This window comes from Mytilus trossulus, chromosome 11 (genome assembly GCF_036588685.1).
Source record: "Mytilus trossulus isolate FHL-02 chromosome 11, PNRI_Mtr1.1.1.hap1, whole genome shotgun sequence".
NCBI classification, from domain to species: domain Eukaryota; kingdom Metazoa; phylum Mollusca; class Bivalvia; order Mytilida; family Mytilidae; genus Mytilus; species Mytilus trossulus.
The window spans coordinates 24226238-24298326 of NC_086383.1; the positions used below are offsets into that span (position 1 = coordinate 24226238).

General features: G+C 31.0%; 1 protein-coding gene across 1 annotated transcript; it reads right to left on the reverse strand.

Annotated features, from left to right (window-relative positions):
• Positions 1–11758: 11758 nt before the first annotated feature.
• On the reverse strand, positions 11759–31048 carry LOC134689877 (reticulocyte-binding protein 2-like). Its single transcript, XM_063549847.1, has 11 exons — positions 30818–31048; positions 19565–19822; positions 17406–17705; positions 16924–17160; positions 15877–16176; positions 14831–15004; positions 14412–14648; positions 13492–13665; positions 13073–13309; positions 12424–12660; positions 11759–12115 (listed from the first exon to the last, which is right to left on the reverse strand). The coding sequence occupies exons 1-11, from the start codon at positions 31046–31048 to the stop codon at positions 11759–11761; spliced, it is 2742 nt and encodes a 913-aa protein (XP_063405917.1).
• Between the last annotated feature and the right edge of the window lie 41041 nt (positions 31049–72089).

The following is a 72089-nucleotide window of genomic DNA, read 5'->3' on the forward strand; positions in this document are numbered from 1 at the left end:
GACCTTCGCCCCATTTAGAATACGTCATCAACTTCCCATCATTAAATGTCCATTTGTTTGAAGGATCTATCATATTTGTGCCTTGTACACAAATAGCATGGTTAAATACTAGACCAATGTCAGCTGAAATTAGAAATAGAACCCTGCGTATCGTCATACGGAAAACTCATTGAAAAAGTAAATATGCATGTACAAATCATTAAAACTTGTAGAGAGAGGTCACTATGCCATAGTGACAACCATCTTAAAATATGTGAAAGCCAAAGATGCACCAAACTGACAAAGTCGAAAAGGTTTATAACAACAACAAAAACGAAATAACAAAAGAACATACTCCATTTAAGGCTGACTATACCCAAGGGATTTGATGGACTTCCCTATTTACTTTCAACAAGAATAACTAAACACAATGCGCCATTCAGATGGATTCAATTCTCACCTGTAGAGCAAGTTAACTTGCTTATCAGTCATTTAGACTGGTCAAATTAAACTGTGACATAATAAAGAACTGATTAGACCGGTCAACTTGATAAGCGGACTTTTATTATGTTAATATATAAAGCCTAATAGTAAATCAGTACTATTTCTATGTCAGGATGGATTGTGTAATAACGATGACAGTAATATTGGAGCACAATGACGACACAATTATGTCTGCATGAATTAAGTATGCTAGCAGGTCATTTCTTTATTCAAAACATTGAGTCGTAATAAAACCTCAGTAGTTTTGATACATTAGGCAGGCTCGTATAACACAATAATTTGATTGCACCAACCACAACTAACCATATTTGCACTTTAGGTAAATCTTTACAACATAATAATAAATTATCAGGATATATTGTATTATAAAAAACAATATAAATATTGGAAAACGAATACAAAATGTTGTCCGCATTAATTTAGAGCGCCAGCAAGTCCTCTATTAATTCCAAATATTGACTTCCCTAAACAAATCAGTAGTTGTACGGTCAACGTCACATATTTGTTAAACATTACGATGTGTCTGTTTCAAAACACTATCGATTTTGACAGTGTTTATTATTGTTAATTTTAATGTATGGTGTTCAAAACCTTGTCCTTAGTGGACGTCAAGAACATTGTGTTTACCGGTAGTATGTTTCTTCTGTCTATATAAATAAGGAATGATATAAGTTTTACACATCGACGAAGATTTTAAAATGCGTTATTTTCGTGCGAACGTCGCGAAAAAAAAGCACTGGTAAAAATAATTTTGTTATTAGTAAGCTGGTATAGTAAACATATTTTCTTGATTTAATAGTATGGCTATAAACAGTTATGTTTGCTATTAGTTTTTTACTAAACATGCTGAAGCTAAATACTGGTTTTGCAATCGGTAAGCACAGTCGTAGATACTAACAAATAACGATAACAAGATCTCGGGTATTTCATGTAGAGTTCACAAACGATTTTTTGAAACATATTTGTACCTGTGATAATTTCTATATACTGTTGTTTCTCTTCAGAATCAATCCGTACAAGTTCTTCTCCGGATACATTACAAACCCCAGTCACGTGAGAATCCACAATGGCGGGTCAGAATTTAAAGCAAATATCTAGATATCGATAATAGAAGAAATCAGCCTTGCATCTTCCATTTGCTTCTACAATTTAAAATGCATACGCAACATGTGTGATTTAAGAAATAATTCACGGAAGTCATAGATTTGTTGGAAATAAACACATGGCCTGGACCGTGATATTCGAATTTGCTGAGCTTATCGAGGAATAATATTAACGAATACCACGGCCAAGGTGGTGCGTGAAATTACAACAAATCTGTGGCTTCCACGATTTTTTTCGATTCTTGTAGGACAATTAAATGTTGTTTTTTTTATTATTATAAAGCGAAGGCGGGTATGCTATGAATGTGGCTGGTTTTTTTTTACTCCCTGTTAGATCAAGTTGAAATATTCTGTTACATCTTTAGCGTGCTTGAATTATTTCGTAAATAACCGCTTGAAAAAATGTGTTTAGCTCTAATATTTCTCAAAACCTAACATTTTTTTTTATTTACATGTTTATCATCAGCTACCGCCATTCCAGAGTTGATATTCTTAAATAAGGAGCCGCCATAATTATTTGATGAGATCAGTAAAAATACAAATAATACAATAAGATAAAAAAAAACTACATCAAAATTTTAAAGCAATAGTATTCGAATTTCGATGGGGCATGTAACAGAAAAACTATCAGCTTTAGTTTTTTTCATTTGTATGACGTCATGTTTTGAAATGAATTTAATGTGCAAAAGCATAAACGGACTTTCGCCATATTTTTTATTATAATTTGTTTGTGTAGTTTTCTCCGCCCTCCTGTGCATTATTTCTTTTTGTTATGGATCCAAATAAGAACAAAAGTTATGTAGTCATTTTCTTCAATTGCAGTTTTTAAAACAATAAAATCTGCATGGCGTTTGCAAAAAAAGGTTCCGGTATATGTGAATTTACATTGGGAGTATTTTGTAGCATCCATTATAGCTCTGAATCTGCGCTTTGTATATATATATATGTAGAATTTTATCACGGTGTTGTTTACAAAGCGAAATTAGCATGTCATATTAGAATATCAAATAAATATGTGTTGAAATCCAGAACTTCAAAATTCTTATTTTCTCAAATTAATTTGGGATGATATATCACGTAAATTTCTTACTTCTACCCTAAATTCTTATTAAGAGGTGCTTGCTTTTAACAGTGTATATGTTCCGGACCATATGAGTATCTGGACCATACGCGTATGGTCATGGCCATATGCATATACTCATATGGTCCGACCAAACGCGTATGGTCCGACCGTACGCGTATGGTCGGACCATATGAGTATATACTCGTTTGGTTATAAACGGGCCGGACCATATGAGTATTTGGACCATACAGGTATTTTTTTCAATAATATGCATTAGAAAACTTTATAAAAAACAATGATTACTACATGTAATTGTATTATTTTCAATTCAGATAACATTAAATATCGATGCTAAAGTTAGTTTTCATGGCTAAGTTGTATTCTTGCATGTATGCGTAGGGTGACATTTACTTCCACACGGTACATGTTCCATGGCTTTTTCTTGGGGCCTAGGTCATTCCAATGTGTCTACGGTGATTTTAAAAACCTCTAGATCTCCAATATCGTAACATGACTGAAGTATATCATATCACCAGACAACTTAAAAAAATAAACTAGTGTCCTTGCCGTTGACGTCATTCATTTTTTTTTAAATCAAAACACGTATAAGTATAAAAATTCTGAATATTACACTTCTAATGCTTATTATATTAAGTTTTAAAAGTGAGAAAAGTATTAGACTTTATCCTGTCGCCTTTTACGTCAGGTTATAGTAAAACAGATGACTTCTTGTGTAACAGTTCATTAACATATTTTTGGAAGTTATCTTCCCAGGTCGACATTTTGCCATTCACTTGTAATATTAAACATAATTTATTATCGGTAATGAAAAAAAATGTGTTTACTATAGTTTTGAATAGTAATGAAATTTACTGTGTGAAACTGCTTATTTTATTTTGTTAATCTTGTTATTATTATTTTTTGATAGATCTATGATAAAATGACTTTTGGTAGTGTCTTTTTAATGACGTGACATCTAGAAGGGTTATATGAAGAGTAAAGCATATAAATGTACCTGTTAATTACCCCCGACCATACGCGTACGGTCCGACCATACGCGTATGGTCGGACCATATGAGTATATACCCATATGGTCATGACCATACGCGTATGGTCCAAATACTCATATGGTCCGGAACATATACATCTTTCAGTTTATAATATATATATACATTAAGATTACTTAACATGCTTTATTTTGTGATCTGTTTATCATGTCTACATGTTTCCCGCTTTAATTTTACTGTATTGAAGTGCTTAATTATACTTTAACATTTGCAATGAAAATATGCAAGAAAAAAAAATCTTGCTTTATTCATTAAAATTATGAATAAACGATAACATGAGAGTTCCAAATTTGATACACTACTGGTATTTTCTTATATGGCCTAAAATCGAATATTAGTACATACATCTGGTCATTCATTTTCTTGTTTGGACTTAGTTAGATTTGTTATTTGAAAGCCGTTTAGATCTTTTTGTTTTGATCTTTTTAACAACGTTATAATTTTATTGATTTTTGCTTGTTACAAAAACTATCAATATTCCAAGCTTATCTTGACGTAACCTGCTACATGTACAGTCGTCTAACTACCCAGGGAATAATCAGTTGATATGTTTTTTTGACATATACCTTTTAAAATTAACACTAGAGTCGAAATATTAGAAATTTTTTCATTGATTATATAAACGAAAAGATCCTGTGGTATGATAACTAATGAGACAACTCCTCACAGTAGACCAAATGACATAGATATTTACAGTACGGCCTCCAACAACTAGCGAATCCAATACCGCATGGTCAGTTATAAATGGCACCAAAATCATGAATGTAAAACAATTAGATTATGGTTCTTTTAATTGGATTTTTTTTATCTAATGTCAATTTGTGCATACTCTCTCAGTATATAAATTCACAAAAAATATATAGAAATCTATGTTTTTTGTTTTCTGCATAACTGTTTACAATGAACATACAACTTTCGGGATAACAACGTATAGCGAAAACCATGCATTTATAATCTAAAAAAAGCTTTTCAATATTCTGGAAATATTTTAAAATCATATACATGATATATTTAAGCATCGGATCAATCAGTAATATCTATTATTGCAATATTTTGTAATTTCAAGTGATAAGTAAAGACAAATAAAACAATAGAAAAATAACAAAAACTCCATATCTAAAGAAACGTGAAAACGGAAAGTCATTTAAAAAATGCCACATCAAAAGCTCAAACATATCAGACGAACATTCCCGAGTTAAGACTGGCATTTTTTGTAGTAGAACATGAAGTATTGAGCATGGTTGTATAGCTTGCTGAACCGATCAATTGTATAATAAATCCTAGAGAACGTTTTATGTTTTTTTTGCCTAGATTTATTAAAATTATATCGATTGATGAATTGATAACAGCCATATACTACTTGTGTCCTTATTTTATGAATTAGTCAGAAGAATACTTAATTCATCTACTTACTAATAAAAGTTTTGAAAAACATCCAACCGGTTCCATATTTTGATCTTCTTGTATACGTGAAAGGGTCTGCATATAGAATACATGTGTTCATGATTATGTTATAGAAATATGATACGCACCGGTCTTCATTTGAACATTTCATTACGCACTCAATATGAGAATCTACGTCAAATGTGTGAACAGATCTTGCATCTTCGTAAGTATCATCATACGCAACCACATGCAGAGAGGATATTTGCCGGACAACAATTCCTGTAATATATTCAAAATACATTAATATGCATAGAGCAAAGCTGTACACTACTACCATTTTGCTTTTAATATTGCTACCTGAAATTGTCAATCGTACATATTTGATTTCAGGCTGCATATATATATTACAAAATTACAAACAGACTTTTAGTATCATAATGCATTTTGTTGAACGGAAACGCGATAAAACCTTTTGTAAAAGGATCAAACTTAATGGGCATCATATCGATATTCTTGTAGAATGGAATCTATTAAAACTAATGTGTTAGTAAATATAAGTATTATCTGTCATGTCTGATAATTTTGTGAAAGCATGAAAATCGTTATTCAAAGAACATCCTCTTGTCCTTTCTCCTCTCGTATGTTGAAACAAAATTGTGCAATATCGACAAACAGATAACATATTAACCGTACTTTGATGAACCTGGTACACATGATGAGTTTATATTGTTATCTTTATTATCTAACTATTTATGTGAGCTTGAATTCGTAGATGTTCCTTTTGTTATGTGTTCGTATGTGTGTACTTTTTTGTTATGTCTGGTGTTTACAAATTGTGTAATATCTACAAACGGTCAATATATAAAATATAATAAGTGTCACCTTTGGATAAGGATTTGCATATCATTCCTGAGATCAACCCCAGTTTTTAGTGGGATGCGTGTTGCTAAGTGTTCTGTTTTTATATTGTGTGTTATGTACTATTTTTTTTTATTTTTTTTATATTTTTACTTTTTCGATCTATGATTTGGATTGTCCCTCTGGAATCCTTTACCCCTTTCTTATGTTTTATCGGTCGTCCCATTATCTATATCCCTCTTATCAGCATTTGATATTATTTCGTATCACGGCTTCTTGACGTCAAATAAGTTGATCCGGCCTTAATAACATTGACCATGACATATCAGCGACGTCATAATTGTTGATCCGACGTTGATATTTGACCCGAATTAATCAAGCTAACTTCTGGTTGCTGGTGAAACTAAGAAAACACTTCCAAAAGACGCAAACACAACCCAATACATCGATCATCAGGTTACACACATTATACAGGTTCAATCGACACAAATCTTGGTATTGTGACTCACAGCAGATGTTTTACGATATGAACATTCACATAACCTGATAATCAGTAGATGGGTTCCACGTTTAGATAATCTTACCTTCCCGGGACCCCTGTGATCAATCTCCAGTTTTTTTGTGGGATTCGTGTTGCTTAGTCTTTAGTCGTCTATGTTGTGTATTGTGTACTATCATTTGTCTGTTTGCCTTTTTACATTTTAGTCATGGTGTTTATTCGTCTTTGAGTTTGACTGTGTCTCTAGTATCATTTGCCTATCTCTCATATTACATGTCGTATTGACTGTTCGTGTATTAAATATATTTATTTCTATGGCATTTTCATCTTTAAAGTTAGTTTTAAAATTGTTGTCAAGGACATTAATGTAATAAATATCTATTACTGAACTGAAAAAATGTATATTCTTGATTCTGTCTTTAATTACACGAATAGTGAAACATTATACATGTATAATGTACACTGCATTTTATAAACATTTAAACAAGATTGACATGTTCCTGAAATGAAATAATTATATTGTGCATTTTTCAACAAAAAACTAATCACGCAAAAAAATTGGTTAAAAATTTTATTAGAAGAAAGAAAATAAATTGCAACATTTAATTACTTCCGTTAGCTGTGACTTGTTTTGAGGAATTTGAACTTCATTTAAAGGTTAAAAAGATTTTCATAATTGATCGCATTTTTTATATTAAAAGTTGCAAGTTCAAGAAAAAATCGTCAGAATTGTGCAAATGTGAATGTTCGTATTATTTTGATTGGCACTGGTAATTTTAAGGTTCATAGTACTGTAAAATTAGAAGAAACTTCTCTCCTTTGTCCATAGTAAGTTTTGCAGATGGTCTATGTAATGCATAGATGTATTCAAAATACATAGTTTACACTACATATAAAATTTAATGATTTATTGATAAAACAAAATGTTCTGTATGTTATTATTTTAATAATGTAGTTCAGTAAATGAAAAATAAACCTAAAGTATAATAAAGTACATTTACAGTTCAATAATTACATTTCTAGACATTACACCACACCTTCCTATATCTATTAAGATTATTTATGTATTTATAATTGTCTACAATGTAACATAGTGTGTCTGAAAACACAATCGAACGTTGTCGGAAGTGCAACACATGCTTAAACATGTTTAACAATGATGTAATGTACATCTACCAAAAACTTTTTATTTTTGTTATTTTAAGACAAATATACATGTGCAAGTGTATGTTTGTTAATGTAACGTTTCGTAAAAGGACAAACTGAACAATTACATTTTAAAAGTAAAACAGAAATATGTATTATGTACACGATGTATGAATAAAATAAATGGTGAGATTTAAAGTGATGATTTAATATCTTGGAACACAAACAGTTAGTTTCAATGCATTTAGCAAAATAAAACACAAAAACGTAAAGAAAAGATTGTAAGACATATGTATTATACATGTGGGAATAAGTAGCGAATTGCCAATCATACGGATTATGCTGGTGTCCCTTACAAACATGAATTCATATTCATCAGTAGAAAATAGAATGCATGAATAAGAAAATTGGATTGAAGAAAGATCGTCAATAAAACCAATGTGAAAGGGGATGAGCTATCAAACCCACTAGAAGTTGGTTAAACTTTGTCATACAAAAGTCTGCACACATGCAAAAAAAGTATTCGACTACCTGTAATGTATTACATGTATACAATGTTTAATCCAGCTGTCCTAAGTCAGGAATCTGATGTACATTAGTTGTCAAGAGTCCGCTTTGAAGACCATACCTTGACCTATAATGGTTTACCTTTATAAACTATTTGGGTGAAGAATTGTCTCATTGGAACTCCAACCACATCTTCCTATATCTATATAAGTAACTTAGACTGTGGGAGGTTAATGGTGTCTCCATGTGCACTTTAACATCCAGGTATTCATTTGAGTTGAATATAGGGTTAAATACAAAAACTAATCAGACATCCAAGATGTTTTTTTTTAAATTTGATTCAGGTCTTTTAAAATGCTAACTAAAAACTATCTCAAGAGTCGTTATAAATAGTATCTGTCAAAAACAATAACTTTTATTGATCAGTAAATAAAAGGGGTTTTCAACATTTCTCATACGGGAATTTTCTGAAAATTTCACTAAAATTCATAAAGACTCTTATATAATAAGCATGATAAGTGACGTCTAGATACTTAAAACCTAGACTCTCACAAAATCTTAAATTCAAAGCCAAAATTATCGGTTAATAAAATTCGGAAAACTTCTCTAGAATACTACAGATGATAATCCCGGTTCGTGGTATCATGCTAGTTTCAAATGCAGTATTATATTATGTAACTTCCCGTCAGAACAATATCTTTGAAAAAAAGTCTAACTGTATCTACATTATCAAGTTTAAAAAGCGTAATTTGATGTTTAATGTTATATACTATTAGTAACTTCATTCATGTTGCGTCAATGGACATCTTGTGATAATTTCGAAAAATATGAACTAAAATATCATCTATACAAACTATAGCTACAAGTAATTATTCTGAGGTTATATATGTCGACCACTTACTGAAATCAATTCCTTTTTTTTTTATCTTAATATATAATTGTAATCACGGCACATACAAAAAGTACTAAGACTATTGGCCGCTGAGTATCCTGTAGTTAACAGTGGTATATCAAAGACACAGCATTAGGTGGTATGATCTATGACGTTAACAGTAGTATAGCAAAGACACGGCTTTGGGTTTTGTGCTCTATAACGTTTATAGTGGAATATCAAAGGCACGGCTTTGGGTTCTGTGGCCTATAACGTTTACAGTTGAATATCAAAGGCACGGCATTGGTTGTGCGCTATAACGTTCATAGTGGTATACCAAAGGTACGTCATTAGATTTGTGCTCTATGACGCACACAGTGGTATATAAAAGGCACGGCACTCGTTGTTGTGATGTATAACGTTCACAGTGGTATATAAAAGGCACGGCATCATGTGTTATGCTCTTTGACGCTCACAGTGGTAAATAAAAGGCACGGCACTGATTTTTGTACTGTATGACGTACACACTAGTATATCAAAGGCACGGCACTATGTGTTGTTCTGTATGACGACCACGGTGGTTTATCAAAAGCACGGCATTGGTTGTGCTCTGTACATTCGCAGTGGTATATCAAAGGCACTTCCTTATGTGTTGTTCTGTATGACGTTCACGGTGGTTTATCAAAGGCACGGAATTGGTTGTTATGCTCTTTAACGTTCGCAGTAGTATATCAAATGCACGGCACTGATGCTTTGTACTGTTTGAAGTACATAGTAGTATTCCAAAGACAAGGCACTGTTTGTTTTGCTGTATGGTTTACACAGTAATTATCAAAGGCACAGCACTGGTTTTAGTGTTGTAAAACGTTCACAGTGGTATATCAAAGGCACGGCATTATGTGTTGTGCTCTACTACGTTCACAGTGGTAAATTAAAGGCACGGCACTGGTTGACAATAAGCGATATTTATCTACGGTTGTTGATATGTTACCCGTATAGTATATGTTTTGCATGCATAGAAGCTTAAATACTTAAAAATTATATTCATTTGGAGTGAAGTCATTTTTTTTTTGTTATTGTGTCATCCATTTGTTACTGTAGAATGTACACAAATCACATTACGTTAGAACTATGATAATTCATAAACAATTCATTTGATTCTGTTTAAATTTGTATTTGCCAATATGTCATAAGTCATCCAGCTATTATTATATGAGTAGCTGCTTTATTGGCCCGCATCCAACTCTCTTGTTATTCATAAAGATAATACAAAGCATAACATGCAATTGTCCTCATCAATAAAACTGACCGATGTTAAATGCAGCAATTACATTATTTAGCAGGTGGTAAATTCCATAAATTGAAAGCCACAATATTCAACAACTTCGGTTAATACGAACATTATAAACATGTACATGTACTTTAATTTTAAATATTACAGTAATGAAAGACATATTACACTTTTGGATTTTGTAAAACATGATGTTAATATTTTCAATATTCGATTTTTGTACACAGCTGTCCATCATTACGTACATTGATTAATTAGCACATTATACTTCTTCATAACAGTTTTGTATTTCATCGCTTTACCATTTAAGGTGTATCTCAGAACAGGTAATGCAATTATATATTTTTTTGGACATTGCTTTGCTTTTTTTTAACAAAAACATGTATTGTGGACATTTTCTCATAGTTTTACTGAAGTTTTTAATTTTGGTGTTTCTTACCTTGACGATTTTGTTCCAACCATTTAAGTTATCAAAGAACGTTTCAATAGAAATAATAAATTGCTGAAGCATTGGTTCAAGAACTTTGCATATTTCATGCCGCAAAAGGGACCATCTTGGATTTTTTTTTTTTTTTTTTTTTTTTAGATCCTTCAAAAATGCTTATGTTTCAATTTCACCATAAAATTATACGTAAACTTTATGAATTCAATGTTCAGCTTTTATTTATCGATACAGATAGTTTCTGAATGTTGACTCTTCATAAAATTACAATTTATATGTAACCTAAAATATTCTTATTGTTAAAAATCAATAAGTCAGAGATACATTTTGTATATTTACCCATTGATACCATTGTCAGGTGGTAGTGTTATGGGGTGTATAAAATCCTGACTATTGAAAAACAAATAAAAGATAAAAAAAAAAAAATTACAACTGAATATTGATCAAACATACCGAAACACATTATTTTAGTGCTAATAACTATTTTAAATGGAAAATAAGAATTAGGTGAGAAGTAAATTTTTCTATAACAAGGGGGGATTCAGTTTATCATAGCGATCTTTTGATCCCAAGGAAAATTTTCTGTGTTGTTAAAAATAGCAATTTACAACCGGTTAAAATAAGAAATAAAATTCTGGGTCAATAATTTTTTTTGAAACATGTATCAAACAATTTTGGAAGATCTGTTATCAAGAATTGATAGATTAACAAATATATAAAGTCTTAGAACGTAATTTTCTATTTTATTCGTAATAACTTATTTCCAAATTATTTTATAAATTAATCTGATTCAAGCATTTAAAAATTCAGAATATAATTTTTGAGAAGCGACCAGCTTTGTTTGAACGATAGACTGCTATGTTTGAACGATAGACTGTAAATCATCAACGATAGACTGTAAACCATCAACGACAGAATTTAAATCATAAACGGTAGACTGTAAATTTTCAACGATAGACTGTAAATCATCAACGATAGACTAGTAATCATCACCGATAGACTGTAACTCATAAACGATATACTGTAAATCATCAACGATAGACTAGTAATCAACACCGATAGACTGTAACTCATCATCGATATACTGTAAATCATCAACAATAGACTGTAAACTATCAACATCAGAATTTAAATCATCAACGGTAGACTGTAAATCATCAACGATAGACTGTAAACCATCAACACTTAACTGTGAATCATCCACGATAGACTGTAAATCATCCACAATAGACTGTAAACTATCAACATCAGAATTTAAATCATCAACGATAGACTGTAAATCATCAACGATAGACTGTAAACCATCAACACTTAACTGTGAATCATCCACGATAGACTGTAAATCATCCACAATAGACTGTAAATCATCCACAATAGACTGTAAATCATCCGCGATAGACTGTATTTGTCAACGATAGACTGTAAATCATCAACGATAGACTGTAAATCATCAACGATAGACTGTAAATCATCAACAATAGACTGTAAACTATCAACATCAGAATTTAAATCATCAACGGTAGACTGTAAATCATCAACGATAGACTGTAAATCATCAACGCTTAACTGTGAATCATCCACGATAGACTGTAAATCATCCACAAGAGACTGTAAATCATCAACGATAGACTGAAAACCATCAACGATAGACTGTAAATCATCAACGATAGACTGTAAATCATCAACGAAAGACTGTAAATCATCAACGATAGACTGTAAATCATCAACGATAGACTGGTAATCATCACCGATAGACTGTAACTCATCATCGATATACTGTAAATCATCAACAATAGACTGTAAACTATCAACATCATAATTTAAATCATAAACGGTAGACTGTAAATCATCAACGATAGACTGTAAATCATCAACGCTTAACTGTGAATCATCCACGATAGACTGTAAATCATCCACAATAGACTGTACATCATCAACGATAGACTAAAAACCATCAACGATAGACTGTAAATCATCCGCGATAGACTGTAATTGTCAACGATAGATTGTAAATCATCAACGATAGACTGTAAATCATCAACGATAGACTGTAAATCATCAACGATAGACTGTAAACCATCAACGATAGACTGTTAATCATCAACGATAGACTGTAAATCATCAACGATAGACTGTAAATCATCAACAATAGACTGGTAATCATCACTGATAGACTGTAACTCATCAACGATAAATTGTAAATTATCAACGATAGACTGTAAACAATCAACGATAGACTGTAAACCATCAACGACAGAATTTAAATCATAAACAGCAGACTGTAAATCATCAACGATAGACTGTAATCATCAACGATAGACTAGTAATCATCACCGATAGACTGTAACTCATCAACGATATACTGTAAATCATCAACAATAGACTGCAAACCATCAACGACAGAATTTAAATCATCAACGGTAGACTGTAAATCATCAACGATAGACTGTAAATCATCAACGCTTAAATGTATATCATCCAGGATAGACTGTAAATCATAAACGATAGACTGTAAATCATCCACAATAGACTGTAAATCATCAACGTTAGACTGCAAATCATCAACGATAGACTGTAAATCATCCGCGATAGACTGTAATTGTCAACGATAGACTGTCAATCATCAACGATGGACTGTAAATCATCAACGATAGACTGTAAATTATCAACGATAGACTGTAAACCATCAACTATAGACTGAAAATCATCAACTATAGACTGTAAATCATCAACGATATACTGTAAATCATCAACGATAGACTGTTAATCATCCACGATTAACTGTGGATTATCAACGATAGACTGTAAACCATCAACGATAGACTGTAAACCATCAACGACAGAATTTAAATCATAAACGGTAGACTGTGAATCATCATTGATAGACTGAAAATCATCAACGATAAACTGGTAATCATCACCGATAGACTGTAACTCATCAACGATATACTATAAATCATCAACAATAGACTGAAAACCATCAACGATAGACTGTAAATCATCCGCGATAGACTGTAATTGTCAACGATAGACTGTAAATCATCAACGATAGACTGTAAATCATCAACGATAGACTGTAAATCACAACGATAGACTGGTAATCATCACTGATAGACTGTAACTCATCAACGATAAACTGTAAATTATCAACGATAGACTGTAAATCATCAACGATAGACTGGAAATCATCAACGATAGACTGTAAATCATCAACGCTTAACTGTGAATCATCCACGATAGACTGTAAATCATCCACAATAGACTGTACATCATCAACGATAGACTAAAAACCATCAACGATAGACTGTAAATCATCCGCGATAGACTGTAATTGTCAACGATAGATTGTAAATCATCAACGATAGACTGTAAATCATCAACGATAGACTGTAAATCATCAACGATAGACTGTAAACCATCAACGATAGACTGTTAATCATCAACGATAGACTGTAAATCATCAACGATAGACTATAAATCATCAACAATAGACTGGTAATCATCACTGATAGACTGTAACTCATCAACGATAAATTGTAAATTATCAACGATAGACTGTAAACAATCAACGATAGACTGTAAACCATCAACGACAGAATTTAAATCATAAACAGCAGACTGTAAATCATCAACGATAGACTGTAATCATCAACGATAGACTAGTAATCATCACCGATAGACTGTAACTCATCAACGATATACTGTAAATCATCAACAATAGACTGCAAACCATCAACGACAGAATTTAAATCATCAACGGTAGACTGTAAATCATCAACGATAGACTGTAAATCATCAACGCTTAAATGTATATCATCCAGGATAGACTGTAAATCATAAACGATAGACTGTAAATCATCCACAATAGACTGTAAATCATCAACGTTAGACTGCAAATCATCAACGATAGACTGTAAATCATCCGCGATAGACTGTAATTGTCAACGATAGACTGTCAATCATCAACGATGGACTGTAAATCATCAACGATAGACTGTAAATTATCAACGATAGACTGTAAACCATCAACTATAGACTGAAAATCATCAACTATAGACTGTAAATCATCAACGATATACTGTAAATCATCAACGATAGACTGTTAATCATCCACGATTGACTGTGGATTATCAACGATAGACTGTAAACCATCAACGATAGACTGTAAACCATCAACGACAGAATTTAAATCATAAACGGTAGACTGTGAATCATCATTGATAGACTGAAAATCATCAACGATAAACTGGTAATCATCACCGATAGACTGTAACTCATCAACGATATACTATAAATCATCAACAATAGACTGAAAACCATCAACGATAGACTGTAAATCATCCGCGATAGACTGTAATTGTCAACGATAGACTGTAAATCATCAACGATAGACTGTAAATCATCAACGATAGACTGTAAATCACAACGATAGACTGGTAATCATCAATGATAGACTGTAACTCATCAACGATAAACTGTAAATTATCAACGATAGACTGTAAATCATCAACGATAGACTGGAAATCATCAACGATAGACTGTAAACCATCAACGACATAATTTTAATCATAAACAGCAGACTGTAAATCATCAACGATAGACTGTAATCATCAACGATAGACTAGTAATCATCACCGATAGACTGTAACTCATCAACGATATACTGTAAATCATCAACGATAGACTGTAAACCATCAACGACAGAATTTAAATCATCAACGGTAGACTGTAAATCATCAACGATAGACTGTAAATCATCAACGATAGACTGTAAATCATCAACGCTTAAATGTATATCATCCAGGATAGACTGTAAATCATAAACGATAGAGTGTAAATCATCCACAATAGACTGTAAATCATCAACGTTAGACTGCAAATCATCAACGATAGACTGTGAATCATCCGCGATAGACTGTAATTGTCAACGATAGACTGTAAATCATCAACGATGGACTGTAAATCATCAACGATAGACTGTAAATTATCAACGATAGACTGTAAACAATCAACTATAGACTGTAAATCATCAACTATAGACTGTAAATCATCAACGATATACTGTAAATCATCAACGATAGACTGTTAATCATCCACGATTGACTGTAGATTATCAACGATAGACTGTAAACCATCAACGATAGACTGTAAATCATCAACGATAGACTGTAAACCATCAACGACAGAATTTAAATCATAATCGGTAGACTGTGAATCATCAACGATAGACTGTAAATCATCAACGATAGACTGGTAATCATCACCGATAGACTGTAACTCATCAACGATAGACTGTAAATCATCAACGATAGACTGGTAATCAGCACCGATAGACTTGAGATCATCAACGATATAATTGAAATCTTCAACACTAGACTGTAAATTAAAAACGATAGACTGTAAATCATCATCGACAGACTGTAAAACATCCACGATACACTGTGAATCATCAATGATCGACTGTCAATCATCAACGATAGACTGTAAATCATAACGACAGACCGTAAGTCATCCACAATAGACTGTAAATCATCAACTTTAGACTGAAAATCATCAACGATATACTGTAAATCATCCGCGATAGACTGAAATTGTCAACGATAGACTGTAAATCATCAAAGATAGACTGTAAATCATCAACGATATACTGTAAAATCATCAATGATAGACTGTAAATCATCAACGATAGACTGTAAATCATCAACGATAGACTGTAAACCATCAACGATAGACTGTTAATCATCAACGATAGACTGTAAATCATCAATGATAGACTGTAAATCATCAACGATAGACTGTAAATCATCAACGATAGACTGTAAATCATCAACGATAGACTGTAAATCATCAACGATAGACTGTAAATCATCAACAATAGACTAGTAATCATCACTGATAGACTGTTACTCATCAACGATAAACTGTAAATCATCAACGATAGACTGTAATCATCAACGATAGACTAGTAATCATCACCGATAGACTGTAACTCATCAACGATATACTGTAAATCATCAACAATGGACTGTAAACCATCAACGACAGAATTTAAATCATCAACGGTAGACTGTCAATCATCAACGATAGACTGTAAATCATCAACGCTTAAATGTATATCATCCAGGATAGACTGTAAATCATAAACGATAGACTGTAATCATCAACGATAGACTAGTAATCATCACCGATAGACTGTAACTCATCAACGATATACTGTAAATCATCAACGATAGACTGTAAACCATCAACGACAGAATTTAAATCATCAACGGTAGACTGTAAATCATCAACGATAGACTGTAAATCATCAACGCTTAAATGTATATCATCCAGGATAGACTGTAAATCATAAACGATAGAGTGTAAATCATCCACAATAGACTGTAAATCATCAACGTTAGACTGCAAATCATCAACGATAGACTGTGAATCATCCGCGATAGACTGTAATTGTCAACGATAGACTGTAAATCATCAACGATGGACTGTAAATCATCAACGATAGACTGTAAATTATCAACGATAGACTGTAAACAATCAACTATAGACTGTAAATCATCAACTATAGACTGTAAATCATCAACGATATACTGTAAATCATCAACGATAGACTGTTAATCATCCACGATTGACTGTAGATTATCAACGATAGACTGTAAACCATCAACGATAGACTGTAAATCATCAACGATAGACTGTAAACCATCAACGACAGAATTTAAATCATAATCGGTAGACTGTGAATCATCAACGATAGACTGTAAATCATCAACGATAGACTGGTAATCATCACCGATAGACTGTAACTCATCAACGATAGACTGTAAATCATCAACGATAGACTGGTAATCAGCACCGATAGACTTGAGATCATCAACGATATAATTGAAATCTTCAACACTAGACTGTAAATTAAAAACGATAGACTGTAAATCATCATCGACAGACTGTAAAACATCCACGATACACTGTGAATCATCAATGATCGACTGTCAATCATCAACGATAGACTGTAAATCATAACGACAGACCGTAAGTCATCCACAATAGACTGTAAATCATCAACTTTAGACTGAAAATCATCAACGATATACTGTAAATCATCCGCGATAGACTGAAATTGTCAACGATAGACTGTAAATCATCAAAGATAGACTGTAAATCATCAACGATATACTGTAAAATCATCAATGATAGACTGTAAATCATCAACGATAGACTGTAAATCATCAACGATAGACTGTAAACCATCAACGATAGACTGTTAATCATCAACGATAGACTGTAAATCATCAATGATAGACTGTAAATCATCAACGATAGACTGTAAATCATCAACGATAGACTGTAAATCATCAACGATAGACTGTAAATCATCAACGATAGACTGTAAATCATCAACAATAGACTAGTAATCATCACTGATAGACTGTTACTCATCAACGATAAACTGTAAATCATCAACGATAGACTGTAATCATCAACGATAGACTAGTAATCATCACCGATAGACTGTAACTCATCAACGATATACTGTAAATCATCAACAATGGACTGTAAACCATCAACGACAGAATTTAAATCATCAACGGTAGACTGTCAATCATCAACGATAGACTGTAAATCATCAACGCTTAAATGTATATCATCCAGGATAGACTGTAAATCATAAACGATAGAGTGTAAATCATCCACAATAGACTGTAAATCATCAACGTTAGACTGAAAATCATCAACGATATACTGTAAATCATCCGCGATAGACTGTAATTGTCAACGATAGACTGTAAATCATCAAAGATAGACTGTAAATCATCAACGATATACTGTAAAATCATCAATGATAGACTGTAAATCATCAACGATAGACTGTAAATCATCAACGATAGACTGTAAACCATCAACGATAGACTGTTAATCATCAACGATAGACTGTAAATCATCAATGATAGACTGTAAATCATCAACGATAGACTGTAAATCATCAACGATAGACTGTAAACCATCAACGATAGACTGTTAATCATCAACGATAGACTGTAAATCATCAACGATAGACTGTAAATCATCAACAATAGACTAGTAATCATCACTGATAGACTGTTACTCATCAACGATAAACTGTAAATTATCAACGATAGACTGTAAACCATCAACGATAGACTGTAATCATCAACGATAGACTAGTAATCATCACCGATAGACTGTAACTCATCAACGATATACTGTAAATCATCAACAATAGACTGTAAACCATCAACGACAGAATTTAAATCATCAACGGTAGACTGTCAATCATCAACGATAGACTGTAAATCATCAACGCTTAAATGTATATCATCCAGGATAGACTGTAAATCATAAACGATAGAGTGTAAATCATCCACAATAGACTGTAAATCATCAACGTTAGACTGCAAATCATCAACGATAGACTGTTAATCATCCGCGATAGACTGTAATTGTCAACGATAGACTGTAAATCATCAACGATGGACTGTAAATCATCAACGATATACTGTAAATCATCAACGATAGACTGTTAATCATCCACGATTGACTGTAGATTATCAACGATAGACTGTAAACCATCAACGATAGACTGTAAATCATCAACGATAGACTGTAAACCATCAACGACAGAATTTAAATCATAATCGGTAGACTGTGAATCATCAACGATAGACTGTAAATCATCAACGATAGACTGGTAATCATCACCGATAGACTGTAACTCATCAACGATAAACTGTAAATCATCAACGATAGACTGTTAATCATCCACGATTGACTGTAGATTATCAACGATAGACTGTAAACCATCAACGATAGACTGTAAATCATCAACGATAGACTGTAAACTATCAACGACAGAATTTAAATCATAATCGGTAGACTGTGAATCATCAACGACAGAATTTAAATCATCAACGATAGACTGGTAATCAGCACCGATAGACTTGAGATCATCAACGATATAATTGAAATTTTCAACACTAGACTGTAAATTAAAAACGATAGACTGTAAATCATCATCGACAGACTGTAAAACATCCACGATACACTGTGAATCATCAATGATCGACTGTAAATCATCAACGATAGACTGTAAATCATAACGACAGACCGTAAGTCATCCACAATAGACTGTAAATCATCAACTTTAGACTGAAAATCATCAACGATATACTGTAAATCATCCGCGATAGACTGTAATTGTCAACGATAGACTGTAAATCATCAACGATAGACTGTAAATCATCAACGATATACTGTAAAATCATCAATGATAGACTGTAAATCATCAACGATAGACTGTAAATCATCAACAATAGACTGGTAATCATCAACGATAGACTGTTAATCATCCACGATTGACTATAAATTATCAACGATAGACTGTAGATTATCAACGATAGACTGTAAATCATCAACGATTAACTGTAAACCATCAACGACAGAATTTGAATCACCAACAATAGACTGTTAACCATCAACGACAGAATTTAAATCATCAACGGTAGACTGTAAATCATCAACGATAGACTGTAAATCATCAACGATAGACTGTAAATCATCAACGATAGACTGGTAATCATCACCGATAGACTGTAAATCATCAACGATCAATTGTTAATCATCAACGATAGACTGTCAATCTTCAAAGTTAGACTAAGCATCTTTAGTTCTAGACATTAAATCTCAGGCTGTCGACTTTGAATCTCTGGTTATTGTCTTTGTTTCCCAATGCTACACTGTTCATCAGTGGTTTTCGTTTATTGCTGTTAATCATATAAGCTTTTCGATTTATTTTTTTCTAAATAAAACAGGCTGTATTCTCGTTTGAATAAATTAACATAATGTGTCATTTCATGGTTTTTTATGGCTGACTATGAGGTATGGGTTTTACACATTACGCTGGCCTATTGTTGTTTAGCTCTGAATTAATAGGGTCCTTGTGGAAATTTGTCTCATTGGCAATGATACCACATCTTCTTATTTTTATGTTATAAGTTCACTGTTTGATAACCTGATATCAATGTTAAACTAAGTGTAATATTGTAAGTCATGTAATATTATAAATGACAATATTTCAGCACAGTATCATGTCGAATTGCTGGCATGTGTTTATGTTTGCCCTCAGCGTATACCATGTATCGAATGCAGGCAGTAAGTTACATTTTATTTATGACTGACCTTGTTGTAAACAATGGTCACAGAACATCGAAATGATCAACATATACTTGATATACATGATTGTATTTGGATGTTAAATATTAATGTGTTTACGACAGATATATTAAAACTACATTTACATGCACTTCGGGTGAAAGTGTATCATTTTTTTACTGAGCTGATGTGAATTTTCCATCTATGAATATATATATGTAATCTTTGGTCAAAGGAAATACAATGTACATGTTTATTAAATACACATATAAATATGTAACTATCAAAATGATCTTATAATGAAATTGTATACGACTTTCATACAAGTGAGAGAAGACACATACAGAATCAGGGATGGGGTAATCGTAATCGTTTGTAATTGATTACATTTTTTGAAGTAATCGAGATTAATCTGTAATTGAAGACATTTTCGATTACATGTATTCGTAATTTAATCGATTACAGCAAAAAATTGGATGTAATCATCGATTACTTTTCGATTACATTTCGATTACTTTAGTAAAATAATTTGATGAAAAACAACCCATTTCAGAGGAAAATATGTATGTTATCACTTTGAAGTACAGATAGAATATTATGCATCAACAATACTTGAGAGTTAGGCAACTGCCTTATTTCTATCTATTGTCTCAAGCTGCATTATGAGTAATCAGATCCCTAACTAAATTTACTTTATATCTAGCTTTTTAAAACAAATGGATGTATGTGATTGTCAATAATTCAAGAGCTTGAATATCAAAATTATAAAATAGATTTGAAATAATAAAATAGATCTTAAATAAGAAATGTGTCAGTCTTTCGTTAAGTTCTGTACTACATTTTTAAAAGTAGTAAGTTTATTTGTATTATATTTTATGAAAACATCATTTTCAATCAGAGTTGAAATTAAAGCTAAGAATAGATAATCAGTTGATTTCTTATATGTTATGTTATACATTGAATTAAAAAAGAATAAAAAATCCTTTTAACATTAATGAACCAATGGCAATGCAGTGTAATTCTTTTTAGAAATAGATACATGTATCCCTTTGACACTATAAATATATTTTGTATATAATTTGATTTGAGAAGTCAACAAATCTTAACAACATTCTTGCCTTTCCTAATAAGATGATCAAAGTCTTCTAATCAATAACAAACATAGCTTGTTTTTATTTCAATTATCTTATGTCTAATTAAGAAGGAAATTTACAGTATGTAGCCCCAGGTTATAAATTGTACTCCAGTGGCAGTTAAATAATCTGTAATTAGGGTGGTTATCCAAACAAAAGGTTTAAATTATGCATGTCAATAGCTGAACTAATTAATTATTCTACTTTTTTTTATATTTCCTTAAACATTATGAATAACTATGCTAAAATATTTTTTTTTTAGAGAGTTTAAACAAAAAAGCTAACTGAAGTCAGTAAGAAAGCAAAATTTTTGAAAAACAATTAGTTAAATTCTTTTATGTTGAAAGTAAAAATTTCAAGATTTTTTAAATATTTCTAATCTTCATTAAGAGATTTGATCTAAAAAAAACAGCTATTAACTAATAATTTAGAAACAATGCTTTGAATGATGCATTTGGTTAAGTTCTTAATTTCCACTACACAAATGTTGGGCAATAAAATTGTGTTTATTCATGTTATTTTTTTTTTAAATGTTGAGCATGTAATTGACAGTAATCGAAAAGGAATGTACCAAAAGTAATCGATTGTAATCGATTACATACTAAAATTTGAGTAATCGATTATTAATCGATTGCACAAAAATCCTTCATGTAATTGATTATTAATCGATTACATTTGTCAGTAATCGTGCCCATCCCTGTACAGAATACAATGATTTGCTCTTTTTAGAACTTACTCGTCAATGTGAGGCCTCGAATGGAAGATGCGGTGTGAACACCGATTTAAGTTGTTTTACCATGTTCGGTCCAGGATTTGTAAATAAAGGAAAATGCTGTGGTAATAGACCGTGTTGCGTATGTAAGTATGTAATAGCAATGTTCTCTTATCATGCTTATAATTAAAAGATAAATGTGGGCCGTTGCCAACAAGTGTCATCGTTATATGTTATGTATGTGACTGTGTTATGTCAGCCCTGTAAATAAGTGATTGTCGTTATTTGCTTATAATCATTTTTTATTCTGTTATCTGTCAAATCAGGCCTGTATTATTTTTCTCGTTTGCATTGTTTCAACTTTTCTAATTTTGAGTTTTTGAAGTGTCCATTGTGCGATATGGATTCTGTTTATTGTTGAAGCTGATTACGTTGATGCTACTTCGTCCCTTGTAGAAACCGGTTTCAGTGACAATATTATTAAATTTTCTTATTCCTTGAAATTACATTTGGAAAATGTGATTTCAGTATATATCATTTGCATACGGCCAAGTATTACCTACTTTCACACACAAAACACATCTGTAATGCATTTTTATACAGATCACATAATTAAATTAACAAGTTTTAATGTTCTTATTAAGAGGGCTCGTATTTTACGCAGACGTCGATTTTTACCTTTAATAGTCTTTGGAGCTTTGCTTATGTTTAATAACATTAATTAATTTGTATATCCTCCTTTCAAAGCAGACGCTTTTTTGTTTATATATTACTCATCACTGTTGTTTTACTTAATACAACCACATTTTCGACAACAGAGATCTTATCTGCATCCAAATTGTTTACTTTCTATTTCTATGTAGCAATATTACTAAAACGCATATATATGAAGTACATATCGCCTTGTCCTTGTTAGAAAACTTCTACATACAGCATAGCTAGCTATTTATCACAGCGGTGAAATTCAAATTATCCCTACGTAAGTTTAACAAGAAAGGAACATATGGAATGAACGTGTTTTCATTCTTTGTTAAATAATATTTAGACTATGACTTCAATATATTATTGCAGTTGAATGTGAGAATTTACAGATTGAATACGGGAAAGCTAATCTAAACGGTACAGGAGTAGGATCTACTGCCACCTTTTCTTGCCAAGCTGGTTATTGGTTACTTGGAAACAAGTTACTTACTTGTACGCGCAACGGATGGAGTGAATTTATTCCTATATGCTTTGGTACGAACTTAGTAAAACATGTTATATTGTACGCAGTATAAACTATAAACCTTCACAAACAAACGCAAAAATAAATTACTAACACATAACTATATCTTAGTTCACGAACGATTACTGTCTGTGGTGTATCAACTATAATAAATATATGCATGTAAAATACGTATTGAGCTATATTAAATTTTTTCATTGAACAAATGTTTCGTAAGTGCGCAAGTCACTTGCAAATTTGTGATTAGGAAACACTTCTTAAATATTTTGATTTTAAACATATTTTATTCATTAAGATATGAAAAGGATTGAGCAACAGGCACAGCATATAAAAGCTCTCTCCATATTATATGTTCAAGGTATAATTCAATTATAACCACTGTATTTAAAAAATGCAATATAGGGGAACATGCATGCTACTGGTGAACACATACGAGATACTATATGTTTACAGTGTTACTTACTAAGTTCAAAGTATATTTAAGAATATAGGCAATTACTCATCATGTATCGAGAACATTGAAAGATGCAAATATACTTTATAAGTCATTAGAAATATATATATATATGGCTTGAAAGAGACACTAAGCTTGCTTAGTGAATAACATTAATTCATGTTTCAGTGGAGGAGAAAAAAATTGAAAATTAAAACTAAATGAAACAAAAAATAAGTTTTTAACATTTGCTCACATATTGTTAAAACTAGAACATAAAACAGAATTCAAGTCATTGCCAAAAACAATTATCTGTCATATCTTGATTCTGTAGCAAGTGGAATTACTGTCGTTACACGCTTTGGTGGATCAAGATACAAATTCTTCCTTGGAATGATAAGCTGGTCTATAGCAGAGGTATTCTTTTTATATATGTTAACCAACCACAATGGGAAAGGGTAAGGGGGGTAATTGGGATAGTCTTATTGTATATTGCTAACGATTTGGAGTTCCATCCCTGTAACAATAAGAATAATCGATTCTCCTATATTCTTGCACTATTTAGGCAAAAGAGCAATATATAGTCGAATCAAAGTCATACATGTAGCTATGTGTTTTGTATGCTGATATTTTCGTCGTAAATTGTGCCGCATGTAGAGCAGGATCTGCTTATCCTTCAAGAGCACCTAAGACCATTCATAGTTTTTGGTGGGGTTCGTGTTGTTTATTCTTTAGTTTTCTATGTTATGTCATGTGTACTATTGTTTATCTGTTTGTCTTTTTCATTTTTAGCCATGGGGTTGTCAGTTTATTTTCGAATTATGAGTTTGACTGTCCCTCTGGTATTTTTCGTCTCTATTTTTGGTGATCATAAGAACAGGCACTTTACAACTTCCGGTCATAATACAGTTAGCAAAAAGTAAAATATCAAAAATCCCGATCTCCTTACAAATTTTTAAAACTTAAAGTCCATAATCAAACACATCAAATCAATGGATGACAGCTGTCTGTTTATGATTTGGTACAGGCATTTTCTCATTTCGAACATGATGAAATAAACATATGTGTATAGTCAGCTTTATTTTTCACTTGTATGGCAGTGGCATATACAAATGTAACAAATGTAAGTTTTACAATTTGTATTTCAAATATGATGATGTCTTTCACTCAATAACCATTATTTTAATGCATGCAAGCATCGTATGCATCTCGGAGCTCTTTAGATTATTGATCTTGTTTAAGATAAGGTCAATCATGTATAGGCCTGCTTTACATTTTTATTTCTTTCAATCAACAAGAAAGCAACGTCTTCAAATTATGATAAACATATTCTTTTATTTCCTATCTTGAAGCTGTGACCTACCCTCTGGTCCAAACGTATGGAGTAAAAATATCTCAATTGACATAGAACGCTCGTGTTTACAGTTTACTAACTTATTAGCAGGTACACCTTGAAGAAAGACTAAGATAAACCACGCAAGTACATTATCAGTCAACCAGTATCTGTTGATGACCCTCAAACATGATAAGTGTTGATTTCAGTCGCACTTTCTGATAACCTAGAGTGACTCAAAATTCAAACTTTACACAATATATTAATTTGGAATAGATACATTGTGGATTGTTTGATTTCCATCAACAAATTAGAAATTAATGATGGGTCTAGTTTTGAAATGAGAAGATAACCGAACATTGTATCTATCAAAATAAAAATATAAATGTAAACTATTTACAAAACATAAACACACTGTCTTAAAATATGTTTGTTCTCGAATATATCAAGTACAAAACTAAAGTTATATAATAATTATATTATAAATATATTCATATATGTATATAAACGAATTGAAAAAAGTCACGTTTGCTTAGCTGAATGTTGTCTGCTCTAGGGTTATTGTAAAACTCAAGGCGGAAATCTGACAACAATTGAAACTAAGGAGGAAAATGATTTTTTAAAATATGTAGCTTCTTTGATACACTTGACAGGAGAAATCTATCCAAGTAAGTATTTTACAGCTGCATGCAATTAACTAAAGGTTCCGTTATAAATAATCATTGTTCATTGATTTTGTTTTAGAATTCAAAATACTGTTTACATTTAAAGATTGCCGTTTTCATTAAATTTAGCATACACTATGACATTATTGTGCATGACGACTTTACGAATACAAACAAATGTAAACAAAATACAAACGCAAACAATTTGTTTTAATCGGTTATTCTCTTGTTAACATTTAAATAATAGACATAAATTCCGATTGTTCTCGTCATAAGAAACATTTAAACAGAGATCAGTGAAACCAAAAGCATAATTCACTCGTTAACACACACATATAAACTGAAATACACAGGCATATTTCACTTACATTAATTTCACGTCAATCTAATTGAAATTAAATCTCTCACTCGCTATTTTTTTTATTCTTGGTCGCTGCGTGGGCGACCAAGAATAAAAAAAAATAGCGAGTGAGAGATTTAATTTCAATTAGATTGATTTCACGTGAATCTAAATGCATGTGAATCTCAAACGAGTTTATACATGATTTTCACCTCAAACGAGTTTATCCATGATTTTCACCTCAAACGATTTAACAAATACTTACAATTCACATAAAATAGGTTTTAGTGATTTTCTCGTTTGAAAATCACATGATGATTTAGTGAGAAATTCATCACAGTTCACAATGCATTTTAAGAGAGTTTCACATAATTCTCAGTTATAAGTTAAATTAATATTTAGTGGCATCAATGACATTTTAAGAGTTATACTATGTGTGTTTTTCAAAAAAATCATATCATTTTATAAGGAGAGAAAAATACGACTATGTTACAATTTAGGTTGTATATTACATAATTAACGAATTTTATATCTTGATACCAAAATGATTATCTTTTACTACTAATATAAGCAGTATTTATATAGTATTGATTTCTTTTATAAGCGGATGTCCATGTATAGTCACTGCATTGTATTCCTACTACATCAAATTGTTATCTCACCAAGACTGACTTTGAGTCGTTCAACCTGTGTATAGACATATAAACGTGTTGGTGCTTTCTTTCATATAACTAATGATTTTTGTGATAATAAAATTTAGTTTTTTTTCCCATCTATATAATTTGGTCAAAAACTTTGTTTTAGGTTGTACATAATACAACAGGGAGATATCTCTGTAAAATCAGCTACACGTTTTAATTACGTTGTGGTGTTAAGGGAATATTAAGCTTCTCAATGATCAACATTAGTGTTTATCAAACCTCTATATAACCGGTGTAATTTTTTTGATTAATTGGTTGGTTCAAATTTTGAGATTTTTATATATTTTTATCGAGGATTAAACTATATATTTTGTCAAAATTTTATGAAAATTAAACGAGCCAAATAAATTTTAGTCGAGGTGTTGGGTACCACCTTAAAGTGCTTTTAATGATTTTCCGATTTCGATTATCACTACGATGAACAATCAACTAATGATTAATGTATTGTTAGATCGATGGTGGATAGGTCTAACAGACAAAAAGACCGAAGGTTCATTTGAATGGATTTCGGGTCATCAACTATCATACACTGACTGGTATCAAGGTGGATCCATTCAACCAGATAATATTGATTCAACAGAAGGAACAATTAATGCTTATTGTGCTGCTTTATCTCCTCTTCACTCATTCCAATGGGGGGACGAGGCGTGCTATCAGTTACTCAATGCATTTTGTGAAATTTGGTCAGTATTCATTCATATGCATCCTTTAATTCATTTCAGTTGTATCAAAATATTTCTTTTACAATTTTATAAGCACTTCATAAAATGGTTGGTATTTACACATTTTTTTAAAACGATATAAATATCACAAAAAAACGTTTGATGTACAATTGGTTATGGTAAATATTTGCAATTACATACATTTTTCTCGGAATTTGAAAAAAAAAAATACTGTCTTTTGTGTCGGTAAATATATAGTTTAATTAACTTTTGACAAACTGATATTTACATTAAAGCTACGTGTTTACTTCATAAAAAGACAGTAACTGTATAATATTGGTTTCATTTCACGTATTCAATCCTTTATTAATTTAAGTAAGTTATTAAAAATATACTCATGCATCTGTAAGCCTTTTTTTCTTTCTTTTGTAGATATCAGTAGCAGTCTTGGATTGCGATCATGACAGTATAATGTGTTGATTTAATAAATTTAATAAATCTATTAGCAGAGTCAATTTCGTACATATCTGTTTCTTTTTTGACTCTAGATATTTTTTTAGGGTCTTATATCTTATATTATCCCGATTTCGAGTAATTTCTCGCAAATTGATTGGCTGATATTGACATAATAAATTTAAGTACATTTTTTTATTACGTCAATTGGAATTGTCTCCTATTATGTGGACACAATTTGGAAGTTATTGTATTCCAATTTTACTTCAATTTGTAATCTACATTGAATCCTGACATAAAAATATGGCTGATTTCTTTGTGGCTATATGGATTTAAAAAATAAAGTGCAAATATGGTCAGTTTTGGTTGATGCGGTCAAATAATTTTGTTGCACAAGTCAGTCTAAAATATATATGGTTTGTTCACGCATCAATGTCCATATAATGGAATAATATGCAACTCTCATACAATTTAGAAGTTTAGCTAGCTCTTAAACCAGGTTAAATCCACCATTTTTTGCATCAGAAAATGCCTGTACTAAGTCAGGAATATGACAGTTGTTATTCATTCGTGTTTAAACTTTTGATTTTCCCATTTGATTAACTGTAAATTCAACAATAAGGAGACAAACACATATCTAAAGCTCATTAGGTAAATAAATGTCAATCAAATAAAAACATCAAAGTTAAAGACAATCTAAGATAAACCTCAATGAACGATTATTCCTTGATAACTGACTTATAACCTTGAAATTCGAGAATTGTTTTACTGGCCTAAGATTCACAGTTTGATAGGGGAACACGCAAAAATGTATAAAAAATAAACGGAAAATGAACTGAAAGTAACATGACCAGATATAGCAACACTAGTAACAGATATAGACGTATATCTAAGATTCAAAACAAATATCCTTACATCATTTGTTCAGTGAAATAGACACAATTATTAACTTAAGATGACCTTTGAAAAACTCAATTCCAAGTGTAAAGAGGAATCCGTGGAAAAGACTGTGGTTTTAAGGCTAACCACTAGCATACCTTTTGTAAATTATACCAAACACAGATTGAGAAGAAATGAATAAAACACACAATGTTCCTGTACAACGTATGCTTATTTGTAACAAGGCTGGTTTATTTTTCAAAATAGTGTGCTGGTTTCCTGACTTTTTCTAGAAGGAGTCAGATGATAGTAATGTGAATATGGATTAAATGTCTTTGTGTAACAGGATGCATTAACTCTTACCCATTTGACAAACTTTTAGAGTGTTCTATTTTTATCTGTATTCACATGCTGGAATCAAAAGTTACATTCATTTTGCCTCTTCTCGATTCATTTTGCAAATCATGTTTCCTACAAAGAAACTTTCCAATCTGGCCAAGAAAATCTTTGCAGACGAACAACATACAATATCGGATCTATAAGTGGATGAATCATTGTTAAAGTGTAACAGTAAGAAGTCCATTTAATTATGTGTTCCGAACATCCATAGAATTCTGTATAAAATTCCATAATACAACCTTGCTTGTTAGCAATAACAGTGATCAACATCACTATACTAAGTGTTTAAAGAGCCTTTATCATCAACAGTTCCATCATAGTTTTATTCGGGAGATTTTTTGTCTCATGAATATTCTAACAACGATTACTACATGGATAACGACGGTACAAATATATAGAAATGCCATTGGAATAGCATGCGTAAATAGTGTTGTCTTGATATTGATAGCTGACATAATTGTATCGCATATTGATTAATTTGTTTGAAACAGAAATATTTCAATAACCGTTTGAAGAACTGAGCTTAGATAACATATAATGCATCCAATAACAACTCCTTTGTTTGACGTTATCGGTCCTCATACAGCATATGTTTGTTTTATACCTTTCATTGATGTATCATTATTGGTTCCCTGGTACTGAAAAATATGATAATTAACACCTTTTTGAATAGTTATATTATGCTCTGATGTGAGTTGATCGTGATTAATTAACCGACGACGGCGATGCAATATCTTTCCCCTGACTATATTTAGAATATTATATTTCATTTATTCTTTTGAGGGAATTACAGTAGATATCATTGTACTACTGTTGCTGTTGAGGGAATTACAGTAGATATCATTGTACTACTGTTGCTGTTGAGGGAATTACAGTAGATATCATTGTACTACTGTTGCTGTTGAGGGAATTACAGTAGATATCATTGTACTACTGTTGCTGTTGAGGGAATTACAGTAGATATCATTGTACTACTGTTGCTGTTGAGGGAATTACAGTAGATATCATTGTACTACTGTTGCTGTTGATCATTGTACTACTGTTGCTGTTGATCATTGTACTACTGTTGCTGTTGATCATTGTACTACTGTTGCTGTTGATCATTGTACTACTGTTGCTGTTGATCATTGTACTACTGTTGCTGTTGATCATTGTACTACTGTTGCTGTTGATCAGTATACTCCAATTCAACTTATTTCGCAGTTCATTTGATTCGCTTTTAGCCATTTCTATTAAATTGAGAATTGACATGGGGAAATGTGTAAAAGGCAATGTGACAACAACCCAACCAAAGAACAGAAAACAGCCCACCAACGTTAGCTGGCACCTAAACAAAAATGTACACTAGTTCAGTGATAATGGACGTAAAACTAAACTCCGAAATATACACAAGAAACTAAAATTAAAAATCTTCTAAGAGGACAGAGGCTCCTGACTTGGGACAGGCACAAAATGCGATGGGGTTAAACAGTTTTTTTGTGATTTCAACGCTCCTTCTATAACTCTGGCCAATGTAGAAAAAACAAAAAAACACAAAATTAAGCGTTATAAAACTCAGTTCAAAAGAAGTCGGAGTCAGAAAATGAATTCCTTTTTCGCAGAGATTTAAATCCGTGATTTTCAAATTTATTTGAAGTAGTTTGAAAAGGAAAGATTTAATATAACATATTCGCTACGATTTTTAGTCGCATTGTTTTTTGTACTAACGAAAAATAAATCGGTCACGAATATACGTTAATTTACAGTTAGGGTTTTAAATTTTTGTTGTATAGTAAGCTGTTTGGTTTGTCATGTCATGTCTTGTTTGTTTTTGTTTTTTGACTCAAGTAAGTTCTGTTTTATCAAATAAACTTGTTTAAATCTTGTCGATAAAGGGTAAAACAGATTTGAAAATATTTTTGTTTTTTAAAGACGCTCTGCTATTTTTAAAGGTTCGTGTTTGGATTTTACGGTTCCTTACGAACATGTGTTGAATTTAATCTTCTCATTAAATCCATTTATATCATAACTATCGTTGACATTTTACAAAATATTAGTTTGTTTTTAACTTTTTTTCTGAAAAAGAGAGGCGAAAGAAAAGGAACATTCAAAATCATAAGTCGAAAATAAAATGACAGCGCAATGAGCATGATTAGTAAAAAAGATTAAAAAAGACAAAACTATATCAAACTATATAGCTAGATCAAATTTGACAAAAAAGAATATTATCAGTAATGTGGTCTGGTCCTAAGGTAAAAGAACTTTTTTGAAATGAAGGGCAAACTCATTATTTCAGAGTAGTCGAGAATACATGAGATACTCGTGAGAATTTGTGCTTTACACCTGAGGATCAGTATCTGCTTACCCCTCGGGAGCACCTAAGATCATTCCCTGTATTAGCTGTGTTCAAGTTGTTTTGTCTTTAGTTTTAAATGTTGTGTCTTGTGTACTTTTGTTTATGTGTTTGTCTCCCTAGCTCACCTGGCTCAAAGGACTAAGTGAGCTTTTCTCATCACTTGGCGTCCGGCGTCGTCCGTCGTCGTCGTCCGTCGTTAGCTTTTACAAAAATCTTCTTCTCTGAAACTACTAGGCCAAATTAAACTAAATTTAGCCACAATCATCATTGGGATATCTAGTTTAAAAAAATGTGTCCGGTGACCCGGCGAACCAACCAAGATGGCCGCCATGGCTAAAAATAGAACATAGGGGTAAAATGCAGTTTTTTGCATATTACTCAAAAACCAAAGTATTTAGGACAAATCTGACATGGGGTCAAATTGATTATCAGGTTAAGATCTATCTGCCCTGAAATTTTCAGATGAATCAGACAACCCGTTGTTGGGTTGCTGCCCCTGATATGGTAATTTTTAGGACATTTTACTGTTTTTGGTAATTATCTTGAATATTATTATAGATAGAGATTAACTTTTAACAGCAATAATGTTCAGCAAAGTAAGCTTTACAAATAAGTCAGCATGACCAAAATGGTCAGTTGACCCCTTTAGGAGTTATTGCCCTTTACAGTCAATTTTTAACCATTTTTAGTAAATCTTAGTAATCTTTAACAAACATCTTCTCCTCTGAAACTACTAGGCCAAATTAATCCAAAATTGGCAACAATCATATTTAGGGTATTTAGTTTAAAAAATGTGTCCAGTGACCCGACCATCCAACCAAGATGGCCACCACGGTTAAAAAAAGAACATAGGGGTAAAATGCAGTTTTTGGCTTATTTCTCAAAAAGCAAAGCATTTAGAGCAAATCTGACTGAGTTTAATTGTTCATCAGGTCAATATCTATCTGCACTGAAATTTTCAGAGGAATCGGACAACTCGTTGTTGGGTTGCTGCCACTGATATGGTAATTTTAAGGACATTTTACTGTTTTTGGTTATTATCTTGAATATTATTATAGATAGAGTGAACTGTAAACAGCAATAATGTTCAGCAAAGTAAGATTTACATATAAGTCACATGACCGAAATGGTCAGTTGGCCCCTTTAGGAGTTATTGCCCTTTAAAGTCAATTTTTAACAATTTTCATAAAATTTGTAAATTTTTACTAACATTTTCCACTGAAACTACTGGGCCAAGTTCATTATAGATAGAGATTAGTGTTAGCAGCAAGAATTCAGTAAAATTAAATGTACAAACACATCATCATCACCAAAACACAATTTTGTCATGAATCCATCTTTTTCCTTTGTTTAATATTCACATAGACCAAGGTGAGCGACACAGGCTCTTTAGAGCCTCTAGTTTAGCCACGTCGTTGCTTATTTATGCTAATTTATTTTCGATCAATAAATTTGCATGTATTTCTGGTATATATTGCCCCTCATTTACATTTAATCTGCAGAGCATACTTCTTTAAAAGTTATGAATAGATTTGAGTGATGAATATTGAGCAAATGCCATTAATTATTTTAATCGTTATTGAATAATTTTATCTTTTGGTTCACGTGTATGAGTTATTTTAAAGTCTGTTAATAAGCACAATCACAGGTAAAGAGCAATGCAATTCTATCAGATAATTTCTTTAAACTTAAATACCACAATTTCAATACAAACGGATATCACTAGCAGAAGAAACAATCTTTAGAGATAATAGGCTGAGAATTCAGTTCATCAAACCAGTTACATGAACAATGCCCCTCTACAATACAACTATTTAGAATCTGCCATAACCATAACTACGATTTTACTATTTCAGTTTTGTTTAATAAAATGTCCGTAAAATGGAAAGAAAGATACTCATCAAAGATGAGCAGCTGATATTTAATACCAAAAATACAATAACTCCGATATAAACGTACTGTACCCGTTATAATGATACAATGCACAACGCATGCATCATTAAGACTTACAGAAAAATAACAATTAAAAAAATAATGCATAGTTAATTGCAATCAGACAGTTGAGTATGACGAATATATACTTTTGCTTATTCTTCGTGAGTGTATGTAAATTTGATATTGTTATTTTCTCACCAGAAGACCAGTCTGCGATCGATGTACTACCAGTCAAGGTTCATTTGTTCATCACAAGCTATGATTACATTCATGGATGTTGAATACATCATTAATGCTTAAAATGAATTAAGAAGCGTGGAGGCCTTAAGATGTTATTTTTGTTGTCCCTGATTCGAGTTTCTTATTGTATTTGCTGGTAAGAAAAAAAAACAATGTACATACTTAACTGACTGTCCGAAGTCAGATACTTCTATTGTTTACTGATTTTTTATCTATTTTTTTCTGTCCATAAAAACGTACTAGGTTCATCTTATTGAACAGATGCCTGTATATTGCTGATGACTGTGTACGTTGAACTTCAGTCAGCTCGGTAGTCAGTATTTCGGTACTGACAGGATTTAACAAACTTTACTAAAATTGTCCGTTTAAAAATTTATAAATTATTAAGAAACTAAGGTTTCAACTCCCTCAGGCAAATTGGCTTTAGATGACTTTGGCTATTTATTTTAGGTATTTTTTGACATACAGCTCTTCAACGGTTTCGGTACTAATACATCTTCGGATTTCAAATGTTTGGCTTTGAGCGTTCCTGATGAAGGTAAATCCAGAAAAGCGCGTCGGACGCAAGAAATTAATAACGTGTTATTTTCAATATTGAACTAGATGCCTTGTGTAGCGATATTGCACTCTCTCTGCATGTTAAAACGTCTTGTACTAACCCTTTGAGGGGACCAAATTGACAAGTTGCAAGGTTAACAAATGTCTCTTCGTTTCTAATATATCCCTATTTTACGATGCATTCAATATTACCGCCCTTAATACGAATCTTTTCGGGGACATGCAAACTGTACTTACTGTAAAGTTGTTCTCGTCTTTAACATAAAAAAGATATTTGCCATTTGACGCTTAACACCAATCAACCAATAATATTCACCGAATACATTCTATAGATATAATATGTATAAGTAACAATAGGCATCACATATGAAAACTTGTTTTGTTTTATTGATGCAACACACGTGATCTACATAAACTATACGTATTACACGACGCTTGAATCACCTTTTAGTTTACAATTTTGAATTAAAGAATGTCGAAATCAATTACTTGAACGACTTCGACCAATAATGTAATTATCCTTAATAAAATTCAAGTTCAAGTGTAATTTCAAAACTTCAGATCTGTTTATAGAAGGTCAAAGTCAATTCTATTGATTATACAGCTTGAGAAAGATTACATTCCAAATTAAGATCTTATTCGCTTCACGTTGATATGTAATATTATAGGGTTATTGCATGAATATTGGGGAATATTGTCCCGAGTAGAGTTTTATATTGCGCGAGCTTGCTTCCCTAATATTCATGCAATAACCCTTTTATTGTATAGCAATATAATATTTTAAAGTAAAAATTGGTTTAAACTAAGATTTAAACGATGATGACGTCATGAATTTTGAAGATTTATTGCACTAGTGCAATATTAGAATTTATTGCACGCTAACTTTTGGTTACGTTCTGTGGGAAATATTATATTGCTATACAATAAAATGGGATACTGTTGTTTCAAATTATCTTCATATTCATTATATATGCTCTACTAAGAAGTAATTATATTCAAATTGTTTATTAGAATGAGGAAACTTCAACTATAACTTCTGTTGGCCTTAGTGTGAACTGCGATATACATGTACTTGTGAAGCAAACATTTAGTTTCACACACAACAGAAGTATCATAAACAAACTATGTGACGACGGAATCATTGTGGTCTATAACCAAACATAAAAACTACAATGTGCTTAACTTTGTGCTCTAAATGGCAATTGTGTTTCGTTTTTCGTCAACAGCGATGAACATTGTCAGTTAAACAGTGTTATTATTTACGATACTACACCCTGTGTCAGCTCTCAAAACACCATGTGTTATGTGTCGAATCAGTTTGTCTTTTGTGTGTGTTCTGATAATGGCATTTAGTTGACAACATACACAAATATCTCACATTTTACAAGAAGAATAAAAAAACACCTAGTTGATGTATGCAAACGATTTCTGCATTAACAAATCGTTTGAATTGTTTTACATTTACATTGTCTTATCGGGGCCTTTTATAGCTGACTATGCGGTACGGGCTTTGCTCATTGTTGAAGGCCGTACGGTTATCTATAGTTGTTAATGTTTGTGTCATTTTGGTCTTTTGTGGATAGTTGTCTCATATGCAATCATACCACATCTTCTTTTTATATTCACAGCATACTACACATATAATAAAAAACTAAATAGGGAGCAACATAATCTCCAAGTAAAAGCAGAACCTGTTAATATGTGGATTATGTAATGTTACTCCTGTAAGTACAAACCCGTAGATAAGACTAACTCATCCTGGGCAAGACATTTAGAACATACACTGATATATACGTCATTATCTGTTAAACAACCTGACGTGGAAAGGTAACACATGCCCACCGAAAGCTCTTTTTTTGAGAGCCCAGGTGGTCGTGTGGTCTAGCGGGACGGCTGCAGTGCAGGCGATTATGTGTCACGAGATCACAGTAGCATGGGTTCGAATCCCGGCGAGGGAAGAACTAAAAATTTGCGAAAGCAAATTTACAGATCGAACATTGTTGGGTTGGTGTTTAGACGAGTTGTATATACATTATGTACACAGCCATGTATCACCATCATTGATGGCGATCCGATGGATACATCTGTTGTAGGGTTGTCACTGACTCAGACGTACTTATGAATATAATTATTTTCTGTGACTGTATCTTACATTAATTTGTAGGATCCTTTATTATAAATAATTTAGCTGATCTGTAACAATAACATCTTCATGCCTTATATATCATGTACTGTAGTACGCCGCTAGATTAAAACTGAAGTGGAAAGGTAACACATGCCCATCGAAAGCTCTTTTTTTGAGAGCCCAGGTGGGCGTGTGGTCTAGTGGGACGGCTGCAGTGCAGGCGATTAGGTGTCACGATATCACAGTAGCATGGGTTCGAATCCCGGCGAGGGAAGAACCAAAAATTTGCGAAAGCAAATTTACAGATCTAACATTGTTGGGTTGGTGTTTAGACGAGTTGTATATAATATATATATATATATTCATTAAATAAAATAATAAAATAAGTAAAAAGTTAACAGTTCCATTCTATCGATTTCATCATTCCATTGGGACTCTTCAGGATAAATGATGTAGTGTCGCTATAGGCGACGTCGTCAAGGAGGTTTATGACGTTCCGTCATTGTTCATTATTAGTAATTCTCTGGGTTTAATTTCGTATATAAGTACGTCTGAGTCAGTGACAACCCTACAACAGATGTATCCATCGGATCGCCATCAATGATGGTGATACATGGCTGTGTACATAATGTATATACAACTCGTCTAAACATCAACCCAACAATGTTAGATCTGTAAATTTGCTTTCGCAAATTTTTGGTTCTTCCCTCGCCGGGATTCGAACCCATGCTACTGTGATATCGTGACACCAAATCGCCTGCACTGCAGCCGTCCCGCTAGACCACACGACCACCTGGGCTCTCAAAAAAAGAGCTTTCGATGGCCATATGTTACCTTTCCACGTCAGTTTTAATCTAGCGGCGTACTACAGTACATGATATATAAGGCATGAAGATGTTATTGTTACAGATCAGCTAAATTATCTATAGTAAAGGATCCTACAAATTAATGTAAGATACAGTCACAGACAATAATTATATTCATAAGTACGTCTGAGTCAGTGACAACCCTACAACAGATGTATCCATCGGATCGCCATCAATGATGGTGATACATGGCTGTGTACATAATGTATATACAACTCGTCTAAACATCAACCCAACAATGTTAGATCTGTAAATTTGCTTTCGCAAATTTTTGGTTCTTCCCTCGCCGGGATTCGAACCCATGCTACTGTGATATCGTGACACCAAATCGCCTGCACTGCAGCCGTCCCGCTAGACCACACGACCACCTGGGCTCTCAAAAAAAGAGCTTTCGATGGCCATATGTTACCTTTCCACGTCAGTTTTAATCTAGCGGCGTATTACAGTACATGATATATAAGGCATGAAGATGTTATTGTTACAGATCAGCTAAATTATCTATAGTAAAGGATCCTACAAATTAATGTAAGATACAGTCACAGAAAATAATTATATTCATAAGTACGTCTGAGTCAGTGACAACCCTACAACAGATGTATCCATCGGATCGCCATCAATGATGGTGATACATGGCTGTGTACATAATGTATATACAACTCGTCTAAACATCAACCCAACAATGTTAGATCTGTAAATTTGCTTTCGCAAATTTTTGGTTCTTCCCTCGCCGGGATTCGAACCCATGCTACTGTGATATCGTGACACCAAATCGCCTGCACTGCAGCCGTCCCGCTAGACCACACGACCACCTGGGCTCTCAAAAAAAGAGCTTTCGATGGCCATATGTTACCTTTCCACGTCAGTTTTAATCTAGCGGCGTACTACAGTACATGATATATAAGGCATGAAGATGTTATTGTTACAGATCAGCTAAATTATCTATAGTAAAGGATCCTACAAATTAATGTAAGATACAGTCACAGACAATAATTATATTCATAAGTACGTCTGAGTCAGTGACAACCCTACAACAGATGTATCCATCGGATCGCCATCAATGATGGTGATACATGGCTGTGTACATAATGTATATACAACTCGTCTAAACATCAACCCAACAATGTTAGATCTGTAAATTTGCTTTCGCAAATTTTTGGTTCTTCCCTCGCCGGGATTCGAACCCATGCTACTGTGATATCGTGACACCAAATCGCCTGCACTGCAGCCGTCCCGCTAGACCACACGACCACCTGGGCTCTCAAAAAAGAGCTTTCGATGGCCATATGTTACCTTTCCACGTCAGTTTTAATCTAGCGGCGTACTACAGTACATGATATATAAGGCATGAAGATGTTATTGTTACAGATCAGCTAAATTATCTATAGTAAAGGATCCTACAAATTAATGTAAGATACAGTCACAGAAAATAATTATATTCATAAGTACGTCTGAGTCAGTGACAACCCTACAACAGATGTATCCATCGGATCGCCATCAATGATGGTGATACATGGCTGTGTACATAATGTATATACAACTCGTCTAAACATCAACCCAACAATGTTAGATCTGTAAATTTGCTTTCGCAAATTTTTGGTTCTTCCCTCGCCGGGATTCGAACCCATGCTACTGTGATATCGTGACACCAAATCGCCTGCACTGCAGCCGTCCCGCTAGACCACACGACCACCTGGGCTCTCAAAAAAAGAGCTTTCGATGGCCATATGTTACCTTTCCACGTCAGTTTTAATCTAGCGGCGTACTACAGTACATGATATATAAGGCATGAAGATGTTATTGTTACAGATCAGCTAAATTATCTATAGTAAAGGATCCTACACATTAATGTAAGATACAGTCACAGTATATATTTATATATATATATATAATAAAGGGGGATCACGATTATTTTGATAGTGCAATCTCTTGGACAAAGGCGTTAAAACAAAATTTCAAATCAGCTTATGATTATCAATAAACATTGTTAATCAGGTTGAAGTCAGATGTACGCTTCAGACAAAAAAATATACCTTACAATAATTTTAAACACACACAAATAATTAACGTATTTGAATGTAGTAACACAAGTTCATACGAAACCTCAACACTAACCAATAACAAATCGAGATGAGGTCTGCAATGAAGATGATATGATACAATTGACTTATACACATAGGTAATGGTTAGATGATACCTGTCAGACTGACATTTCACATTCATTTCATATACCAACTATAGTGTAACTTATGAAAATAGTATACGCAAAACGGATCGAGACAAAAAATAATAACATTGTCAAATTATAAATGCAAGTTAGGCCAATATCAGACAAAGCTTGCTAGTGTGACATTACACCTTATTATCATTATATACACCTAATATAGTGTATCTACTGCTTGTATTAAAAGTATTTGCGAACTGATCCCTAATTACATGTATGTAACTTTAACCTTTATTACTGATCCATGGAATAAGGTAAAGATAAGGTGAACTCTGCTTGATAAATATGTAGACCTTTCAAAAAATCCTTAGAACAATGATTACTCACGATACATAAGCAAATCACCTAAACAACAGGAACAAAGCAGTCAATGAACTAACAAAATAAGGTCAGCCTCTTTCCTGTTATATATATTTTCAGTGCAGTATGAAATAGATGGAGGTTATATTGACTAATGCTATGACGAATGAGTGACCATAAAAGAAACTAACAGAAACCATTATACCCCCTGTTTTTAAGGGGGGAAATATATAAAGAAAAACCTATTTCAATTGTGCTATTTTTTTTTATTGTTTTTAATCATTGTATAACCTGATCATTATAAATCAAAGGTAACTGTTATGAGCACACGTACTTTATAAAGTACTAGTTATTAAATATCACCATGATCATTATAATGAACAAGTAACTATGAATATCCAACAATCACTGTCATTGTTTTTTTCTGTTTTCTATTCACTCTCAAGGATCTAAAAAAGAAAAACAAATAGTTTTTAACAAAGTCTCCAATCTTTTTATTCAAATTTTCTGATATTGAAAACCATTTTGAATGTAAATGTATTATTATCTAATGTCATATCGGAAGAGAGAATATGTATCTAATGTGTAGATTATGACCGACACGTGCATGTTTGTCTCTTTTTAACTTTTTTCACTTTCTGATAAAAATTACAGAGCATATGTTCATTTCAGCATACACTAATCTGGTTATATCAAGTTTAACTTTCTTTTTACCGTTAAGAATTTTAAAGAAATTATTGAAGGTGTTTATCATTCCCATAAAATCCGATGACCCAACTTACAAGCTTAAAAAAATATTGCAAGCCTAATGTTTTACTCAGTTGTGTGAGTCTATGATGAGACGGAATTATGCTTCTCGATTGATTTACTCAATGTGTAATCTTAATGTAATTACCTGTAACCACTCACGGATGTTTCATTCAAACGTTTTATGATCTTTCTAATTTGGCATTAAAATTAGAAAGATCATATCATAGTTAACATGTGTACTAAGTTTCAAGTTGATTGGACTTCAACTTCATCAAAAACTACCTTGACCAAAAACTTTAACCTGAGCTTCACACTATCTTCTTCTTTGTTCAGTGGACCATGACATTGGGGTCAATACTTTAATTTGACATCAAAATTAGAACAATCATTTCATAGGGAACATGTGTACTAAGTTTCAAATTGATTGGTCTTCAACTTCATCAAACAGTACCTCGACCAAACACTTTAACCTGAAGCGAGACGAACGAACGGACGAACGGACGAACGGACGAACGAACGGAGGCACAGACCAGAAAACATAATGCTCCTTTACTATCGTAGGTGGGGCATAAACACATTTTTTTACATTAAAACAACGTAAACTATTGTTCACTTGTAATCCACATTGCCCAATAAATGTTTGGAAAACATAGCTATGTATTTTATTAAAGTTATCTGTTATTTTGGTTATCTGTGAAATTTTACTTTAACTGAAAACTATCGCTGAGACCATCTTAATAAGTTAGTACGTCTCAGTAGGTACAGTACTTGCAACCTTAGGCGTTACTGTTTGACGTGAACTTGACTGATCGGTGAATGATCGGTGACGGATGTTTGACTGATCGATGACTGATCGGTGATCGGTGACCCATAGGATCCGTCAGATAAGTCAAATAACCTATGTGAGAGTTACCGTGACAACGGTCATCGATCGATCAGTAAATCAAATTTATGCACGGATCGGACGGATACGTATATATTGCAAATTCTCATGTAAACCGAACTCAACAGTGTTTACAATCCATTAACGCGGACCTCGAAGAAAACACGATAGCTTACACGTTAATTTGTAATAAAATTGGTTGCAATAAAAAGTAAAAATTGTATAACAGTATAAATGCTTAATTAAACCATTAAATTGAGTGTGTTAATTTATAGTTTTGTATTAAATATTGTAAACAACAGAGACATTATATAATACATAATTGTATAAAATTTCTCACTTGACATGAACTTGTTACAACGAAAATGCCGGTAATTTTCCGCCATTACAGTTTTTAACTTTTTATAGTTTAGATAAGGCAGCTGATTTTAATAAAATTATAAAGGAATGTCACAGAAATCATATAAAATTTTTATTCACATTATTAAAAACAACCAAAATTTAATCTGCTTTTTATTTAAAGAATTATCATATTTTATTTCAAATCAGTTATTTGAAACAACTTGAGATAAGTCTTTTAATTAGAATTGATTAACATACATAAACTTTTATTTTTGTGGAATAAGAATGTTGTTATTGCTTTATTTTCATACAAATTATTAACCGCCATACAATTTCAGTGCTTTTTGTTCATCAGGATTGGTTATTCTTCATAAATTATGTTACTTAAAGCCAAAAGGAATTAAATTTTTGTATGCGTTGCCTAAAATGCAAATATTTCTTTTTATATTTGAAAATATTATAACTTGAAGTCCAATCAGTTGTTATAAATTCCTTTTTGTGACTAATTTTAAATAAAATTTGAAAAACAAATATATGTTTTTTGATTTTGTTGACCGTAATGCAATCATTTCTTCATTTGAATGGATTTTTTTTACCACCATTTATTTTTTTTACTGTCTATAGTTTTAAATTGGTAGTTTTTTTCATTAAATTTAAAGAATGTCAGAGAAATCAAACTAAAATTTTATTCGCATTATTTAAAATACCCCAAATCATTCTTCTTTTTATTTAAGATCATGCCATTTTATTTGAAATCAGTTATTTTTAATATCTCAAGGCAAGTCTTTTACTTAAAATAGGATATAAGAAAATACTTTATCTTTTATTTTTGTGGAATAGGAATGCAGATATTACATTATTTTGATACAAATTATTAACCGCCATATGATTTCAGTACTTTTTGTACATCAGGATTGTCTGTTCTCCATAATATATGCTTACTTTAAGAGAAAAGATACTAAATTTTATTATGCATTGCCTAAAATGCAAATATTTCTTCATATTACTGAAATAAATGACCACCATTTAATTTTGTACTTTTTATAGTTAAGAGTAAGGAAAAAGATACTAAATTTTGGTACGCGTTGCCTAAAATGCAAATATTTCTTCATTTTTATGAAAATTATTAACCGCCATTGAATTTTTGTACTTTTTATAGTTTAGAATAGTTTTTTTTCATGAAATTTAAAGAATGTCAGAGAATTCATACTAAAATTTTATTCGCATTGTTTAAAATAAACCAAATTATTCTTCTTTTAATTAAAAATGATACTATTTTATTTGAAATCAGTTATTTTTACCATCTTGCATTCTTGAGACAAGCCTTCTCATTAGAATTGAGACATAATGACAATTAAAATACTTAATCTTTTGTTTTTGTGGAATAAGAATGCAGCTTTTGATTCATTTTGATACAAATTATTAACATTCATATGATTTTAGTACTTTTTGTACATCATGATTGGCTGCTCTTCATAAAATATGGTTACTTTAAGGGAAAAGATATTGAATTTTTGTACGCATTGCCTAAAATGCAAATATTTCTTCATTTTACTGAAAATTATTGACCGCCATTGAATTTTTGTACTTTTTATAGGTTAGAATAGTTTTCTTTCATAAAATTAAAAGCTTGTCAGAGATATCATTCTAACATTTCATTCACATTGTTGTAAATAACCAAAATTATCATTCTTTTTATTAGAAATGATACTTTTATTTGAAATCAGTTATTTTTACCATCTGGAGACAAGTATTCTAATCAGAATTGAGATCTAATGAGAATTAAAATACTTTAGCTTTTATTTTTGTGGAATAAGAATGCAGCTATTGATTTATTCTGATACAAATTATAAACTGTCATATGATTTCAGTACTATTTGTACATCACGATTGGCTGTTCTTCATAAAATATGGTTACTTTAAAGGAAAAGATATTAAATTTTAGTACGCGTTGCCTCAAATGCAAATATTTCTTCATTTTACAGAAAATTATGTACCGCCATTGAGTTTTTGTACTTTTTATAGGTTAGAATAGTTTTCTTTCATAAAATTAAAAGCTTGTCAGAGATATCATTCTAACATTTCATTCACATTGTTGAAAATAACCAAAATTATCATTCTTTTTATTAGAAATGATACTTTTATTTGAAATCAGTTATTTTTACCATCTGGAGACAAGTATTATAATCAGAATTGAGATCTAATGAGAATTAAAATACTTTAGCTTTTATTTTTGTGGAATAAGAATGCAGCTATTGATTTATTCTGATACAAATTATTAACCATCATATGATTTCAGTACTATTTGTACATCAAGATTGGCTGTTCTTCATAAAATATGCTTACTTTAAGGGTAAAGATATTAAATTTTAGTACGCGTTGCCTAAAATGCAAATATTTCTTCATTTTTCTGAAAATTATTGACCGCCATTGAATTTTTGTACTTTTTATAGTTTCGAATAGGTTTTTTCATGAAATTTAAAGAATGTCAGAGGATTCATACTAAAATTGTATTTGCATTGTTTAAAATAACCTATTATTCTTCTTTTAATTAAAAATGATACTATTTTATTTGAAATCAGTTATTTTTGCCATCTTGCATTCTTGAGACAAGCCTTCTCATTAGAATTGAGACATAATGACAATTAAAATACTTAAACTTTTATTTTTGTGGAATAAGAATGCAGCTATTGATTCATTTTGATACAAATTATTAACCGTCATATGATTTAAGTACTTTTTGTACATCAAGATTGGCTGTTCTTCATAAAATATGCTTACTTTAAGGGTAAAGATATTAAATTTTAGTACGCGTTGCCTAAAATGCAAATATTTCTTCATTTTTCTGAAAATTATTGACCGCCATTGAATTTTTGTACTTTTTATAGTTTCGAATAGGTTTTTTCATGAAATTTAAAGAATTTCAGAGAATTCATACTAAAATTTTATTCGCATTGTTTAAAATAACCCAGATTATTCTTCTTTTAATTAAAAATGATACTATTTTATTTGAAATCAGGTATTTTTACCATCTTGCATTCTTGAGACAAGCCTTCTCATTAGAATTGAGACATAATGACAATTAAAATACTTAAACTTTTATTTTTGTGGAATAAGAATGCAGCTATTGATTCATTTTGATACAAATTATTAACCGTCATATGATTTTAGTAATTTTTGTACATCACGATTGGCTGTTCTTCATAAAATATGGTTACTTTAAGGGAAAAGATATTAAATTTTAGTACTCGTTGCCTAAAATGCAAATATTTCTTCATTTTACTGAAAATTATTGACCGCCATTGAATTTTTGTACTTTTTATAGGTTAGAATAGTTTTCTTTCATAAAATTAAAAGCTTGTCAGAGATATCATTCTAACATTTCATTCACATTGTTGTAAATAACCAAAATTATCATTCTTTTTATTAGAAATGATACTTTTATTTGAAATCAGTTATTTTTACCATCTGGAGACAAGTATTCTAATCAGAATTGAGATCTAATGAGAATTAAAATACTTTAGCTTTTATTTTTGTGGAATAAGAATGCAGCTATTGATTTATTCTGATACAAATTATTAACCATCATATGATTTCAGTACTATTTGTACATCAAGATTGGCTGTTCTTCATATAATATGCTTACTTTAAGGAAAAAGATATTAAATTTTTGTATGCGTTACCTAAAATGCAAATATTTCTTCATTGTACTAAAAATTATTGACCGCCATTGATTTTTTGTACTTTTTATAGTTTAGAATAGGTTTTTTTCATGAAATTTAAAGAATGTCAGAGAATTCATACTAAAATTGTATTTGCATTGTTTAAAATAACCTATTATTCTTCTTTTAATTAAAAATGATACTATTTTATTTGAAATCAGTTATTTTTGCCATCTTGCATTCTTGAGACAAGCCTTCTCATTAGAATTGAGACATAATGACAATTAAAATACTTAAACTTTTATTTTTGTGGAATAAGAATGCAGCTATTGATTCATTTTGATACAAATTATTAACCGTCATATGATTTAAGTACTTTTTGTACATCAAGATTGGCTGTTCTTCATAAAATATGCTTACTTTAAGGGTAAAGATATTAAATTTTAGTACGCGTTGCCTAAAATGCAAATATTTCTTCATTTTTCTGAAAATTATTGACCGCCATTGAATTTTTGTACTTTTTATAGTTTCGAATAGGTTTTTTCATGAAATTTAAAGAATTTCAGAGAATTCATACTAAAATTTTATTTGCATTGTTTAAAATAACCCAAATTATTCTTCTTTTAATTAAAAATGATACTATTTTATTTGAAATCAGGTATTTTTACCATCTTGCATTCTTGAGACAAGCCTTCTCATTAGAATTGAGACATAATGACAATTAAAATACTTAAACTTTTATTTTTGTGGAATAAGAATGCAGCTATTGATTCATTTTGATACAAATTATTAACCGTCATATGATTTTAGTAATTTTTGTACATCACGATTGGCTGTTCTTCATAAAATATGGTTACTTTAAGGGAAAAGATATTAAATTTTAGTACTCGTTGCCTCAAATGCAAATATTTCTTCATTTTACAGAAAATTATGTACCGCCATTGAGTTTTTGTACTTTTTATAGGTTAGAATAGTTTTCTTTCATAAAATTAAAAGCTTGTCAGAGATATCATTCTAACATTTCATTCACATTGTTGAAAATAACCAAAATTATCATTCTTTTTATTAGAAATGATACTTTTATTTGAAATCAGTTATTTTTACCATCTGGAGACAAGTATTCTAATCAGAATTGAGATCTAATGAGAATTAAAATACTTTAGCTTTTATTTTTGTGGAATAAGAATGCAGCTATTGATTTATTCTGATACAAATTATTAACCATCATATGATTTCAGTACTATTTGTACATCAAGATTGGCTGTTCTTCATAAAATATGCTTACTTTAAGGGTAAAGATATTAAATTTTAGTACGCGTTGCCTAAAATGCAAATATTTCTTCATTTTTCTGAAAATTATTGACCGCCATTGAATTTTTGTACTTTTTATAGTTTCGAATAGGTTTTTTCATGAAATTTAAAGAATGTCAGAGGAATCATACTAAAATTGTATTTGCATTGTTTAAAATAACCTATTATTCTTCTTTTAATTAAAAATGATACTATTTTATTTGAAATCAGTTATTTTTGCCATCTTGCATTCTTGAGACAAGCCTTCTCATTAGAATTGAGACATAATGACAATTAAAATACTTAAACTTTTATTTTTGTGGAATAAGAATGCAGCTATTGATTCATTTTGATACAAATTATTAACCGTCATATGATTTAAGTACTTTTTGTACATCAAGATTGGCTGTTCTTCATAAAATATGCTTACTTTAAGGGTAAAGATATTAAATTTTAGTACGCGTTGCCTAAAATGCAAATATTTCTTCATTTTTCTGAAAATTATTGACCGCCATTGAATTTTTGTACTTTTTATAGTTTCGAATAGGTTTTTTCATGAAATTTAAAGAATTTCAGAGAATTCATACTAAAATTTTATTCGCATTGTTTAAAATAACCCAGATTATTCTTCTTTTAATTAAAAATGATACTATTTTATTTGAAATCAGGTATTTTTACCATCTTGCATTCTTGAGACAAGCCTTCTCATTAGAATTGAGACATAATGACAATTAAAATACTTAAACTTTTATTTTTGTGGAATAAGAATGCAGCTATTGATTCATTTTGATACAAATTATTAACCGTCATATGATTTTAGTAATTTTTGTACATCACGATTGGCTGTTCTTCATAAAATATGGTTACTTTAAGGGAAAAGATATTAAATTTTAGTACTCGTTGCCTAAAATGCAAATATTTCTTCATTTTACTGAAAATTATTGACCGCCATTGAATTTTTGTACTTTTTATAGGTTAGAATAGTTTTCTTTCATAAAATTAAAAGCTTGTCAGAGATATCATTCTAACATTTCATTCACATTGTTGAAAATAACCAAAATTATCATTCTTTTTATTAGAAATGATACTTTTATTTGAAATCAGTTATTTTTACCATCTGGAGACAAGTATTCTAATCAGAATTGAGATCTAATGAGAATTAAAATACTTTAGCTTTTATTTTTGTGGAATAAGAATGCAGCTATTGATTTATTCTGATACAAATTATTAACCATCATATGATTTCAGTACTATTTGTACATCAAGATTGGCTGTTCTTCATATAATATGCTTACTTTAAGGAAAAAGATATTAAATTTTTGTATGCGTTACCTAAAATGCAAATATTTCTTCATTGTACTAAAAATTATTGACCGCCATTGATTTTTTGTACTTTTTATAGTTTAGAATAGGTTTTTTTCATGAAATTTAAAGAATGTCAGAGAATTCATACTAAAATTGTATTTGCATTGTTTAAAATAACCTATTATTCTTCTTTTAATTAAAAATGATACTATTTTATTTGAAATCAGTTATTTTTGCCATCTTGCATTCTTGAGACAAGCCTTCTCATTAGAATTGAGACATAATGACAATTAAAATACTTAAACTTTTATTTTTGTGGAATAAGAATGCAGCTATTGATTCATTTTGATACAAATTATTAACCGTCATATGATTTAAGTACTTTTTGTACATCAAGATTGGCTGTTCTTCATAAAATATGCTTACTTTAAGGGTAAAGATATTAAATTTTAGTACGCGTTGCCTAAAATGCAAATATTTCTTCATTTTTCTGAAAATTATTGACCGCCATTGAATTTTTGTACTTTTTATAGTTTCGAATAGGTTTTTTCATGAAATTTAAAGAATTTCAGAGAATTCATACTAAAATTTTATTTGCATTGTTTAAAATAACCCAAATTATTCTTCTTTTAATTAAAAATGATACTATTTTATTTGAAATCAGGTATTTTTACCATCTTGCATTCTTGAGACAAGCCTTCTCATTAGAATTGAGACATAATGACAATTAAAATACTTAAACTTTTATTTTTGTGGAATAAGAATGCAGCTATTGATTCATTTTGATACAAATTATTAACCGTCATATGATTTTAGTAATTTTTGTACATCACGATTGGCTGTTCTTCATAAAATATGGTTACTTTAAGGGAAAAGATATTAAATTTTAGTACTCGTTGCCTAAAATGCAAATATTTCTTCATTTTACTGAAAATTATTGACCGCCATTGAATTTTTGTACTTTTTATAGGTTAGAATAGTTTTCTTTCATAAAATTAAAAGCTTGTCAGAGATATCATTCTAACATTTCATTCACATTGTTGAAAATAACCAAAATTATCATTCTTTTTATTAGAAATGATACTTTTATTTGAAATCAGTTATTTTTACCATCTGGAGACAAGTATTCTAATCAGAATTGAGATCTAATGAGAATTAAAATACTTTAGCTTTTATTTTTGTGGAATAAGAATGCAGCTATTGATTTATTCTGATACAAATTATTAACTGTCATATGATTTTAGTAATTTTTGTACATCACGATTGGCTGTTCTTCATAAAATATGGTTACTTTAAGGGAAAAGATATTAAATTTTAGTACGCGTTGCCTAAAATGCAAATATTTCTTCATTTTACTGAAAATTATTGACCGCCATTCAATTTTTGTACTTTTTATAGTTTAGAAACTTTTTTTTTCATGAAATTTAAAGAATGTCAGAGAATTCATACTAAAATTTTATTCGCATTGTTTAAAATAACCCAAATTATTCTTCTTTTAATTAAAAATGATACTATTTTATTTGAAATCAGTTATTTTTGCCATCTTGCATTCTTGAGACAAGCCTTCTCATTAGAATTGAGACATAATGACAATTAAAATACTTAAACTTTTATATTTGTGGAATAAGAATGCAGCTATTGATTCATTTTGATACAAATTATTAACCGTCATATGATTTTAGTACTTTTTGTACATCATGATTGACTGTTCTTCATAAAATATGGTTACTTTAAGGGAAAAGATATTAAATTTTAGTACGTGTAGTCTAAAATGCAAATATTCTTCAATCTACTGAAAATTATTGACCGCCAATAAATCTTCTTAAATTTTTTAACCGCCATATGATTTCATTACTTTTTGTTTATCAGGATTGGTTGTTCTTCATAGATTATGATTACTTTAAGGAAAAAGATATTATTTTTTTGTACGTGTTATCTAAAATGATTTTTTTTTCTCATATTGGAAAATATTGTAATTTCAATTGCAATCAGTTGTTAAAATTGATTTTCATGTTTTTTTTGTAGAAAAGGTGATTTTTTCAAGAATAAATCTGCTTAAAATTATTTCTTTCTTCTAAGGAATATATTTATGTTTACCACCATTGGATTTTTTATGTACTCTTTATTGTTTACGAGTAGTTATTTTTTTATGAAGGTAAAAAAAAAAGACTAACAAAAATATAATGTACTGTTGTTTGCATTGTTTGAAATTATTCATATTTCGTGTTAAACACATTATTTATTTTTGTAATTTGTTATTTTAACGTCGTCGATTGTGACAGAAATATTATAAGAGAGTCCGCGTGATTATGATAAGTTTTTTTAAAAGAATTTTTTAATGATAAGGATACAAATATTTAGAATATGGAAAACAAATAGACTACATTTTTTCAATAACAGATCTTTTCATTTTGTTTTTCCCCGAGTATGTCTGGAAAATAATAAAATCAAAATCTCGATGTAGACACCGTTTTAGAACTCGCCGGGTTTGAAACATATATTGCCTAGATAAAACGAATAAGACCATTCTTTAATAAAGATATTTTAGATAAAGTTTTATCTATACGTTTCTTTTCATTTCAATTCATAAAACTTTGCTTAATAATTAATAAACAAAATGTGTCATTGAACGTTCCATTTTCACGAGTCGCCATTTTAATTAAATTAAACGAAACTAAGATTCCGTAATTTGTATTAGTTTATCATGTGACGTATTCAAGTTCAATCCGTCATCAAGGTCGATCGGTACTATCCGTCCGATCAGTCCGATCAGTCAATAATTTTCCCTATAAGTCAGACGGATTGCTGACGTGAGTTTGACGCGAACTTGACTGATCGGTGACTGATCGATGACCGCTGATTGATCGCTGAAATAGTAACGCCTAAGGTTGCAAGTACTGTAATAAGTTCTGATCATGAAATATGTATTATTTTTATAATGCAAATAATATACAAATTCAACGCGATGTAAGATATACATCTATGACACTACAAATTAAAGAAACTTAACTGAAAGACATTAAACATATCAACATAGTGTGACGGACCACATGCAGGGATTAACGACTTAGATATGTTAAACATGGGATATCAAGCATTTATCAACGATTCATTTTCAAATTGAATTTCTTGTTTAAGTCACTAAATGTTTACCGACAAATAAAAGCATCGGAGGCAGTACAATTGGTGCCATCAATAGTATCAAAGAAAAAATATTTTTTCTCAACGATTGTAAAGAAATGTTTCTTTACAAGTTATCTTGTTTAGATATGATTTTGTATCAGCGTATTTCTTCCATGACAATTTTGAAGTATTAAACATTTTAAATCGATTGTTCGGTCGATTGTTGTTGATAAATCTCTAGAGACATATATCAAAGTTTCCAATGCAAAATGAATTTAGTATTTGGATTAATTCCAAATGCAAAACATGAAGACATGTTTCCATTCAGTATAATACTTCTTTAGATGTTTGTCGTTTTTTTCCCATTTTGTATTTAGATCGTTTTTTCTTTTTCTTTTTTTATATATTTGAAAAAAACATGCAACATCATTATTGATCATGTAACCATAGTTCCTTCACTTTATTAAATGGAAAAAGAAACATTGATTCATTAGTTTAGGCTTAACATTAAAAGGAAAATATCTCATGAATAATCATGATAACGACAATAATAAATTGATACTTACTAGTACATGTACCAGATTTGAGTATGATATCATCAATTGAAATGTCACCCTGGTCATTTGCCTGCCGAGTCGCTTCAATGATGATCTATAACATAAAACATTTGTGAATAATTTAATTTTGGATGTAAAGCGACTTCTGATTGGCTGAAGTTATTTTGTTATGAGCCCTTAGACATAATTCAGTCATGTAACCGTGACTTCGTCAACGTTTTTTCATGGTTTTCTAAGGTTTGAAATAGAATTGAGAATTAAATTATAAGAAATCACTGTACTAGTTTTCTGTCAAATCGAAATAACATAAAAAAGATGTTGCTCACACAGTTTAATAACCCGCCACGCGCGTTATTCAGTGTGCACCAAATTTGTTATGTTATTTCTTCATAGACAGAAAAAAATTATTTCAGTAATTCTATAAATGGTATTGCAATACACTGTCACAAACTTTATCAAATATGTTGGTACTTATTTTTCACTTTTACGTTTTAAATACAAACTTTTTTTTAGATTTTTTGTTAATTGTATTTTTTTGTTTACATAGAGAAAAAGGAGTAGATACAGTAAGACCACTTTTTGGCCCCAAAAAATATAGCAGTTTTTTTAAAAATTGTGAATACGTAATCGTTTAGATACTTATTGAAAAGTAGAGTGCTTCTGCTACATAAATATGGGCTGTTTTTGACAATACAATGCACATATATTGAGCACTAGCATCATTAAGTCATGCTAAATTACTGAAATCTTCACAATTTAAGCATTTTTGTTAATATTTAGACGTTTTCTGTCTTAAATGAAAGTGGCCGCATTCGTGTTCATCCAAAATATTCAAAGGTAAGTTGTATTTGATGATAATACATAATATATATAAAGGTTGAGGATGAACACGGATGCGGCCACTTTAATTTATGACAAAAAACATCTGAAAAGTGACGATTTTTGGCATATTTGATAGATTTGTTATATTTAAACTTGAATCAGAGCGTTTTTCATGACTTAATCAGTAAAAATCTTTCACATAAACTAATTGAATCAATTAAAATAGACAATTAAGTGTTTAAAAAGTGTCTAAAATCTTTCGTTAAATGAACTTGAAAAATTGAGGCCCAAATCAACCCCTTACCGGACATACTCCTTTACCTTAATATTTAATTTATTTTCTGAATGGCTACGTGATCTTGATCTTTTTTGTTTTGTTTAAAAAGAATTAACAATATAAACCGATATCTTTTACTGAATTTGAGATATCAAGTTTCAATAATTAGTAATTACAGTGAATAGTTTTACTGATATCATGAAACTAGAAAAAGTAAATGCAGTGAACATATCTGTGAAATATCGATCAACAACCTCTTCATGGATAACACAATACTTACTTATTGATAATTTTTTTGGGGTATATCAAGTTACACAATAATTACCGATTGATAATTTAATTGGAGTATATCAAGTTACACAATACTTACCTATTGATAATTTAATTGGGGTATATCAAGTTACACAATAATAACCGATTGATAATTTAATTGGGGTATATCAAGTTACACAATACTTACCAATTGATAATCTAATTGAGGTAAATCAAGTTACACAATACTTACTTATTGATAATTTAATTGGAGTAAATCAAGTTACACAATACTAACCAATTGATAATTTAATTGGAGTATATAAAATACTTACTAATTGATAATTTAATTGGAATATATCATGATACACAATACTAACCAATTGATATTTAACTGGGGTAAATCAAGTTACACAATACTTACCAATTGTTAATTTAATTAGAGTATATCAATATTCACAATACTTTCCAATTGATAATGTAATTGGTGTATATCAAGTTACACAATACTTACCAATTGTTAATTTAATTAGAGTTTATCAATATTCACAATACTTACCAATTGATAATTTAATTGGGATATATCTAGTTATACAATACTTACTAATTGATGTTTTAATTGGGGTATATCAAGTTACAGAATACTAACCAATTGATAATTTAATGGGGGTATATCTAGTTACACAATACTAACCAATTGATAATTTAATTGGGGTATATCTAGTTACACAATACTTACCAATTGATATTATAATTGGGGTATATCTAGTTGAACAATACTTACTAATTGATAATTCAATTGGGGTATATCAAGTTACACAATACTTACCAAATGATAATTTAATTGGGGTATATCAAGTTAAACAATATGTACCGATTGATAATTTAATTGGGGTTTATCAAGTTACACAATACTTACTAATTAAATTTTAATTGGAGTATATCAAATTACACAATACTTACCAACTGATAATTTAATTGGGATATATCAGGTTACACAATACTTACCAATTGATAATTTAATTAGCGTATATCAAGTTGCAAAATACTTACCAATATATAATTTAATTGGGATATATCAAGTTACACAATATTTACCAATTGATAATTTAATTATCCACACTTTACATACTTTAGTTATCACCTTGTAAGTAATTTGTAACTTGACATACAACACTTTAGTTATCATCCTGTTAGTAGTGTGTAACTTGAAATCCCACACTGTAGTTTTCATCCTGTTTCTATTGTGTAACTTGACAAACTACACTCTAGTTGTCATCCTGTTTCTATTGTATAACTTGACACCCACACTTTAGTTATTATCCTTTTTCTATTGTGTAACTTGATATACCACACTTTATGTAGCATCCTGTTAGTATTGTGTAATTGACATACCACACTTTAGTTATCATCTTGATAACAAGATGATAAGTTAAGTGTGGTATGTCAAATTATACAATACTTACAGGTTGATAACTTAAGTGTGGTATGTCAAGTTACACAATACTTACAGTATGATAACTAAAGTATGGTATGTCAAGTTAAACAATACTTACAAAATGATAACTAAAGTATGGTATGTCAAGGTACACAATTGTAACACGATGATAACTAAAGTGTTGTATGTCAAATTAAACAATACTTACAAGATGATAATTAAAGTGTGGTATGTCAAGTTATACAATACTTACAGGTTGTTCAATAAAGTATGGTATGTCAAGTTACACAATACTTACAAGATAATAACTAAAGTGTGGTATGTCAAGGAATACAATACTTACAGGTTGATAAATAAAGTGTGGTATGTCAAGTAACAGGATGATAATTAAAGTGTGGTATGTCAAGTTACACAAAACTTACAAGATAACATTGTATGGTGTTATGTCAATTTACACAATAGAAACAGGATGATAACTAAAGTATGATATGTCAAGTTACACAATAGTAACTGGATGATAACTTATGTCTGATATGTCAAGTTACACAAAAGTGACAGGTTGATAACAACAGTGTGGTTTGTCAAGTTACATAATAGAAACAGGATGATAACTAAAGTGTGGTATGTCAAGTAACACAATAGTAATAGGATAACTAAAGTGTGTTAGTTCAAGTTACACAAAACTTACAAGATAAAATTGAAGGGTGTTATGTCAAGTCACACAATAGTAACAGGATGATAACTAAAGTATGGTATGGCAAGTTACACAATAGTAACAGGATGATAACTTAAGTCTGATATGTCAAGTTACACAAAACTGACAGGCTGATAACAACAGTGTGGTTTGTCAAGTTACATAATATTTACAGGATGATTTAAAGAGTGATATTTTATAAGTTCCACATACTTGCAACGCAACATAGATAATGAATTGTTGAAAGTCTACCGAAGCAGTTTTTAGTTACGTAACATATATCAGGTAACAGAATACTTTTATATAACAAACAGATCAAAGGAAACCATTATGATGTTTTCGATTTAGTTCAGTGAGGCTGTGTCATTTTAATTTGGCATTCATGTTTCTGTTCGTGATATTTATCCGTGTCATTTGGACTGATGGATAATTTTCGGATTATATATATAGATACCAGTTTTCCGCTTTTCCATTTAATGGGTGCTTTTTAAATTTAAACGGCAATATGACACACTTTGATAGCAATTTCTGCTAAAGGATGTACTTAAGTGAGGGTTTGTAGAATTCAAAAATCAAGAATTTAAAAGTGATACCTTAAGTCAGAATAGCGTTAGTTTAGGAACAAACTAAGCTAAAATATCGATAGGTCATGAAGCTCCTTTCGAGGTAACTATTTAAATGGCGGGAAAAGATACATGTAGCTCGGACTTTTATCTTATATTACATTGGTATTATTTTGGTATCAAACGAATTGAAAAATATCTAAAATCTACTTAAATTAAACCAAATGACCCTTTATGTCCTATTAAGTCTATATAAAAAGATAAATTGTTGTGAAAGGGTAAAATATTTTACATTGCATTGTATGAAAAAAAAACAAGGAGTCTGAACATTTGACACAATTTCCAAAACCTCATGTAAGTACATCCTAAACTCTTATTTTCATACATTGTTTATAAATGAGTCGTATTATAGTTACCCTAAGATTACTATGTTGTGTTATATTTATGGTAGCAGTTTTCCAAGAGTCAGAATTAGGTTGCTGTCCTATTTTTATCCATATGTTACTCAAAAAAGATGTTTTCTCTCCTGCTAATACATGCAAAGTTCCTATATCTGATCCTTTCATATGGTACTGGAAGGACAGACACCAAGGACAGGCTGGAAAAAATCAGTAAATGATCAATATATTTTTAGTACTGAAACGACATCAATGAGACATGAAATTAAGATGTGAAGAATGCAATATTTTTCACGTGCCTGTTTTGATTACTTATTCGTTTATCTCAAAGGTAATTTCCCATCGGCAGATAGTTTTGAATTAAATATATATGTTGTGTTTTTCTTTCAGAAATTTACCATGTTTACTGAAGAGGTATTAGTATGTTATATTGTATTATTGACGTCTGGCGTAACTGACGTATAATTGAAAATCAAATTGCAGAAGCTTTTGTTTTAAAAAATACGAAGTCTATAAAAAGGACCATGAATGCAACCAGCTAATTCAATACAAGTAACCTAGATTATGATTGTTAAACAATGACAGTACCGAAGTAAGTATATGGCCTTCAAAATACCGTTTTGATTCATTACATCTCTGAAGAGGTTTTAGTTGTCGAAATTCGGATATGATGTACCATTTTTTAGCACCTCATGTTTGCAGTATAACATTTGTTGATCAAACTTATCATGTGTTTATTGTTTTCTGTTGGGTATAAAATTGATAATTAAACACGTTTCGTTACTCTGGTGATCCGTTAATTTGGCAATCGAAATGACAACCAGCAGGGTTTAAGAGCATCTGTGCGTTTTGGTAAAATATACTTTTCCACTTTTCTGCTCTTTTTCAAAATGTTGTCTGTGCTGTATTGAGACATCATTACCAAGATGGGTTTTTTTACATGCAAAAGTATAAAAATTGTGGTTTTTATCCGACAAAATTATAAGTTTGAACGATTTGAATGCTTATAAATTCATTCACAGAAAACAGCAATTTAATATTGCTAAACAAAAAAACCACTTAAAAAATGTTAGACGATTTCTGTTAAACCATTTAAATAAATAATTTACAAACACAGAAATTATTACGTTGCGTAATCACTGATATTAAACTAAAGTAGAATTTTAATACACCATATTTTTTTGCCTCAACTATCATGTCTATACTAATTATCTGTGCGAAACGAGTAACAATAACTTTTCAACTGCATTATCGGATTTAACAGTTGATAATTTTATCGTTGAATATGAGTGTTCATATTGCCCTTTCCCTAATATTTCAATAAAAATACACATAGTCTAATTTTTGAGTGAAATGTATAATTACGGTTAAAATAGTCGTTCATTTTTTCCATTTTGTTTCTATTTTATACTGATATAATACTATTATGTTTTGATCAAATAACTATGTAGGTACAATACACCATTAGATTGAATGGGCGCAGCCATTTTATGAGCACAACAGAAAGAACAAGTCTTTTTAACGCTTGGATGAGACAGGTTTTTAAGTGCAAAATTGATAGGCATGGGAGATAAGTACATAACACGTTAAGAAAAGCAACTCGAAAATATATTATTTGGAACAAAAAAATACTGTCCGAATAACTTTTCTGTAAATCTAGCAAGGTTTTGTTTAAAAAATCGACTTTCTAAAGTCTGTATCAACAAAAACGGCTTTCAATGTCACCTATGGGGACATTAATTGTTTATTTCATTCTGTATGTTGGGACGTGTCATCAAACAGTACTAGTGTGGAAGGTAAAGGATCTAGAAAAGTTAATTGTTCCTATTGAAATATATAAACATAAAATTGCCTTTTCACTCATTTCTATTTTTGGTGACATTCCTAGTTCTTGGAAATTGCTGTATTTAAACATAGTTCGTGTTTTCGCCAATGTCTAATTTCCTGAAGCTTGCGGTTCACCCTTTCAATTTTATGATATACTAGTACAAATGTACGTAGCTGTTTGAATTCAAACTATCATTCATACATGAACAAAACGAAATGTCATTAGATGTTGGAACGGTTTCATGATTAATTTATCACCATTATTTTATCGTATGCCGTCAGATATACGTTTCAGTGTCAATAACAATAAAACACTATCCAATTACGATGACCCTCTCATTTTTATACCATAATTACGATTATCATTTTTCCGAGTTACGATTACCATCCCAAACTTTTCAACAGCAATTTTAGACAATTTCAGAGTACCGTTAAGATTCAAATATGACATAATGGTATAGCAAAACCTTGCAGCGGAGTATCTATGTACAACAAAAATACTACATTTGCGAAAATATGACTACAGATTTTACCTATATCTGCCGTCGCCATATTGGGATAGTCATAATTTTAGTTACGATTATCACTTTTATATCAGTGGTAATTAAGGCTTGGACTTTATACCGACGCGAAAATCTCTAGGACAAGTACCCTTAAACATGTATAAATAAAATTCGCAAAAACACTGCTAAAAGCATTTCTTCTATGATTAGAATACTGTACTATCACCTAATCATTTATTTACAGAAAAGTCAGAAAACTTAGTGTTCATAGTTTAGGCGACAATCATATATAACGCTTATTCCACCTAAAAATGGAACTTTCATATTAAAAACCAAATAAAACCACCCCAAAAATGACAAAAGAAAAAATGCAATGTCTACCTAATTCACGACTCATTCAAACAATTACTAGCAATAAAGCAGATAAAAACTGTTGTTGTTTATTTCTTTGGTCGGGTTGTTGTCTCTTTGACACATTCCCAATTTCCATTCTGAATTTGAACATTATAATAGTTAAACATAACGACGACTACACCAATGAAGGTGAATGTTAGTCAAAGGACGGAATAGACTATGTTAAAAAAAATAGAAATCAACATAAAAGATGTATGTGAAGTAAGCAGCCGGTTCGTTATTCGTTATTAGATATTCAATATCGAACCGGCTGCTAGCAGTCAGTTGGATATTTAAAATTGTGTTGAAAATAATAATAAAAAAAAATACTTCATAACTTTAAAAGCATGATTTTCATAGTTTAGAGGACTGATAAGATATGTAGGAAATCGTTAAATGACCTCTTCAAGCTTTTGTAAATTCTCGTTGTCCTCGAATATAAACCCTTCCGGTCTCGGGTAGGTTTTCGGTATATATTTTGAATATTAAACTTGTTAGCAGCCGTTTGGATATTGAATATCGAATAACGAAAAACGAACCGGCTGCTAACTTCACATACATTCATTAAAGTACTATGATTTAAATTAATGAAATGTGTGCAACATAAAATACTTAGACGAAATGATATAATTTAATTAAATGAAAATGAATTTCATTTATTGAATTAGCATATAAATGTATTGAAACTCGACAAATCGAGTGCCCCTCTACTCTTATTATGTTAATTTGAGCATGTGATAGCCGAGTAGTAAAATTCCTTGCAATTTAACGGTCACTTTTACCTTGAAAATGGAACGGAGAGGACGTTAACAAATTAAGTTCCGTCCTCACCCACCCTTATTAATTGAACTTTGTTTGCTGCTGGTTTTATTTATTTTTCAGATGCTCCAGTCGTCATGCAAATATTCGTCATGGTAACATGCTGAAGCACAGTCACACAACCGGACTAAAATTTAATTCATTGTATGTAGACTATAAATAGAACAACTGCTAACTCTGAAATATTGCTGAATGGGCCACCCTTCAGTACACCAGCTTTGGATCGCCCAGCTGTGATACAATGATTAGTTCAATCGTCATCAACATTTAATTGATTGACAAATGTTTGTTGTGTACTCTTGTTGTTGTTTGCATAAATTTTGATTAAATGTTGCCATGACAATTCAATATCCAAACAAAATCAGTGTTTGTGATTTATTGTAGTGAAATACAAATCAAGGCATCAATGGCGTCTGTTCGTCAGTTCTGATATTTGGTTAATTTACACCAAGTGATAATTTTGATCAAGTGGTATATTGAATAATATCGAAATACATCAAATACGAAAACCAATATATAAAAACACCCTTTGTCTACTTTCTGCCTACAATCCATAAACTGGATAACGAAATACTGAAAGACATATATGAAAAACAAACTGAAAATATATTCTAAAAACCAGCAAGTTGTATCATTTCACATTGCAACGTTCAGTTAAAAAAATCGAACAATAGTTGGAATTCAACTTATTACCTGTCGTTCAAACACGAACGACTATTTGTAAAGAAGATTTGTAGCATATTGAGCATTGAGCATATGTCATGTCTATTTAAGGGAGTATAAACTTTGTAAACTAGTAACCTCAATATCTTTTACTCCACTCTCACTGACTAAAACCTGTTCAAGCGGGACAGAATGATGTCCAATACTAACTTATATAATAGTAATACTTGGGTAATAAGCGGGCGGTAGTGCTCGATAAACTCTAAAATATTTAATCTAAAATATTGTGAGGTACTCTTATTGGTTTTATCAAAAAGCCTTTTGAATCCTTGGTTGCTTTGTGTATGATGTTTATGTATCATTGATTACTGATATACAATTTCATGAGTTTTTTTCTCTCTAACCAAGACATTTATTTCGGCATATTTTTGTATTAACAAATAATCCATCAATCGAAACCCATTTTAAATATTTTAATAGCGAAAAAAAACCCCGAGGAAGAGGTGACATCAATCCGTAACATTCTTCTTAAGTCCGGGTATAACCTTCGTACTTTCTGGTAGTCTATTATTTCGTGAACATAAAAGTAAAATGAACAAAATTACTGGGGAAACACAATAACCAGTTACTATGAAAGTCCTACCTTGAAAGTTTGTATCCTCTGTATCGAGTGCAGCTTCTGGTTTAGCAGAATTTCCAGTTGCTTCTATGAACATGTAGTGTGTCCCCTCGGCTGCTGAGGTGGGACCAGTGTCACTGGTGGGGGTAGAACCCTAAAGCGACAAGAGTTCAAACATAAAAACCAATAAAATTAATATTTATTTCTTTCGACGTTCTTTGCTTTATTTGCAGAAAAAAAACATGTTGAAGGTGTACCTTATCAACTTAGAAACTAGCAATCGTTGTACAAGAGGGACGAAAGATACCAGAGGAACACTCAAATTCATGAAAGGGAAGGCATTTGGCGAAAGAAATATATATAACGATTTGTTTTCCTCCATCTTATTATTTACTTTTTTTCAAGTTTCTCGGACGTTACCCGATCAGACAATACTCGGAATTCACCTTAACCTCATTAAGATTTGGACAGAAAATCAATAATCAGCTGCTTGCATTTTATTGCTATCGACAACAAAGGACTAATTAATAAAGGTGTTGATTGAATTGTTTGACAAAATGGTTACGTTAAATGGCTTCTGCTAAATATACAGAATTTATTTACTACTTTGCGACGCAAGTGTTTAAAGCAAACTTTTTACGTCTCCTCTCCTTTTAAAGATAATTTAGAAAAGAAAGCTGTTGTTGTGACAAAAAATGTCCAAAAGCAAAATTTTCTTTGACTTTAATAGGTTATTGATTATAGTACAGTCAAACTAAGATTCAACCTCAAACTAATTGCAGCAGAAAATGTTTTAGGTCTAAGCTATATCATTATGCCCTATATATTCACAGAAAAAAGTCCCATAAAATCTAACTTGAGGAAATTTTAAACTCAAAATCAGCATTTTTAATTTCCTATGGAAATTTACATTGGAAGGGGAGATAACTCTTGCAAAAAGAGTCTTTTTTGGACAGTGTTTGGTTGTTTTTCTTGAAATGTATGTAAGGTATGATACTTTGATGGGGTTATAAGTTTGTATTTGACTAAATGATATAATCTTCTGCTCATGAAATGTTCAAAACCGAAGTGTTATGGGTAGATTTATTTTTTTCGTGCATTTTTCATTAAAGAAATTGCAAATTTGAAGCTTTGTTACCATTTTGAAAAAATAATGTGAAAATTGGGTATTGTTTATATCTGTATTTCAGCAACTCACTTATCTAAAGAAACTTTAAACCACAAAAGGAAGAATACATGCTTAATTACTTTTATTGAATTTGAGATTCTTACATTTGAAATGTTGAAAAATTCAATAAATGGTCAACTAATGAATTACGAAATCTAGATAATAGCTTGATAAGATATATGAAAACACCTTGAGAGTTCTTTCGTTATACTATAAAGACCGCTAAAAAATCAGGAACCAATAAATTCTGAGGAATAGAAGCGGTAAAGTTATAATTTTGTATCAAATTTTATTGATATTTCTGCCTTTTTTGCCAGAGTTATCTCCCTTTTTAATGCAAATCTCCATAGGAATTTTAAATGGTGTTTTTTTTAGTCTTCCCCAAGTTAGATTTTTTGGGCCTTTTTTCTGTTTACATTTGATGTATTATGCTAAAGATAAAAACTTTAAAATCTTCTGTTGCAATTACTTTCAGGTTAGGGTAAAATTTATGCTAGATTGACTGGACTATAGGGAGACTACGTATATACTTTAAAGTCGTTTGAGTGACACACGTGTTTCAAGCATAGTTTTACGTCTAAACTTTTTCATTTACGATGGTCAAGAAAAGGAAACTGTCGTTATGAAGAAATTTGCTAAAAAGGATTGGAACAAGCCCTCGAATGAGAGTAACCCTGCAATGTAATGACTACACATACAATGAGGGATCACTTTCATGTGATAAAAGCTATAGTTTGTAAAAACCACTTCTTAGTACAAAAGGATACATCAGTATTTTTCTTTTAAAGAAACTTTCCCTACGAACTATACTGGTATCATATGGTTAAAACATGTCCATTAATTTTGTTAGATTCCAGGACTCGTATCTTCTTTATCATTAAAAGTATAGTGAACCTTCCATTTACAAAAGTTGTTGAAAACACAATGAGTATGTTTCCCTTTCAAAGGGGCACTAGCTAAGAGATATATAAAGAATCTAAAGTTTGATTTTTTTCTGTTCAATCAATGATGAAAGTGAAATAGTGAAATAGCAATTCGCTTTATTGCAGCCAAAAAGGTTCAATTTTGTCAAATTACGCCAAGAAACATTGATAATTAGTAATTCACCTGCAAGTGAATGAGTCGACCTTTTAAATCCGTATTTATATGAACTTCAATTTAACCATTAGCTAGTGCTTGACAACGCATGCATTGTACGTGTACTGGTTATTTAAAGAAAAAGAATGTCAACAATGAAAGTGAAACTACGGTAAATCATTTGATTACTAATTCGATGCACATAAAATGATTCGTATACGGTTAAAAACATTGAGAAACATCTATTTTGAATCTATAAAATAAAATCAAACAGACCTATAAAAATCCAATTGCACGTGTTGGTTTAATCTATTCATATCTTTATTTATGTTGACATCGCTTATATGGTTATGTGTGGTCAAATCGATAGTTTATTTGATGACGTCTGAATAAGATACACAGAAAACGAACCTATATATTATCTACCCCATGCTCTGTAAACTGTTTATATTGGACTTTTGATAGTTCGGATAAATATTTTACATTGTTATAAATCAAATATGAAAATTTGAGTCAAATCGGTGACCATGAATTTGACAGCTAGTGCCCCTTTAAGGTAGATAGGGTGTCTTCCTCCGTTTTGGATTTTGAAATACCAGAAAACAATGTCTAGATTCTTTATAAAATGTGATTTTTTTTTATAATAAAGAATATGTCATGTTTTATCATATTTATGGTTGTATTTTTCCAAAAAAACAAATACTTTTGTTTGATTCATTTTTTTCTTACTTTGCCAAAGAAGGGGAAACAACTCAAATGCAAGAGCAGATAATTCAGATAGTGTTTTCTTTTACAATAGAATGTTTTTGGAATTTACCCATTTTATTATGTAGCAAGAAAACGAGTCCGGTGACCCCATTTTTTCTTCTTCTTATCGGAAAGAATAATATTGGATAATTTTGCACAACCTGTAGTGTAAAAATAAGTCCGGTGACCCATTATTTTTATTAATGTTCTTAGACAAGCAGGATATTAACTACATTTTGGCAAATTATTAAGAAATTCTATAGATTATAATTTAGACACCCCATCTACCTTAAGTTAAACAAATATTCTGATGTTTTAAAATAAAATTATATGTGTTTATTCATTAAAATGTAGACTCCAAAACAAGTTTTAGAGAATGATCACAATGATGCAAAATCGTCTTATTTCAGGGAGGGAAAGGGGGTGGGTAGTAGAAAAAAGGTAAATTTTACACGAAAACCATATTGATGTTACTTAGCGGAAAAAATAATCAAGTGGCGAAACATATATTGTTTTGGCGAAAGAGGTGGCAAAGAAAAACAAATTGACGCAGGGGAAACCCTGCAATACACTCATCATAGATACCAGGATTAAAATTTTGTCAACTGTATTAATTAATACCGCTCGAACTTAAAAAAAAAATAAAGTACGAATTTGCAGGGCATCGACGACCAGTTTTATTTTTCCAAAAGGGTGTTTCTTATACAACATGTACAATTTAGAAGTAAAATTGAGAATGGAAATCTATTTCAGGGGATAAAACCCTTTGGTTTTGAAAATTCAAGCCATGAGCATACAAATTAATCAATTCAAACAACTAACGTGTAAAACAATGTACATTTCTCAATTAATAGACCATGACTGATGAAGTTATGTCATATCAAGTTTATCGATACGAAATGCGAAAAGACTTATACAACTGTATACCCAATAAAAAATTTAACCCACTTACTCAGGCCCGGTCGGAAAGAACATACAACAAAGTAATACATATTCTAAACAATATATGTCCTACACATAGCTGTATCACTGTCAATAGGTTAAATAAAAATAGTTTGTTGGTATCAAATGAAAGCTTGGGGATTATTGATTACTGTAGAATCCTTCTTGGAAGTTGCTTATAAGTATTAAAAAAAATATCTTAAACTATAATAAGAAGGGACATTTGCCCTGTCGTACAGATAACGAGTACCTGGTGTTTTGCACTATCAAACATCAGGGAACAAGTACACTCGAATATTCAATTAACGGTATGTTGAATTTTTCATCACAAATCAGGATAAGGTATAGTTTTGACATGAAATGAATGCCACTTATGCTTGAAATTGCATATTTTAAAATAAAAGGCTAAGGGACTATACATTATTGGTTATATACCGTACAACGTTTCTCTTACTATTACAGTTGTTAATAAAATTAACGGTACCAATTTTCTTGTACCAGATGCGCATTTCGACAATACATGTCTCTTCAGTGATGCTCGTGGCCAAAATATTTGATTTCCAAAGCTTATATAAAAGATGAAGAGCTATAATCCAAAGGGTCCAAAAAGTAAATCCGTGAAAGGAATCAGAGCTTTGCATTAGGGAGATATATTCCTTAATTTATGATAATTTCTTATATTTTGTAACAGAAAATTTTAAATACACAAAAACATCCGTATTTTCATGCCAGTACCGAAGTATGTCACAGGTTATGTCCATTCTCAGTCAAGCAAAGTCAATCTCTTGCTTATAAGTAACTAATATCATTGAATTTTTTTATTCTAGATTTGCATTTTAACCCAGATTCGGTAAAATGTGACCCCTTTGATCGTCATTGAATAAGAGTCTTCATTTTCTACAGAGTATCCAATTTTCTCTCCATTTATTCGGTATTTTTTAATCAATTAAAGTTCTGATAGTGGCGTTTAACATAGATAAACAATCAACCAATCAACCAATCAAAATGAGTTTTTAAGCCGTTTTGTGCTGAGATAGCGTAAAGCAACAAACAACTTAGCAATCAGTTTAGATTTTGGTGGGTAGGCATCTAGTTTTTGCATCATTGTACAACCTCCTATTCTTTTTATCTAACGCTTATTTGAGTTGTTAAAGATAGCAAAATTCTAATCAACTTGGTTTTTTTTAATTCGAAAGCGTTACCAGTTAGTTTTGAACTTATGTGTCTAAATATCCATATTATATATCCCTCTCTTTTTAAAACTATACATCATGGAGAAATGGTCGAGCATTGTACGCATTTGTTAAAAGTAGACTGTGTTAAAAGAACTTACAGATCCCCGAGTCCAATCAAAGTCATCCCAACTAACTTGTTTGAAAAAACATTGTTCAGTAGTCTCAAATCCACAGCTATGGATTATTTCTGGTTTAACTGTAAATGATATAAAATCGTATAATGTTTAAGTCGATGGAATCATGTATAATTAAGATCAATCAGTGTTAATTGTATATCTAATTCAGGGGTGTCCTTGTGTATATTTTGATTTATATTTTACTAAAACATGCGTACAATGTAGCATGTCGAAAAATATAATAAAAACTGTTCATATTTGTTGCTTTTAATTTTGCATATGTTTCAACCAATAAGAATATACAAATTGAGACGATTATCTGTTGATGGTTCTGTGATTCAGCAATTTTTTTTGCTAAATGTATTCTACTACTACTATATTTGATCACAGCTTAATTAGCAGTTAACGTTACAGTCAAAACAATTAAAATAGCAATATGACGACATCATTAAGGACAGGGTCGCACTCTAAGCAATCTACCTCAATTGTTTGGTCTTCAACGTGAAAAGTTAAATCGGAGATAGTTTGTATAAATATGTGAATTTAAGATTTACAATGACGTTGTTGTCGGATGCACTAGTCGCCACTTCCTTTAAAGTCGCCACTTTCTTTGAAGTCGAGTACAAACTATCTATGAAAAAGCAGGAAAACACTTTTCTATGATTTTTCAAAAACAACTTTTACAGTTCAATATATTTTGCAACGTGCACGTGGCAGCATGGCATTTTATTTAAACACTTGCCTGTGGATTCCTCCTCTCCGCAACATGGCTTTTCGTTGCAGCATCTTCCCTTTTTTATCCATCCTTGCCCAAACTTTTGTTCACACGTAAGACCTTTTGTTCCACATTTAGCATTAGAAGCCAGACATTGTCCAGTGAGTACTAAAGAGAACAGTAAATCGATACAATATGATAGCAATCGCTCTTTTTTATTGAGGGACGATGTGATACATGTTTTAATACTAAAGATATAAGTTCATAAAATGTAAACAATTCCATTATTGGAAAAGTGCTAAATATTACCGTCAAAATGCTGAAATTTATGTCGGCAGTTATTCTATCAAATAGATTGAGATATACTCTCCAAGCTCTAGTATATCTAATTATCAGATCAAACATGGTATTTCACAGAATTTTGAGGAAAACATGGGGAAAAATACATCTAAAAAAGAGGATGTTTGTATGATTCACAATCATATTTTCTATATTAGCCACGTAAAATATTGAACATAAGTAAAATGTGGTAATTTTTAGAAAAGTGTTGATTTTTAATGTGTTATGATATTGTGGTATTTATGCTTTCTGGACAACAACATCTCTCATTTTAATCTCCGCTCACGAGTTTACAAGCTGAAATCAGAATGTAAGTATCTACCTCCGTGTTCTTTAATTGCTGATGTAACACAACACCTTATTTACACGCAAATTACGAGTTAAAGTTCAATAGCCAATTTGTTCGAATTGTTTATTATGTGCATACGTATGTATCTAAACAAGTTGTTTTTGTTTCTGGTGAAATGTATTGAATTGAATATTAAACGTAAATTGATTAGTATTTACTTGAAACATCTTATTCATTAATGTCAGCATCCCCAATAAGGAGGTTCTGGTATATTACCAACGCTCATACGCATTTCTCTGTTGAGTCTTTTGAACATCAACACTTGTCGACTTGAGTTTGTATTCCTCTTTAAATGTCTCCCAAACTCTTGTGTTAACAAATGTTGTAAACAGTTTATCGGTTGCAAGCAATATTGTACGCTTATTCTATTTTAATTTAACTCTGTTTAGCTTGGTAAACTAAGTTCAAAGTTATCTTGCACGTGGACCTTGTTTTGACCCTCGCTTTAAATCTCAGCACTGTACATGCCTAAACATATTTTTTTGTGGTCATTAAAGAAATTCTAAAAATTCGTCTTTGATCAAAGAGCGAACAAGCTATACTACATGTAGTTATGACATACTTACTGCCACCATTAGTCACATAAATTGTGCAGAGGATGATTACAATCAAACAACAAAACTTCATCATAATTCTGAAATTATCATTCTTCTATATTAATTCTAAATTCCGGATAATTGAGAAAGAGCTAATTGCCAGAAGCAAGTGCAATGCAGATGTGTTCCTCAATGATCAATTTTGATTGCTATTTCAAGCTAAAAAAAACTAAAACTAAAGTCTAAACTTACCAATACGGACAACCTGAAGGGTTCGGATTGTTTAATATAACACTTTCAAGGTAGTATGCATTGAAGCGGTATATACATCATCTACATTTTGCTTTCGAATTATTTTAATACCTTATTACGACATTTTTAAATCAATTTTCATATGTTTAAAGAGGAATTCGTTAACCGGGGTTTGCAATTAGTCTGTCGAATGCCAAAAATATTTAAAAAATTGAGATCACCTCTTGCTTGGTTAAATGGGTTTCGCATGTTTTAGTTTTACGAGGTGTTCTTTGTGATTTGTTTAATGTCTGAGATGTCTAAACAGATTACAGTCGTGTTTAGTATTTATCATTTAAAACCGTGTTTTGTTTTTAAGTCAGACGCGCGTTTCGTCTATAAAAGACTCATCAGTGACGCTCGAATCCAAGAAAATAAAGTACGAAGTTGAAGAGCATTGAGGACCAAAATTTCTAAAAGTTTTGCCAAATACAGCTAAGGTGATATATACCTGAGGTAGAAAAGCCTTAGTAATTTTGTGAACAGTAAATTTATAAATATAACCATTTCAATGATAATTCATGTCAGCACAAAAGTGCTGAAAATGTAAAAACACAACCAAGCTCGCCAGACGTGTGTTTCATCTACACAAGACACAACCGTGACACTCAAATCAAAGGAGTTGGAATGCCAAGTAGATACAAAAAATGTAATCAATTTCTAAATAATTATCAAATGAATACAACCGATAAAACCATCTTTTCTTTTCAGTCTTTCAATGCAAACTGGTCTGCAATATTTGCTACTGGCATTACATATGTATGTTTGTATTGACTTGATTAACAGTTGTTTTCTAGATAGTTGTACAGAGAATGAAGTATTGAAACGGATGAGAAAAAAGGTTCGTGCAAATGTGATGAATATATAACTGCTTGTTTATCAATCATAGAAGGTCATTAATAGATACATCATGAATAGAGAACTAGTGAAGCACCAAATAGACTTTGCAGTTTGTTGTCCGTATCACTAAAGCTTTAAAAACAAGTTTATATGTTACAGGGAATTTGTAAAACCAGGGATTTTGTAAAATCACTGGACTATTCAGTGATTTGTAAACTCACTTACATTTTCAGTAGTTTTGTAAAAACCCTGAAATTGTGAGGGAGTTTCCAAAATCACTGAAAATAGGGCTAGGGATTTTGTAAAATCCCTGATTATAATTAAGTATAATTTGCTTTTTTGTTTTTCATAATATAAAAATAGACTAATGATCACTAATATTTTTGAAATATATTTGTTTAATAAACACTGTGAGCTAGAAATAGTGTAAAATGATAATGACTAAAAGGCATATAAACGAATATTTAGACCACTGAGAATTTAATTATTTATGCATGGCAAGTTTGGATAACATCTACTGTTACAAAATTGTCCTGCTTTTCGTTGCAGGTCTTTCTTAAATCAACCTGTCATTCTGAACATTGAACTCTTATTTTGAAGGCAGCAAACTTAAATAACACAACACTTATTTGCTTTTTTATATATCAATTTTCATGCAACAACAAGATGCTCTTGCTCTGATATGTATTTTTCACAGAAATTCTTATTCAAGTGAATGAATTTATTTTACAAATTCATGAATTTAATCTGTGAATCTGTATAAACGATCTAAAGATTTCAGGTTAAGTAACTAGTAAAAATCAGGGATTTTATAAAATCCATAATCAGGGCATTGATTTAACAAATTCCCTGATTTTTCAGTGGTTTTTTCAAATATTGCATTTCACAAATTCCCTGTAACTTTTTATTTTCTTTTAGAAAGTCTTTTTTATCAATAGATTATGTCGTAAATGAATCTAGTGTTCACTCGGAAATGATCATAAATAAAGGCAACAGTAGTATACCATTGTTCGAAATTCATTAAGTGATTGAGAAAAAAACAAATCCGGGTTACAAACTAGAACTGAAGGAAACAAATCAAATATTTTTAGGAGATATACGACACAACAGAAACACAACACTAAAATTTACTATACACAGAAACGAACTATAATATAACAATAGCCAATTTCCTGATTTGATACAGGACATTTTTAGAAGAAAAAGTCGTGGGTTGAACCTGGTTTTGTTAAAAGCCAAACCTTGCTCTTGTATGGCAATGTTAACTCAAACATTCAAATGACAACATTAAATGATAGGACTACAATACAAATAAATGGCAGAACATACAGGACAAAGAAACACACAAATAATAGCTATTAAAAGGTTCCAGACTTATTATTTAATACGCAAGACGCGCGTTTCAACTACATTTTAATACGTCAGACGCGCGTTTCGTCTACATAATATTCATCATTGACGCTCAGATAAAAAAAAAAGCTCGAAAGGCAAAACAAATTCAAAGTTGAAGAGCATTGATGACCAAAAATGCCAAAAAAATGTGCCAAATACGGCTTAGTTAATCTGCCTGGGATATGAAAAATCCTCAGTATTTAGAATTAATTTCTATTTTTTCAATTGGTAAATTTATACACATGACATATGTATGATTATATATGGCCATGTTCACACCAAACGCCGTGTAGAGTAAACATGTTTACAATTAGTTTAGTGTAGTGTACACTGGTTTCACATTACATTTGTTCACATCTATACACCTTGTTTAGCTACCTGTACATAAGATTTGTTCCCACTTGTAAACTATATATATATGTCATTTAAATGTTCATTACGTAGAACTGAATTCAGAAAATTTTTCTAGCGGTAAGGGAACAACCATTTGACTTCAAAAAGGGGTGGGGATGGGAATGGAAATATTCCGATCCCCAATTTGATAAAAAAAAAAATTGGTCATACAGATGATTAAAAAAAATATTCTGAATCAAGAGTAATGTATGGATAATACATTATAGTGTTAAATATTGAAAAAAAGTATTTGATCACCAGCATCGAAAAAAAGGAATAAAAACGTACGCGCGAAAAAAAATCTGACTCAGATATAAAAAAAAATAACCATCCCCCTTTTTTTAAGTTAAGTGGTTGCTACTTTATGA

What these genes read in the sequence shown, in the direction of transcription:
- LOC134689877 (XM_063549847.1), bottom strand. Translation starts at nt 31,048, where the DNA reads ATGGCTAAAAGCGAATCAAATGAACTGCGAAATAAGTTGAATTGGAGT. An exon ending in TTGATGGTTTACAGTCTATC is followed by an intron (nt 17,161 to 17,405) that starts GTTGATGATTTA and finishes TGACAATTACAG; the next exon opens with TCTATCGCGGATGATTCACA. An exon ending in TTGATAATCCACAGTCAATC is followed by an intron (nt 14,649 to 14,830) that starts GTGGATGATTAA and finishes TGACAATTACAG; the next exon opens with TCTATCGCGGATGATTTACA.